At 41.0% G+C, this 72,089-nt stretch overlaps 3 protein-coding genes across 4 annotated transcripts; all 3 read right to left on the reverse strand.

Annotated features, from left to right (window-relative positions):
- Positions 1-24,150: 24,150 nt before the first annotated feature.
- On the reverse strand, positions 24,151-25,197 carry LOC148037771 (uncharacterized). Its single transcript, XM_087677352.1, has 2 exons — positions 24,956-25,197; positions 24,151-24,849 (listed from the first exon to the last, which is right to left on the reverse strand). The coding sequence occupies exon 2, from the start codon at positions 24,821-24,823 to the stop codon at positions 24,356-24,358; it is 468 nt and encodes a 155-aa protein (XP_087533478.1). The 5' UTR covers positions 24,824-24,849; positions 24,956-25,197; the 3' UTR covers positions 24,151-24,355.
- A 1,201-nt stretch (positions 25,198-26,398) lies between these two features.
- On the reverse strand, positions 26,399-30,740 carry LOC148037772 (uncharacterized). Of its 2 annotated transcripts, XR_015690799.1 has the most exons (3): positions 27,976-30,740; positions 27,140-27,882; positions 26,399-27,055 (listed from the first exon to the last, which is right to left on the reverse strand). XR_015690799.1 is itself a non-coding variant. In XM_087677353.1 (2 exons), the coding sequence occupies exons 1-2, from the start codon at positions 28,263-28,265 to the stop codon at positions 27,351-27,353; spliced, it is 822 nt and encodes a 273-aa protein (XP_087533479.1). In that variant the 5' UTR covers positions 28,266-30,740; the 3' UTR covers positions 27,020-27,350. The 2 variants fall into 2 exon arrangements, 1 of the variants encoding a protein (XP_087533479.1); XM_087677353.1 differs by having other exon boundaries at positions 27,020-27,882.
- Positions 30,741-34,599: 3,859 nt separating this feature from the next.
- LOC148037773 (PLAT domain-containing protein 3-like) lies at positions 34,600-35,603 on the reverse strand. Its single transcript, XM_087676733.1, has 2 exons — positions 35,431-35,603; positions 34,600-35,187 (listed from the first exon to the last, which is right to left on the reverse strand). Exons 1-2 carry the CDS (start codon positions 35,515-35,517, stop codon positions 34,702-34,704), a joined length of 573 nt encoding a protein of 190 aa, XP_087532859.1. The 5' UTR covers positions 35,518-35,603; the 3' UTR covers positions 34,600-34,701.
- Between the last annotated feature and the right edge of the window lie 36,486 nt (positions 35,604-72,089).

Genomic DNA, 72,089 nt, shown 5'->3' on the forward strand with positions numbered 1-72,089 from the left:
TGGTATGCAATGTGCTTTGCGTACGGCCACGTACTTCATCAAAATTAACCCAAAATTATTGTTATAGAAGTGGAGATCCCTTAAATTGAGTATAGGATAATTTCTCTCAGGTCTTATGACTATGAGTAGAATTGATTGAAATAAATTTTATTACTATAGTTGTAAAATTTCATAGATGGCGCGCATTAACTTTAAAATGGATTACTTATACTCAAAGCCGAGATATAACAAAAAATTATCTACCGGGACAAACAAATCGTTGAGCATGATACAAGGCCGAGATATAACATCGGAAAATCTCTCGACTACTATATACAATGCAAGGTTTATGGTCAACTTGCAAGTTGACGTACATCTCCAAAAAGCTATTCATTTAAGCCTCGTTTGCTGTAATGTAGATAAGATGGCAAACGAAGAAGGTCCTATTGTTCAAGACCGCGAGTCGTATCTTAATCAGCGTGTCCCATGTCCTTGCTCTCAATGCAAGTTGGCAATTAGACGAAAACGCCGATTGTCTATAGAACACGTACGACGATTTGGCGAGTTTCAACCTGAGATTATTGATCAGGCGATTGCAGATTTTCAGCAAACGGTATTTTCAAGTTAGCATTTTTCATGCATTGTACTCTCAAGCTAATTGAAAACCATACACAATAAGATTGGGTCTTGTTGGCAAATTTTGTGTCCAGGGGGGTGATGTCTCGACCCAAGGGGGAGTGCACCCTTTGCGGCCAATTAGAAGAGTTCGTGGATGTGCGATGGATGGATGGCAGGAGCCAATAGACCACTCGCAAGGCCCATCTATATCGTCAATGCCAGAGGGGACAGACAACCTTCCCGACTTACCTACAATCTTGGAGCCTGAGATGGAGGCAATGATCGATGCATTGATTCCCATGGATGTTGAGACATCTGACCCGCTTAGAGAGGAAGCATCCATACCATTATATGATGGTTGCCGAGTATCTCGGTTGAAGACATTGCTTGCACTCTTAAGTGTGCAAGCAAAATACGGTTGGAGCGATACGAGTGTGACTGAGTTATTCAGGTACCTTGCATACAGACTTCATTGTTTTTTTAAAAAACAGTATTATTGTAAATATGGATGGATTTTTCAAGGTGTTTTATGATTTTTTCAGGTTATTGAAATATCATATATTGCCACCTGCAAACACCATGCCTGAGTCTCGTGATGATGCACGACATGTTTTACGGAAGCTTGGCATGGACTACAATAACATCCATGCATGTATCAACGACTGCATATTGTTTCGAGATGAATACGAGACTATGGAGACATGTCCAAAGTGTGGTGCTCACAGGTATCGACAGGACTTGCAAGGGCAGACCATCCCTCAAAAAGTCCTCAGACACTTTCCGCTCATCCCCCGCATAAACCACATGTTTCGCACGTCTGCCATGGCAAGCTTGACAACGTGGCATGTGCAGAATAGGTCTACGGATGGAGTGCAACGAATATCAGCAGATTCGCGCGCATGGAGCCACATTGACTCTACCTTCCCAGGCTTTGCGCGAGAGCCAAGGAATCTTCGGCTCGGTCTCGCCATGGATGGTGTGAACCCATTCGGTCTGCGCTCGACTTCTTACAGTGTGTGGCCTATAGTGCTTGTCAACCACAACATTCCTCCATGGCTTTCTACGAAGAAAGGACATCTCATCCTTAGCTTGCTCGTCCCGGGCCGCTACAAAGTAAAAAATATGGACATGTATCTTCGTCCATTAGTCGATGAGCTTAAGATTTTGTGGGAGGAGGGGGTCACGGTGCAAGATATGAGCAGGCGCGATGGTCGGCGGTTAGCCAACATTCGAGCCATTCTCATGTGGACGATGCATGACTTTCCGGGATTGGGAGAGTGCTCAGGTGAGCAGACCTTTGTTCACGCCGGTAATATCTATATTTTATTTCATTCAATCAAGTATTCACTAGGTCGTGGATCGCCTTGCAGGTCTCGTTACCTCAGGTTATCATGCATGTCCATTGTGTGGGCCACAGTTAGACTCCCGAAGGTCACGAACCATGAAGAAGATGGTATATCAAGGACACGCCACTTTCTTGCCGGAGGATCATGAACTCAGGGAAGGTTTTCTTGGACGACCTCCAGCACGTATGAACGCTGCAAGCTGGTACGAGCTGAAAATGGTAAACCCAGAATCACATCCAAATGGAATGCGACGGTTCTCAGTTTTCTACGAGTTGCCATATTGGACCCACTTACAGGTCAACCACTTGTTGGATCCCATGCATATTTTCAAAAATGTGGGTAGCTTGCTATGGGACCACATCACAGGAAAGAGAGACACTATAGGGTCACGAATGGATTTAAAGAAGGTAGGTAAGATGGAGGCGCTTTGGCCGCAGTCGAGTGCTGAAGGGGGAGTGCAGCTTCCTCGCGCTCCCTGGGTTTTGTCTACCAAAGAAGAGCGCATTGTGAAGCAAGTAATCAAGTCTATCCACACTCCGACGGGTATGATGCGTTCTCTCAGGTCCGCATTTTCTAAAGATGACCAAATGTCTGGGCTAAAATCCCATGATTGGCATAAGATATGTCAGGTTTGTGAACAGAATGGATTTTAATTAGCGTGGACATTTTGAAATTTGAAAAGTGACCATTATTCTTAATGCTTTCTCATTTGTGGCAGTTTGTCCTACCGATCGCGATCGCGGGATGCCTAACTCCAGAAATTCGCAGGGCCATTTACAAGCTGTCGACTTTGGTGCAATGGATCTCATAGAAAGAGATTAAGACGTCCTCTATTGAATCCGCAAGGCGGGGAGCAGTTGAGACGGTCTGTCTCTTTGAGAAATACCTGCCCACTAGCATGTTCACGATACAAGTTCACCTTCTTGTGCATCTTGTGGACGAAGTGGAGATTGCCGGACCTGTCCATACGCGATGGATGTTCTTCCTGGAGCGCTTCATGAAAACCCTGAAAGGCTTTGTGCGACAACGAGCTCGTCCGGAAGGTAGCATGGCGGAGGGTTGGTTGGTGTCAGAGGCATTAGTGCATATCTCACAATGGCTACCAACGGTGGAACCAGACAATGAAATGCTATGGACGCTCAAGGACGATGACACGCTGACTGGAGATGTGGTGGTTGGAAATGGGGTAGAAAAAAGAATGGATGCCTCAATGGAAGAGAAGGTGAATCGCTTTTGTATGTTGCACCATGCCTCCATGGAGACGTGGCTCACCAAGTACCAAGTTGCAAGGCAAGATCGAGAGGAAGCGCGAGCTGAATTCCGACGCAGTACGCGTCACCGACCGATTCGATATCCCGAAGGCATGGAGGAGATGCCGCGGTTTATGTCAACACGATGGTTGCATGGAGCCTTGATCGCAGCATCCAGCGAAGGGGCAGAGGTCTCAATGGAGGAGTGGGAGTTCTCGAGGGGATGTAGTCCAAAGGTAATGAGGGGTTTAGAATGTGTCGTATCTGAATTTGTTTGCTACATCTAATTTGAGTGTTTCAATGTGCAGTACAAAATATATAGTGCAGCGTGGTCGCGCGGACGGCATTTTCGGGTGGAGCGTATTGACAAAATGCGCTCCACAATGGACTGTGGTGTCATGGCAAGGTTTGAGCAAGAGAGCCGGCGACGAGCAACGGATCCGAACACGGTTGTGGATGAGATGGAGTATTTTGGGAATTTGCAAAGTATTATTACGGTGGATTACTGTAGCTTCTCCATGATAATATTCGATGTGCAGTGGTTCAAAGTGGTACTTGGAGGAGCTGGCACAACGGTTCGACGAGGTCCATCTGGATTTCTCGAAATAGATTCCGAAAAAAAATGGATGGATTTGCGCGACACCTTTGTGTTGCCGGCACATTGTGAACAGGTAATCTTCTAGTCATTTGCTTGCTAATTGTAATACGACATGCTTTATGTCACAATGGTTTGAAGACGGTTTGTAAGTGTTTGTGAACAGGTAATCTTCTATCCAAATCCTCGACAACCTCGATGGTGGTATGTTATACCTTCAACTCCTCGAGGTGCGAGAGTATACGATCAAAGCGATGTTCCAGGCATAGATGAAGAATATATGCAAATAGAGGGATCGAAATTACAAGGGGTGGAGGCCACCGCAAGCTTGGAGCCCGCATCGGCTAACAATGATGGAAATACAGAAGCCGTAGAATTTTTTGAGAACGAGGCAGACTCGTTCTTTTGTGGTGACATGTCTATCGACCTTCCAGTGTATGCAGAGTTATGTCAGGAGATTAACATGGGACCATAGAATACTTCATTCTTGGAGAATTGTATTACTCAATTCGTTGTTTAGATCTTCCATAAAGGTAGATAAGATATGCATTTTAAGATGGATTTTTCAAAAATGATTTATATTAATGCGCTTTGTATAGTTTCAATTGATTATTCTAACATTATTTTTTATCTCTGCAGGTATCGATATTTTCAGGATGAGTCGAGGGATGAGCGATGAGGAGTTTCAGGAGATGATGGCACGTATGTCTCCAGATCAGCTCGCGAGATTCAGAGAGATAGCAGATCAGGAGCTGTCTCGTTCTTCGTCAGGGCGCTCTGCTAGATCAGCTTCAGTGCGATCAGATGCTTCAGCTTCGAGCAGACGATCTCGACGCTCGCGACTTGGGCCAGAGGGAGGGACTGCGACTGCAGGAGGATTAGGGGGGTGCTGCTGTGGAGACACAGACGAGGTGTCTCCGTCTCGTCGTTCAGCTAGAGCTCGGTCACCTCCAGGATTTGTCACACCTGTGGGGACGTCCACTCCAGTTACTCCGGCTTTTGCGCAACTGTCGGCAGATGTCACGCCTTTTGGTGGCACTCCTTTTGGTGGCACCCCCTCTGGTGGCACTCCTTTTGGTGGCACCCCCTCTGGTGGCACCCCTTTCAGTGGCACTCCGGGAGAGGGTACCCCCGTCGGTACACCGGATGTTCAGGGGTCTCTTGGATATGCCCATGAGCGTGGACGGAGATGGGAGAGGGCCCATACGAGGCACACTCCTAGGGATTATGGATACCTAGTGGATGGCAGGTCAGGAGCTATCATCATGAATGATGAGGGGAGGAGGGTGATGGCTCGCATGAGGAAGTTGTGCCAACAAGTTTTTCGGCACAACGTCCTGGATCATTGGAGGAACATACCGGAGGGGAGCAAGGAGTACATAGTAGCATCCTTGCACGAGGAGTTCCCGGTGCCAGCCGCAGTGGATAGATTCTCTACGGGCTGGATGATGGATTGCATGCGTGCATACATGTCACATAGACGATCCGACGCACGCAAGGCAATCAAGAGTGGGGCTCCAAAGCCCGAGTGGTTAGATGCAGAGGACTGGCGCCGACTGAGGGAGGAGGCTACAAATTCGCCAGGACGTTGGAGTCAGCAGCGGGAGGCGGCGAGGGCACGAATCGAGGCCGGATCAGTACATCATCTTGGGAGTGGCGGCCACAGGACATATTTGGAGGACTTTGTAAGTTTCTCTTTTGTTTTGCTTATTTGTTTTTTTGAGATGTTATTTGTACTGACAATCATGTTTCTAACAGTTAGCATTTTGTTTTCTTTGCAGCACTCCATTACAAATCGTGATCCGCAAGGCCTTGAGACTCAATATGCAGAGAGGCACGGTCTCAGATCATTGATCGACCGATTGTACAGACGCGGCGGCCCAGTAAGTCTCTCATCTTTCATGTCCGTAGTTACCATGAGATATTTGAATGCATTATTGTATGGTGGATTGATATGTTGTTTCTTTTTCTGCAGAATCCGTTTGATGCTCCTTTGCAGAGGGACGAGCTTTCGGGGGACGACGATTTGTAGCTCGCCCTCGGATCCTTAGCGCTCACATACCTTTAGTTTTTAGTCGCCCGATCTATGTAGACATTTTCTATGTATTAGTGATATTGTTTTATGATTGTACCAATCGCATTTTATGCGATATCATGTATTTATTTCATCTATCAGTTTTATGATTTCAGTATAGATTCTTTTTGTTTGCAAACGCTTTGTATGCAGCAGTGCAGAAACTATTTTGTATGGCTCTCATACAGCACACAGTGCTATATGTGGCAGGGCAGCTTGCTGCCCTGCCACAAATTTATTTTTTCTCTGTTACCGTCGCTATTTGCGTCGCAAATTTACTGCAGGCGTCACTATTATCGTCGCTATCAGCGTCACAAAATCTCTGCAATCGTCGCTATATGCGTCGCTATTTGCGTCGCTATATGCGTCGCATTTGCGACGCAAATAGCGACGCATATAGCGACGCAAATAGCGACGATTCTATGGCGTCGTCAATAACGACGCTTTTTGCGACGACGGGGGCAAATTTTGTTGTTTGTATTTTCGTCGCTTTAAACGTCGCTATAAGGTCTATATCTTGTAGTGTTTCTGGAATAGTACTGGAGCTCCCCACGGTGAGTTGCTAGGCCGGATGTAACCCTGATCTAACAGTTGCTTGAGTTGTTCCTTCAACTCAATTACTTCCGGTATGGACATTCTATACGGTCTCTTTGCAATTGGTGCAGCTCCAGGCACTAGCCTAATCTCATGATCTACTTCTCTTTGAGGCGGAAGTTCAATCAATTCCTCAGGAAATACGTTAGCATATTCCTTTAGCCAAGAAGGTCCTTCATGAGACTCTTGCTTTTGATCTAACTTGTTGAGTTTGATCAGGTAAACGGGTAATCCTTTTCTGACTCCTTTATGATCTGAGATACTTTGGCTAATTGGATTCTTGGCACTCTTGCCTCACCTTGAGTTGTGAAAAATTCCCTTTCAGAGTTTCGAAAGGAAACTTGACCCTTTCCACAGTGGATGTGGGCGTCGTTGGGCTTAAGCCAATCCATCCCGAGTAGACACTCATGGATACCTAAATTCATGACTCTGAATTTGACTGAAGTCTTCTTTCCTCCCAGAAAGAATTCCACCTTAGCAGTTTGCCTGGTACAAGTTACATCATGACCGTTTGCCAACTCCACAAGCAAGGTAGGTGCTTCTATTGTGGTTATTCCTAAACTTTTTGCACATGTTGGTGAGATAAAGGAATGTGTACTGCCACAATCAATCAAGGTTTTGAAACCTTTACCTTGATAATCCGACGGTGTTTGAATCACCGAGAACTGGCGATTCGGCCCTTTCTTGTGTAAAGCGGCATGAACTGTCGCTTTTTCAAATTCAGCTTCCATAGTCGGATCTTCCTCTTCTTCTTCTTCGCATCTTTTCCTATTGGCAATGCAAGCAGTTCTTCCCCTTCCACAAGTAACGGCTCCTTGACCGCGGCCCGCACCTTGGAAAGGCGTTTGATGATGTCCTCCGCTAAGCTTGGGACATTGCCTCTTGAAGTGACCGGGTTCGTTGTAGTGGAAACAATGGAGGTTTCGGCCATTACTTTGAGTAGGAACAAAGTTGTTGACGTTATTGGTCCTTGCTTTCTTCCTTTGTCCCTGATTATGGCCTTGAACTCTCTTCATTTGAGGTCTGAATGCTCCTCTGTTCGGGTCACTATAGGACCAAGTTTTGTTACCCCTTGTTCTAGCTTGCATCTCCTGAATTATAGGCGCTGCTCGAATGAGTACATCCTGAAGATCTGATGGACGCATAGATTCGAGACGGGTATTTACGGGTGGATTTAAGCCCGCACAAAATTTGGACACCTGCTACATCATGTCCAATTGTGGCGCATACTTTAAAAGTGAGACGAATTTAGAGTAGTATGCATCAAGAGTGAGTCCTAGCTGTTTTAGCTTGTAGAGCTCATTCATTTTCTACGTACGATATGCAAGTGGTAAATATCTTCCCTGCACGGCTTTCTTCAACTTCTCCCAGGTAACGGACCCCTCTGAAATCCCTTGATCCTTGCACCATTGCTTCCACCAAAGTCTGGCTTCGCCGGTGAGCTTTAACTTGGGGAGCATGGCCTGATTGGTGGATGCAGTACCAGCTGCTTCAAAGTAATCCTCCATGGATTCAATCCAAATTTCAGCATCAGCCTGGACGAATCTGCCTCTCCTGTCAAACTCGGGTGGCTTTATCTGCTTGAGGAGGAACTTCTTCTCCTGGGTCACAACAGTACTTGATGTAGGAGGAAAATTTGGAACCTGTACCTGGGGTTGTGCCTGGATAAAAGTTTTCCTAACGTTATTATATGATAATCGATGTTAGCTTATCTTTCATTTTTAGTTCAACTATCTCATAAACAATGTAGCTACTTAACTTTTTAACAACTCTTATGCACAGTCAGATATTGATAAAAAGAAGTCTTTATTTGTATTTACATGGGCATAGCCTTGTACAACGTTTCGTGTGATGATAAGCCAATCATTACATTCAGTTTGGGGAGAACAACGTTGTATTGCATTTGTCTACAGGAACTGTGTAATAGTAGGGTTTTGGGTCATGGATCTTTAGGAATTGATAATTCATTGGAAGTTCAGGATACCCTTTCAGTTGGAATTCATACTTCTCATGGCGGCCCAACACTTTAATCCTGTCGGCTGGGATTACACGGGTTACTTCCTCATATACATATGAGTTCATTTCAACCCTCCGACCTTGAATATGTAAAGTCGAATTTACGTGAGCTTCCACAAAGATGAACAGCTTCACAACTTTCAAGTCTTCCAACCACTTGATCCTCTTTAGGTTGGTCTGTATATAAGCAAACCGGTGGGCGGCTATATAATAGATTCCTGAAGACCCCGTCCATCTTCGTTCTATGTAAAGAGGTGATGGAATATAAATCTGTTCTAGGATGTTCATCATCCCAATTCTTTGTCTATAAAGCAGAGAATGCATTGCAGTCATAAACATGACCCGAAATACCAAAAAATTGTTCCACGCTTCATAACTCTGCAAGACAGCATTGAAGGTAAGGAAATGTTTAGACAGTAGCAATTTCTTTACTTCATTTAATTGAGATTTTATAAAAGCAATTCCGTTATTGGTCGGCTCTGATACCAACTGTAACGTGTCCACTAGTATCATCCAGGACACGTCTTAGCAGTCCATTGGAAAGGATGTCTAGAAAAATCCGCCCGGCACTCCCATGGAATGTTACGAGTTTTGCGATCTAGGTCTTCCCGCGTCTGCCACGTAGCGGAAGTATCCTAGCCATTCCCACTTAGGATCGATCGGATTTAGGGTTTTCTTGATTGGTCATTAGCTAACAGCAACTAGCGTCAGACCCGAGCGAACTACTTTATGCAGAAACACCAGGTCCGAAGCGGATTCACGCTGCACTTGGTTCAAGGAGAATGGGAAACGAGAGGGATGCAAGGCTCAACCTCTCTGTCATAAGGCATAGTCCCATTCCGTTCCCCTAAAACAACGTAAATTGGGTAAGACGTAACTCTAGGTCATCGCTCTCGTTATTCGTTTTGATGATGATGATCATCCCGCTGTTCTTCGAGATTTTTGAGAAAAGTTCCCGGCTAACCGGACCACCCAACCGTAGGAACGACCCATGGCCCATCCTCCGCACTTTCCTCGGTTTGTTTTAGTTATGTTATTATCTAACACATTAATTTGACATATAACAATCAGCTTCTTTAATTAATCCAGTTAAGCACTGGTTCCTTCACGTAATCTTATCACGTGACATAGAAAAACAATATCAAGCAAGTTCTTTTTTTTTACATTTCATCATTTTATCTTTGAAATACAAGCAGTTGCGCTCGTAGGCTTGTCCATAATCTTCCTGAAGGCTATCCAGTAATCACCAGGGATCACTATTCTAAGCTTCGGCCCGTAAACTAGTATGCGGGCCTCGAGATCCAATCCCGAGTCACGTTAGCCTCTTGTGCAGGACCCGAAAGGCGAGGGATTTACAGCCAGAGCCCCCCTGGCACCCAAGCGTCCTCCTACTCCAAGTAGAGCTCAACGGAGAGACCTCTCGCGGCGGGTTCGGTCCACGTCCCCGGCGTGGTGAACAACCCCCTTGGTTAGGGTTAGGTAGGTAGTTGGGGGTAACTGAAACTGCCTCTTCCTTCAGGCCTTTAACCTGAAGTATAGGTACTCATTTAATTTGTAATTCATAATTCAAACAGAGCCCAAAAATCTCTAGCAAGCACAAACATTTCCATTTATTAACCGTGTTGTTTGGCAAACTGCTAAGGAAGTGTTCTTTCCTCTTGAGTGTATCAACACTCGTTTCCAAGGTTTCTTGTAAATTGGCAAGATCCTTTACATTTTGGTGTAGGGCGTACCTTATTAATCCAACTTGGTCAACCCTAAAGTTCCTTAGATATGCTAGTTTTCGGTTTACAACTTTCCTTATTTAGAAGGATATCCAAAAATACGTCCTTTTTGCAAGATAACTTGCGTAGGGATCTGCCATCCTTATTGAGGGTTTTTTTCCCCTTTCTCCTTGTGAATTAATCATAAGACTAAATAATTTCGTACTTGCTGCGCAAGTCCTGCGATGGAATAATCCGTTTTAGATCCTTTAAGCTGATGTATGTCGGGCCTAGGGTTTCTTTTTAAGGATCTCAGGGATAGCCTAGTTCTTTATCTTTACGAATTTTTTTAACTCTACAATAAGGGAAGTAGTCAAGTGCCTAGGGTATGAATATTTCTATGTTTAGATTGGTTTGAATATCTTTTGGAAGGTAATATTAATCGTCTTGTCACAGTTTTACTATCCTTGTGACAATTTACTTTTTAGTCAATACAATTCAATTTAAACTTCCTTTCCCTTGCAGATGAACTCATGCCAAATAACAACATTTCCCTTGCTAAGATGTGCAATTAGCAATGATAACTTCCTAGTAATTTGAGCAACGAAAGAAACCTTTCATGAATTTAACCATTTACAATGATTCGTTGCGAAAGGAATAAGACTAATGGTGCAAGATATAATTTCTATACCTTTAGGATTTAACTAAAATATACTACTATAGTAAATGGACAATCTTGCTCGTAATTTATAATGCTTGATGCAATTGGAAGGGAACTAAGTTCTATACATTATCATTCATTCAAATAAGCTAAACTCCTTCATTACAAATAACTCGGACAAATATATCCTATCCCTAAACAATTTCTCTTTGCATGATCGACTTAAAACCGAATTAAAGCCAAGAAGAAAAACTTGGTTTTGGGGTGAGATATCCACATGGATACCGGGAGATGACCCTCCCGCAGCTACACCTTGGACTTTCTTAGGCGGCATCATAGTTTGAATGTGAGATAGCCTTTTTCTCTTTCTTCTGGAATTCCACCATCTCTTTGAAAAAAAAATTTTATGGGTGAGTGTGGTTTTGCAACCACAAGAACCCTTGGAGAACTTTGACTTGGGGTAAAAGGAATAGAAGGCACTTATTCTCCTTCCTTGCCCTTCCTCTATTCCTTCTCTTTTCTAACTCTTTTACTCCTTTCTTACTCTTCTTTATCTTTTCCTCACCCTCTACTTCTTTCACACTACTCCCTTTTTTCCTTCACTCCTCCCTACTTCCCTTCCTTATATTTTACTTCCCTTCCTTATCCTCTACTTTCCTTCCCTATCTTTTATCTTTTTCCCACTCTTCCTCCTTCACTCCTTCTTTTCACTCCCTCTACTTTCCCTCCCGATGTTTTATCTTTTTCCCACTCTTCCTCCTTCACTCCTTCTTTTCACTCCCTCTACTTTCCCTTCCTTTATTTTTCCTCACGGGCTACTTTTTCCTTACGCGATATCATCCGAGGCCATGATGGTGATTTGGATTTTGAATTTCAGGGGGGAAAAAATAATAATGGGGATTCGGGGGATTAATAAAAAGCTTAGGGGGTTGTGGGAAAAAAAAAAGTTATGAGGGGGGGTGAAAAGGGTTATAAGGGGGTGAAAAGGGGCTTAGGGGATTTTGTGGGAAACTTTTAAGCCCCGTGGGAAAAAAACAAGGTGAAAAGGGGCTTGTCACTAGGAAACTTCCAAGGTTTCCCCACGTGGCGGAAACTTACTGGCGACGCAGTGTGACGTACAGGTGGCGGTGTGCGACGGTAGGCAGTGGCTCCTCCAGCCAGTCGAGACGTAGCGGCAGCCTCCCCCTCTTTCCCTTTCGGCTTCAGCTCCTCTGTCAGCATCGAGGCGGCGTTCCTCACGGCAAAGGCCTTCACTCCCGCAAGTTTATTAGGGAGACTCACTCCCTCCTTTCAGCCAACTGGATGGCGCTCAGCATCTTCCTCCTCTTCCCTCATGGAGGCAGCCCCCTCTATTTAAATAGGGGAGGGGAGGGGGATCCTCCCTCCCTACCTATTGACTCCATGGCGATTAGAGGTGAGGAAGCTCCAGCAAGGAGCTTTGCTGGACATTCTATTTCCCTCTCCCCCCCTCCAGCACGACCGTCGGGCCTAGGGGGGAATAAGGAAATTTTTTTTCCATTTATTCATTAAAAAAATGTTATATCATTTTCCCTAAGAGGTAGTTTTCGTGAACGTTATAGTATTAGGGTTAATGAATGGCATTTAGAATGGGATTTTGGTGAAGTAGGCTTTCTTCGCCAATGCATATGTGTAGCTAGATGGTGTGAGGAAGATCAAACAAGCACACTTTATTTCATGGTAGCTTGGTTGAGTTGATGTGTCATCACTATACCTTTTTTGAGTAATTGATTACATGAGGACCTATGGACCTCTCGAATAAGTAATTAGGGACTCTAATAGACTCATCATTGCTAGTTGAGGATAGATATTACTCTAGAAGAGAGCTTAGTTAACTCTAGGCCATTGAAATAGTTAGCTCTCTAGAGGAAGGTCGAATCAACATGCCATTACACCCCAAGTATGGGCATATACATGAGTCAAGTAGTTCTAAGATAGCATCTATTAATGCAAATGGTGTAATACAGAATAACAGGAATATGCTACACCTGATGATACTCTTAGATCAAACTAATACTACCATAGCCATGACTATAGTTACTGCCAAGAAATCAGCTTTAGCTCCTTGATGTTCTTCATTATGGATTGAGGTGATGCACTAGTGTATATTTATGTGGCATTAGATCACTAGAAGACCATAATAATCACCACCGATATTAAAAAGAGAGTAGCCTTGCTTGCTCCTCCCATTTTGAGCACACCCCTCCAATATAAGATATAGGCCTTATACCGACGTTTAAAGCGACGAAAATACAAACAACAAAATTTGCCCCCGTCGTCGCAAAAAGTGTCATTATTAATGACGCCATAGAAATGTCAGTATTGGCATCGCTATCAGCGTCACATTTGCGATGCTGATAGCGATGTCGAAGGATTTTCGAAAGTAAAGTCGCGACCACAGAGGACTTTGAATAATTTCAGGATAGGAGGTCAATCTAGCGAGATCACATTCAATTTAAAAGCTCAATTTCAGATAATATGTGACATACAATCAACTTCATCTAAATGGAAACTTCTCCAATAAACATCTTGACAAAAATTCATGTAATATAAACAACCTGTCTTTTCCAAAGGAACAAGGAAATCTGAAGTAAGATCTAAGGGGTTGGAATAGGATCAAGAAGGCATCTTTGTATTCATGTACAGTTTTTGTAGATACATACAGCTCTCTTGTATAGATTAAAAAAAATTCTGTAACAGTCAACCAGATCTGGAGCAACTTTTCACAGATATACACAGCTCATTCATATGATAGCAGCTGCAAATCGAGTCCATCTGGAGGCAGATTAGCCTGCTCCAGCACCAGTCATCTCATAAAAGCCGGATCAAATTGCGAGTCTTTTCCCCTATCTTCTTCCTTCTTTATACGTTTCTTAGGATTTTGAGAAAGCAAAGACAATAAGCAAGGAAGTGCTTCATTGTCTAGGATAACCTGGGTCTGAATATCATCACCGGTCACAATATTTCCAATAGTCCTCAAAGCACTCAGGAGAACAGTGGTAACTCTTGCTGATTGTCTTTGCTTTTAACACATCCTAGGCATTGAAGGGTAGCTGGCTCTGAGGGGTGCTCATTGCAGATTGCAATCCTCCTATCACTTTGAATTCGAAACCACACATATTTGAGATAAAATCCATCCACAGGTGCTGTCTCAGGATTCAATAATCTTGCACAGATGTTTACAATGCGATGGATGTGTTTGAACCAGCAACGCCAAATTGTCCACAGCAGTAGCACAACAACAACAACAACCACTCCCAATACTGCTGCAAATATCCCCGTTTCCAACATTCTGCAACATCTCTTTCCAACTGATTGAGGGTTCTTTCTGCTCAGGAAATCTCAACATCCATCATTACTCAGCTTGAATTTTTGATAGTAAATCTGTAGCAAATTCTCAAGCGGTTTCGATGATCTTCCAATGTGTCTAATGCCTATAATGATGACTGATTCTTATGTGAAATGAGGACACTTGACCAAACTGATTCTGATCGAGAGTTATGCTAGATAGCACACATCATCCGCATTGCTAGGCGACTGGAGGGAAGAAGGAAACGAAGCTGTCGACTAATGGAGCAAGAAGCGATGGCCACGCATGATGGTAAAGTTGAGAAGCAATTACTTGGTTGGAAGGCCGAAGGACACGAATCGTAGCCGTTTGCGGTAGCACAAAGGTAGATGCTCGGCATCCATGGGGGGGCCATAAACTGAGCTCGGAGGCTTCAGCTTTCTTCCTGCAACTGTGGCTTGCAACCCTGTTTCTGACCTGAGCATCATGATTCTTTCCGTTGCTGGGTTCTCCCTGTGCTTGAGCTTCTGGTCACGAATCTCTGACAGACACCTCGAGAGGCCTTGACTCCTGACTATGGTTGTCTTCAATCTCCTATGTAACACGAAATTGTCTGTCGATCAATCTTCTCATTGACATCTTTCTGCTGTGGCTCGAGATACTTTGTCGTCACCTCAGCGAGTGTGTGTCTTCCCTCTCTGCAGCTTCACAAATTGTCATCGGCTTGTCCTTCATCACACATTGATAATTTGGTTTCCTCTCCCTTCGTCGTAGTTGCAACTCGATCCGCCATCTTGACTCCTCTTCTTCTGTTAGCCGTCTTCAACCCAAACTCTCCTGCGTCTCCCCTTTGCTACGGCCTCCTTCGTTCCCCCCCTGTTCTCCTCTCTGATTTTCTTCTGAAGGTGCCGATATTTTTTTTTCCCTTTCTCCTTCCATTGACGAAAAAAATCCCCTTGCTTTTTCTCTGCACTCTTCTCCATTAAGCCCTTTTCCCCCCCAAAAAGGCCCTTTCAAAAATAGTCCTTCCTCAAATAGGCCCTCTAAAAGTGACCTCATTATGTAATTCATGGCCTTTACCTATGGCCCCTAGAGAACCACAAGCTTTCAAGCAAGAAATGTACGTCGCAATATTTGGAGAAATTCCCTCAAGTCACACTTGGTTGAAGTAGTTAACTACTTCCAAACTGTATCCATATTCCATATACCTTAAGATAAGTGCAGTCCATGACATTACTTTTCTTGATTGAAGGTCATCAAAGACTTCCTGTGCTTTCTCGAGTAGGTCACACTTTGCATACATGTCAACTAGCTGAGGACCTATACAAACATCTCTTTTTAACAACCCATTTCGTAAAACTTCGGTATGTATCTCTTACCCCTTAATTGTATTTCCAATGTTTCTACATGCTCTCAAAATCCAGGCCAAAGTTATAGCATCTGATGAGATGCCCTCATCTTGCATTTGTTTGTATAATTATAATGCCTTCTCACCTTGACCATGCTCAACATAGGTTGAAAGCATCCCTTTATGCCCACCATTATTGAAGGAGGACCTATTAGGTGTAACCCTAGCTAAAAGAAACGGTAGTAAAAGACCCCACCACGCAGAATAAAGATGCAAACATAACAACTAAGTATGTACAAAATATCAACTCCCACACACAACTTTTGGGTGGATTTCAAACCTCGAATGCGTAGCAATACGACAGCGACGCCAAAAATGCGACGCTGATAGTGTCGGTATTGGCATCGCTATCAGCGTCGCATTTGCGATGGTGATAGCGACACAAAAAATGTGACGCTGATAACGACGCCAATATTGATGCTGATAGTGACGGTTTGCGACGTGCATAGCGACGCTAATAGCAACGAGAGCAGTAAAATTTGCGACGCTAATAGCGATAGTAATAGGGATTTTAAAAAAAATGTTAGCATTGTGTGCTTTATGAGAGCCATACAAAATAGTTTCTGCACTACTGTATACAATGCGCTTGCAAACAAAAAGAATGTATACTGAAATCATAAAACTGATACATGAAATAAATACATGATCACATAAAAAGCGATTGGTATAATCATGATAGGATATCACTAATACATAGAACATGTCTACATAGATCAGGTGACTCGAAAATAAAGGTGTATGAGCTTCAGGGATCTAAGAGCGAGCTATGCATCCTCGTCCCCCGAAAGCTCATCTCGGCGCAAAGGAGCATCGAACAAACTCTGCAGAAAAAGAAACAACACATCAGCCCACCATACAATAATGCATTCAAATATCTCATGGTAACTACGGACAAGAAAGATGAGTGACTTACAGGGCCGCCGCGTCTATACAATCGGTCGATCAATGCATTGAGACCGTGCTTCTTTGCATATCGAGTCTCAAGGCCAAATGGATTGCGATTTGTAATGGAGTGCTGCAAAGAAAACAAAATGCTAACTGTTAGAAACATGATTATTAGTACAAAGAATATTTCAAAAAAATAAACAAGCAAAATAAAAGAAAAACTTTCAAAGTCCTCCAAATATATCTTGTGGTCGCCACTCCCAAGATGATGGACCACTCCGGCCTCGAGTTGTGCCCTCGCCGCCTCGCGCTGCTGACTCCAACGTCCTGGAGAATCTGTAGCCTCCTCCCTCAGTCGGCACCAGTCGTCTGCATCTAACCACTCGGGCTTTGCAGCCCCACTCTTGATTGCCTTGCATGCGTCGGATCGTCTATGTGACATGTATGCATGCATGCATGCAATCCATCATCTAGCCTGTAGAGAATCTATCTACTGCGGCTGGCACCGGAAACTCTCGTGCAAGGATGCTGCTATGTAGTCCTTTCTCCCCTCCGGTATATTCTTCCAATGATCCAAGACGTTGTGCCGAAAAACTTGTTGGCACAACTCTCTCATGCGAGCCTTCACCCTCCTCCCCTCATTATTCATGATGATGACTCTTGATCTACTATCGACCAGATATCCATAACCCCTAGGAGTGCCTAAGATGGGTCCTCTCCCATCTGCGTCCAAGCTCTTGGGCGTATCCAGGAAACCCCTTTGCATTCGCTGTACCGACGGGGGTAATCTCTCTCAGAGTGGTACCCAAAGGGGTGCCTAATGCCAGGAGATATATTTCATGGTGGATTCTGTGCCACGGTGGATTCTGTGAGGTTTTATGGTGGATTCTGTAAACTTTGATGACCGGGGCTCATACACAAAGTGGATTCTTTGTGCGAGAAGTTGATGGGGATGCCTATCCTTTTCGGGCGTTTCATTAATTTAGTGTGTACATGGGTGATTCCATAGCGGGTGATTCCGCAAAATGCATATTAAATTAATAAACGTTTATGATTTTAGAGTGCGCACTCGTAATAAATTAAGGTTAGGATTGATTTCTAACCAGTTGATTTATTTATGTAGCTGAAGACTGCTAGGTATTCACTTTTGTCGGTTTAATTGTATTATTTTACTAACGATTGTGAATGCTTCAGTTGATGTGTAGAGATAGCAGTAGTAGCGGAGGAAAGCATTGGAGGATAGCGAGTATTCGATTTATCATTTATATATATTGATGGGCGCATACCTTAGGCATGGCGCCTATATTTTGTCACACCTATTTATTGAGGCGTTGGATATTTGTTTATTATTTTGTATGCGCATGGATGCACGATTATGTTATTTGTACTTGGACATTATATTGGGTATGCCTAACTCTTTGGGCACTTCCCATTAGCTTTATTTCTATTTTGTGCTAAAGCAAACTCAAATGCTAAAAGCTTGCTATTTTGTAATTTGGGCTATTATTTGAGCTTGAAGATGATTAATACATAAAATACATGCTTTGTGGAGTACTCACACAAGGCATGGGGGGAGATTGCACCCAATTGGTCTCTTGTTCATGTCATGCATACTTTTTACCTTGAGTTTTGTGCAAAAAGTAGAGTTCTTTTGTTCTTGGGGACCTTCGAGCATTCACTACGCGAGCGTACAGCATCCGATCTGCGCACCAGTGGTATCAGAGCGAAGCTGAGATCAAGAGCTTCCAATGGCTATCCATCTTGTGCGAAGGCGGAGCTCCTGGAACAATCGAGCTCTACAGTCAATCTCGTCACGAACGGACGATATGAGTGGATTCTTGGCGATCAAGAACCTCTGTTTCCATCATCAGATCGCGAAGGACTGGCCTGAGGAGGTGGAGGACCACGTGGATATCTCCTATATCAAGTCATCTTCAAACAGAGTTAAGACTCCATAGCTTAAAAGCTTAAAAGCTTTAATTCAAAGCTTAAAGAAGCTTTAAAATCTTCACGATTTTTATTCGATGTATCAGAGTGTGTCCGCGAGATTTTCGCTGGGCTGAAAAAACGCCCCCTCCCTAAAATTCGTCGTTTCCATCCATTCAAGCTATAAGCTAAGTCACTTAAGCCACAAGCCACACAAAAGCTTCCAAGTTCTGCAAGTCTTCCAAGTCTAAATTTATAAATCAACCAAGTTCTGCAAGTCCTGGTACTATACAAGTCACATAAGTCTGCAACTCTGCAAGTCAGACAAGTCATCTGAAGTCAAAACTGACTTCTGTTCAAAACTCATAGAAGGGCTGTTCCTGCGCAGAAACTCCGAACTGTAAAGTTGTTCATTGGAAGGTACTCTTTGTATACGCAAGTTTGCTGAACCCGTTTCAGCACACGCATAAGGATAAAACACAGATTTTTCAAAGATTACAAATCCTGCAATAGCCAAAGACGAAGATTGTGAAAGCCACACACAAAAACATATAAGCCTTGTACACCCGATCTTGAGCTACACTCATCCCGCTAATTGGATTTTGAGAGTGTGAGGTCTTTTGAGTTTTGCAGGATGACAGAATCACATATGGATGATTTAATGGCTGAAGGCGATCTTCCTGAACCTACGATGGAGCAAAAGCTGGACCTAATTATGATGCAATTGGATGAAGAATGACGAGCTAGGCAAGCATTGCAAGTTCAATTGGCCAATTTACAAAGATCGACTACCAACAAAGAGAAACCACAATCTGAAGACCTTATTCGACGTACCATCAACGCGACTCTCAAAGCTCAATCCATTTGCAAGGAAACAAAGATAAGTAAAAGAAATTTAAAATTCCGTACTTTCAATGGCACTCGAGAGGGAAAAACGGTTCTTGCATTCATCAATCAATTTGATGACTACTTTCATGAGGAAACATACGCAGAAAAAGATAAAATCAAGTGTGTCACTAATCATTTAGTGGATAGAGCATCTCTTTGGTGGACCGTGGTTTGTAAGAGTATAGATTGTCCCACTCCCTGGGAGAATTTCAAGAAGAAGTTTATGCAGAATTTCCTTCCTCCACAATTCCATGAAAAAGCCATAAAGCAATGGGACCTTCTTTAGCAACGAGATCGTGAGCCTATTCCTTAGTACAGCGAATGCTTTTGGAATGCATTACTCCAGTTACGCATGCTTGAAGATGTACCTGAAGCGACACACAAGCGCAAGTATATGTCTAGACTACTTGGGCATTACTACGCTGAAGTTAACATGTTCAAGCTTGCAACTCTTGAAGACACAATTTCATTAGCTCATGACACTCAAGACAAGCTTCGAGGAAGAGACAAGCGTCCACAGCAATTCCAAACCAATGGTAACTATGGATCTAAGCAATTCAACTCAAATTTTAGAAGATTTAATCAAGGTCATTTTCCTTCATCATCTTTCCGTAAAACTTGGGCAAAACCACCTGCTTTACCATCCAATACCAATCACAATCCTAAGCCAATTCCACAGCTAAATCCTAATATTCCTAGACTTCCTGCCATTGCAAACAATGTAACCAAAGCCAAACCTATAGTGTGTTATAAATGCCACCAACCTGGATATCTAGTAGCCAATTGTCATTCGAAGAAGCCACCTGTCCATATCAACTACCTTGGAGCAATTGCAGATGACGAACATGAAGAAATGCCTGATTTCACGGAAGATGAAGACGACATTACTACTCCTTCGGATACTTTACCAGGTATGCCAACTCCACATTCTTTATTGACAATGAAATGTTTAGTGCATGGAAAAGAAAAGATTATTTTGCATGATGATGGTAGTACTCATGATTTTATTTCTGCAAAGTTAGTGAAAGAATTGAAATTACAAACTGTTCCTACGCATTATCGCATTAAAGCAGCATTCTTAGGCACTAGGTATAATGGAATACAAGAAGTGCATGACTTAGAAATTCAAATTGGTGAATACACTGAAAGAAGAAATTTTCTAGTTGTACCATTACAGTCCAGTGACATTATCTTAGGTATGCCTTGGCGTCATCAGCATAACCCTGATATAGATTATTCCACACATTCAATTAATATTCAATTTCAAGGAAAACATATTACATTGTATGGTATGCATGCATCTAATGCTTTTCCACTGCTTTCGCATACTCAAGCTAAACGTGCATTATGCAAAAGTAGTAAATCTTATCTCATTTGGGTAAATGAACTACAAGTTAAAGAAAACCATATGCACCCTAGGCATAAAGAATTTATTGCACACTTTAAAGACTATCTTGCAGAAGATCTACCACCTGGTTTACCTCCTTCATGTCCAGAAGACCATAAAATAGATTTGATTCCTGGTACACAACCACCTTGTAAAGCACCATATAGGCATAACCAGATAGAGCAAAAAGAAATTCAAAATCAAGTTGAGGAATTACTAAATAGAGGATTGATTAGACCTAATAGTTCTCCATTTGGTGCACCTATTTTGTTAGTAAAGAAGAAAAATAATACCTATCGTATGTGCATTGACTATCGTGCTTTAAATAAGATCACAGTAAAGAATAGATATCCAATTCCTAGAGTCGATGACCTTATGGATAAACTGCAAGGTTTTGCCATATTTAGTAAAATAGATCTTAAATCTGGTTATCATCAGGTGAAATTAGATAAGTCTGACATATTCAAGACTGCATTTAGGACACAATTTGGTCATTGTGAATTTTTAGTGATGCCTTTCGGATTGACTAATGCACCTGCTACATTTAGTAGAATGATGAATCGTATATTTTTCAAATATCAACATTGTTGTTATTGTATTCTTTGATGATATTTTGGTGTTTAGTCAAAATGAGAAAGAACATTATGAACATTTGTCCTTGGTTTTCAAGTTATTAAAAGATAATCAATTGTATGCCAATCCGAAAAAGAGTGAGTTCTTTAAAACAAAAATTGAATATTTAGGTCATATTGTATCATCAGATGGTATTAAGGTTGACCCTAAGAAAATAGAAGCAATATTGAACTGGCCTATACTTAAAAATGTGCATGAGTTACGATCTTTCCTAGGTCTTGCTAGTTTCTACAGGAAATTTATGCGTAATTTTTAGTTACTTGCTTTGCCTTTGACCAAACTTTTGAAGAAATGTATTGTTTATTATTGGTCCGATAATCAACAGAAATCCTTTGACTTATTGAAACATGCATTAACCCATGCTCTTGTATTACAATTTCTTGATTTTAATAGACCATTCTTTTTAGTAGTGACTGATGCTAGCGGATCTGGAATAGGAGTCGTACTTATGCAAGACAATCATCCTATAGCCTATTCTAGTTGTAAACTAAAACCCTCCGAACTTAAATATTCCACATATGACAAAGAATTATTAGCTGTAGTACAAGCTTTAAGACAATGGAAACATTACTTAATGGGTTTTGAATTTATGATTAAGACCGATCAACAAAGTATTAGACATTTACTTAGCCAATCTCAAATATCTGACCGACATATCAAATGGGCAGCCTTTATTCAGAGTTTTCATCCTATCATTCAATATCAACCTGGTAAAGAAAATGTAGTGGTTGATGCATTAAGTAGAAGACCTGCCATTCATAATATTTCTGTTATATCATTTGATTCTTTAACTCCTATGAAAGATACTTATCATCAGGACATTACTTTTCATGCTGATTGGAATAAATTAGTTAGAAATAACTGGATTCCTATTGATTCACTGTCTTATAATGATGGATTCATGTTTTATGAAAAGAGATTATGTGTTACAGTTCCATTCAGATCTTTTCTTTTGAATGAGATTCATTGTCCTCCATATCAAGGCCATAGAGGTATCATATCTACTTTACGCACATTAACTGAAGATTTTTATCGGCCGCATATGGAAACTGACGTATCTAACTTTGTTTCTGAATGTTTGATTTGTCAAAGAGTTAAGAGACATCATGCTAAACAGTATGGATTATTTATGCCTTTATCTATTCCATCAAGACCATGGGAACAAATTTCTATGGATTTTATTAGTGGTTTACCTAATACTAAAGCTAACCATGATATGATTTGGACTGTAGTAGACAGGTTTAGTAAACAAGCATATTTCATTCCATGTAAGAAAACTTTAACAGTATCACAGGCAGCACAATTGTTTTTGAAAACTGTCTTCACTAACCATGGATTACCAAAAGTTATTATTTCTGATCGTGATTCTAGATTTTGTAACAACTTTTGGATTACTTTGTTTGCTAACCTAGGAACAAAAATTGATTTTTCATCTGCATTTCATCCTGAAACTAATGGACAAACAAAAGCCACTAACAGTACTATTCTAGATCTTTTACATGCTTACACTATTTCTAAACCACAGACATGGGACACACATTTGCATTTACTACAGCTTGCATATAACAATACACCACACACATCTACAAAGAAAGCACCGTTTGAAGTGATTTATGGTTATAGATTATCTACACTTGTTGCATCTTTATCAAATAGAATTTAGAGTGCTGATGATATTGCTACTATGCATGCTACTATTTTTTATGAGGTTAAAGACATGATTGCTAAAGCCCAGCAATCATATACCAAACAAGCCAATAAGAAAAGACAAGCAATGAATTTCAAAGTTGATGACTATGTTTGGTTGAGAATAGAAAAACGTAGAAGATAGACACCCACTTGTTAAATTAGCACCTAGATTCTATGGACCATTTAAGATCATTCACAAAATTAATGACAATGCATTCAAGTTAGAATTACCACCTCACTGGAAAATTCACAACACATTTCACATTAGTTTATTAAGACCCTTTAGAGGCCAACTACCTGTACACCCTGTTTATGAAAACCCACCTTTGTTAGAGGAAGAGTTTGAAATACTTGAACCTGAAGCTGTCATAGACACTGACTTTATGACCACTAGAACTAGCCGAAGATATTCTAGATATCTAGTTAAGTTAAAGAACCATCATGTAGAGGAAGACCAATGGATGCACGCTAGAGACTTAAATGCTTTCCCCACTCTGGTCGCTCCACATTGAGCTAATAGCAATTGAGGTCAATTGCTATCCCACCCCGGGGGTATGATGCTAGGAGGCATATTTCACAGTGGATTCCGTGAGGTTTTATGGTGGATTCCATAAACTTTGATGACCAGGGCTCATACACAAAGTGGATTCTTTGTGCGAGAATTTGATGGGGACGCCTATCCTTTTCGGGCATTTCATTAATTTAGTGTATACATGGGTGATTCCATAGCGGGTGATTCCGCAAAATGCATATTAAATTAATAAACGTTTATGATTTTAAAGTGCGCACTCGTAATAAATTAAGGTTAGGATTGATTTCCAACCAGATGATTTATTTATGTAGATGAAGACTGCTAGGTATTCACTTTTGTCGGTTTAATTGTATTATTTTACTAACGATTGTGAATGCTTCAATTGATGTGTAGAGATAGCAACAGTGGCGGAGGAAAGCATTGGAGGATAGCGAGTATTCGATTTATCATTTATATTTTGATGGGCGCATACCTTAGGCATGGCGCCTATATTTTGTCGCGCCTATTTATTGAGGCGTCGGATATTTGTTTATTATTTTGTTTTCGCATGGGCGCACAATTATGTTATTTGTACTTGGACATTGTATTGGGTATGCCCGACTCTTTGGACACTGCTCATTAGCTTTATTTCTATTTTGTGTTAAAGCAAACTCAAAAGCTAAAAGCTTGCTATTTTGTAATTTGGGCTATTATTTGAGCTTGAAGATGATTAATACATAAAATACGTGCTTTGTGGAGTGCTCACACAAGGCATGGGGGGAGATTGCACCCAATTGGTATCTTGTTCATGTTGTGCATGCTTTTTATCTTGAGTTTTGTGCAAAAAGTAGAGTTCTTTTGTTCTTGGGGACCTTCTAGCATTCACTACGTGAGTGTACAGCATCCGATCTGCGCACCAGTGCTAGCTACTGACGGCTGCGCAAAAGCAAGAGTAACTGGACTAGACGTCCCCACAGGTGTGACAAATCTTGGAGGTGATGCAGCTCCAGCTGAACAACGAGACGGAGACGCCGCGTCCGCATCTCCACAGCATCCACCTGAGCCACGAGAGTGAGCAGTCGCACCTGTATCCCGTGTCGACTGTGGGCTCACTGCCTTTGTATCTCTACAGTATCCCCCTGACCCTGATCTCGATGCACTCCCTCCCTCTGGCCCAAGTCGTGAGCGTCGAGATCGTCTGCTCGAAGCCGAAGCATCCGATCGCGCTGAAGTAGATCTCATAGAGCGCCCTGACGAAGAACGAGACAGCTCCTGGTCTGCCATCTCTCTGAATGTGGCGATCTGGTTTGGAGACATGCATGCGAAGATGTCCTGTAAATCCTCATCGCTCATCCCTCAACTCATCCTGAAAATGTCACCTGCACAGACAAAAAGTGATGTTAGAATAATCAATTTAAATCATACAAAGCACAGTAATATAAATCATTTTAAAAAAATCTCACTTAAAATGCATATCTTATGTACCCTTATAAGCGATTGGTCAACGAATTGAGTAAGTGGATGCTCCAAGTATGAAGTATCCTATGGTCCCATGTTAATCTCCTAACACAACTCCGCATACACTGGAAGGTCGATAGACATGTCACCACAAAAGAATGAGTGCGCCTCGTTCTTAAAGAATTCTTGGACTCCTGTATTTCCATCATTGTTAGCCAATGCTGGCTCCAAGCTTTCGATGGCCTCCACCCCTTGCAATATCGATCCCTCTATTTACATATTATCTTCATCTATGCTCGGAACATCGCTTTGATCATATACTCTTGCACTTCGGGGAGTTGAAGGTATAACATACCACCATCGAGGTTGTCGGGGGTTTGGATAGAAGATTACCTGTTCACAAACACGTACAAGAGAGTTCAAATCATTGTGATATAAACCATGTCGTAATACAATTAGCAAGCAAATGACTCCATGCACATGTTCACAATGGGCTGACAACACAAAGGTGTCGTGCAAATCCGTCCATTTTTTTTCGGAATCTATTTCGAGAAATCCAGATGGACCTCGTCGAACTATTGCTCCAGCTCCTCCAAGTACCACTTTGAACCACTGCACATCGAATAGTATCATGGAGAAGCTACGGTAATCCACCGTAATAATACTTTGCAAGTTTCCAAAATACTCCATCTCATCCACAACTGTGTTTGGATCCATTGCTCGTCACTGGCTCTCTTGCTTGAACCTTGCTATGATACCACAGTCCATTGTGGAGCGCATTTTGTCAATACGCTCCACGCGAAAATGTCGTCCGCGCGACCACGCTGCACTATATATTTTGTACTGTACATTGAAACACTCAAATTGGATGTCGCATATAAAATTTAGATATGACGGATTCTAAACCCCTCATCACCTTTGGACTACATCCCCTCGAGAATTCCCACTTCTCCATTGAGACCTCTGTCCCTTCGCGAGATGCTGTGGTCAAAGCTCCATGCAACCATCACGTTGACATAAACCGCGGCATCTCCTCCATGCCTTCGGGATATTGAATCGGTCGATGATGCGTACTACGTTGGAATTCAGCTCGCACTTCCTCTCGATCTTGCCTAGCGATCTGGTACTTGGCAAGCCACGTCTCCATAGAGGCATGGTGCAATATACAAAAGCAATTCACCTTCTCTTCCATTAAGGCATCCATTCTTTTTTCTATCCCATTTTCAACCACGATATATCCAGTCAGTCTATCATCGTCCTTCATCGACCATAGCATTTCATTGTCTGGTTCAACCATTGATAGCCATTGTGAAATATGCACTAGCGTCTTAATCTCTTTCTGTGAGATCCATTGCACCAAAGTCGACAACTTGTAAATGGCCCCACGAATTTCTGGAGTAAGATATCCTGCGATCGCGATCGGTAGTACAAATTGCCACAAATAAGAAAGCATTATGAATAATGGCCACATTCCAAATAGCAAAATACCCACGCCAATTACAATCCATTCGTAGTACAAACCTGACATATCTTATGCCAATCATGGGATTTTAGCCCTGATAATTGGTCGTCTTTAGAAAATGCGGACCTGAGAGAATGCATCATACCCGTCGGAGTGCGGATAGACTTGATTACTTGCTTCACAATGTGCTCTTCTTTAGTGGACAAAACCCAAGGAGCACGAGGAAGCTGCACGGGACCATCAGCACTCGACTGCAGCCAAAGCGCCTCCATCTAACCTAGCTCCTTCAAATCCATTCGTGCCCCTATAGTGTCTCTCTTTCCTGTGATGTGTTCCCATAACAAGCTGCCCATGTTCTTGAAAATATGCATGGGATCCAACAAGTGGTTGACCTGTAAGTGGGTCCAATATGGCAACTTGTAGAAAATTGAGAACCGTCGCATTCCATTTGGATGTGATTCCGCGTGGACCATTTTCAGCTCGTACCAGCTTGCGGCGTTTATACGTGTTGGAGATCGTCCAAGGAAACCTTCCCTGAGTTCATGATCCTCCGGCAAGAAAGCAGCGTGTCCTTTGATATACTATCTTCTTCATGGTTTGTGACCTTCGGGAGTCTAACTGTGGCCCACACAATGGACATGCATGATAACCTGAGGTAACTAGACCTGTTCCAACACCACGACCTAGTGAATACTTGATTGAATGAGATAAAATATAGATATTACCAACGAGAATGGAGACCTTCTCACCTGAGCACTCTCCCAATCCCGAAAAGTCATGCATCGTCCACATGAGAATGGCTCGAATATTGGCTGACCGCCGACCATCGCGCCTGCTCATATCTTGCATGCTGACCCCCTCCTCCCACAAAATCTTAAGCTCATTGACTAATTGACAAAGATACACGTCCATATTTTTTACTTTGTAGCGGCCTAGAAAGAGCAAGCTAAGGATGAGATGTCATTTCTTCATAGAAAGCCATGGAGAAATGTTGTAGTTGACAAGGACTATAGGCCACACACTATAAGAAGTTGAGCGCAGACCGAATGGGTTCATGCCATCCATTGCGAGATCGAGCCGAAGATTCCTTGGCTCTCGTGCAAAGTCTGGGAAGGTAGAGTCAATGTGGCTCCATGCCCATGAATCCGCTGATATTCGTTGGACTCCATCCGTGGACCTATTCTGCGCATGCCACGTTGTCAAGCTCGCCATGTCGGATGTATGAAACATGTGGTTTATGCGGGGGATGAGCGGAAAGTGTTTGAGAACTTTTTGAGGGATGGTTTGCCCTTGCAAGTCCTGTCGATACCTATGAGCACCACACTTTGGACATGTCTCCATAGTCTCGTATTCTCCTAGAAACAGACAGCAATCGTTGATACATGCATGGATGTTATTGTAGTCCATACCAAGCTTCCGTAAAACATGTCGTGCATCATCACGAGACTCAGGCATGGTATTTACAGGTGGTGATATATGATATTTCAATAACCTGAAAAAAAATCATAAAACACCTTGAAAAAGCACAAATGTTTGTAATAATAGTGTCGAAAAAAAAAATCAATGAAGTGTATGTACAAGGTACCTGAACAACTCGGTCACACTCGTATCGCTCCACCTGTATTTTGCTTGCACACTTAAGAGTGCAAGCAGTGTCTTCATCCAAGATACTCGGCACCGATCATATAATGGTATGGATGGTTCCTCTCTAAGCGGATCAGAAGTCTCGACATCCATGGGAATCAATGCATAGATCATTGCCTCCATCTCAGGCTTCAAGATTGTAGGTAGGTCTGGAAGGTTGCCTGTCTCCTCTGGCATTGACAGTATAGATTGGCCTTGCGAGTGGTGGATTGGCTCCTGCACTCCATCCATCGCATGTCCACGAACTCTTCTGATTGGCCGCAAAGGGTGCACTCCCCCTTGGGATGAGACATCACCTCCGTGGATAGAAAATTTGCTAGCAAGACCCAATCTTATTGTATATGGTATTCAATTAGCTTGCGAGTACAATGCATGATTGATATTAACTTCAAATTACCGTTTGCTGAAAATCCGCAATCGCCTGATCAATGATCTCAGATTGAAACTTGCCAAATCATCGTACGTGTTCTATAGAGAATCGGCGTTTTCGTCTAATTGCCAACTTGCATTGAGAGCAAGGACATGGGACATGCTGATTAAGATACGCTTCACGAACTTGAACAACAGGACCTTCTTCGTTTTCATCTTGTCTATGTTACAACAAACAATTTAATGACTTGTAATACAATTTGGGAAAATGAGGCTCAAATGGAAAGCTTTATGGAGATGTATGTCAAGTTGCAAGTTGACCATAAGCTCTTGCTTGAGAGGTAGCCTTTGTAAGAGGTTGAGAAGCAAATTTTGAAAAACATTGAGGTTGATATTGATACATCCATGGTGTTGAAATCTAAACTTCAAGATATAAGAAATGCTTTACTGATTGATGTAAAAAATGCATGGGACATTGTAGTTGAGAGATTTATTGTTGTCCCGGTAGATAATTATTCATTATTGTAGAAAAAAAAATGCATTGGTTCATAAGGTTCATGAGTTGGAGACTAAATGTTTGGACTTGACTAAAAGATTGGATAATGCCTTAGATGCTAAAAGGAAAAGTGATGAATATGTTACTTCATCATTGCAACAAAAAGATTGGTGACAAGGATGCTATGATTAATGAAGTTCTTCACGAGGTGAATATAGAGTTGAAGGGGATGGAACATGATTCTTCTTTGGGATTTAGTGGTGATCAGTCAATTATTGAGGTGTCTTCTTGTATGGTCATTATACCTTATATACCTAGCTATAGTCTCTAGGTTATGTACTTTGGGTATCTTATCCACACTCTACTAGGATTACTTATACAATTGCACTAGAGGGCTTTGAGTATAAGTAATCCTAGTCAACAAAATACAACTTTGTCAACAAATCCTAGTTGTATACGTAATCCTAGGTGCCATTGATGAATATCACTTTCCACTTTGTTTCATCATAGTTCTTTCTTAGTGTCATTTTGTTGACACCTAGGATTACTTATTCATCATAGTCTCTTTCTTAGTCTATTGAGGCCATAAAATAAACTAAAGAGAATAATCATAAATTAAAGAGAAATACAATAGGGAACATTCATACTCATCCCTCAAATGTTACATATATATCATAATATGCATTAATCATGCATGTGTGTGTGTGTGTGTGCGTGTGCGTGTGCGTGTGCGTGTGTGCGCGTGCGCGTGCGCATGCGTATGCATGTGTGTGTGCATGTACGTGTGTGTGTGTGTGTGTGTGTGTGTGTGTGTGTGTGTGTGTGAAGTAATATCATGACGTAGCGATATGTGTCAGCGTACACCCTAGTTATGGGATATCAAGATGTCAAGTAAATTCTATATGCTTATGTACACTTACCCATATATTCATATATTCTTTCTAGCACAACATTAACATTGATGGTATAGAAAATTTATGAGTATCATTGAGGATCTCTTAGTCTAATAATAAACCAATCTCAACAAAAAGCATCTTAGCAATGTGGTTTTTTTGTCCTAGGTCCATGTATAAAAATTAATGCCATCTATGAAATTTATCAACTTTTATTGTAATGATTGGAAGACATAAAATGCAACAATGTAATACAAGGTTACCATGTCAAAGACAATATCAAATAGTAAAAATGTTTGTGCCTGTGTGGGGGTGTATGTGTGTGTACCATAGTTATAAAATTTCTTCCAATCAATTATACTCATAGTCATAACCTTTGAAGAAAATATCCTATGCTCAATTTAAGGGATTCTTATTCTATGGCAACACTTTTAGGCTCATTTTGATGAAGTACCATAATGACCATTAGCTAGGGGATCATTTTCTTTTGGTCCTTCCGTTGACTAGTTGGCATGATTACTAATTTGTTATGCCTATAAAGTTAATACAAAAACAAGGAGTTATGCATATCACAATTAGATCCCCTACTTTGACATTATGAAGGATATGACCAATTTTAAGCCATCTTAAAGAGTCACCAATGTACGTGGCCCATGGTAAAGCACATTGCATACCATTATCGATAAGTCCATTATCGTGTATCTTAAATCTCCTAATTAGACTTTATAAAGTGTATGACCAATTTTTAGCCCTCTTAAGGAGTCGTTGATGTAATGGTACCCGTAAAAAAAGCAAAGTGCATATCATTACCATAATCATGGATATGTTATCGTTCCAATATATACACACACAGGTGGACTACATCTTGAGTAGACAAAAGCTATCCATTTGAGTAGACATACATCTCCATAAAGCTATCCATTTGAGTATACATCTCTTTCTCTTTCTCTCCCTCTCTCATTTCCTCCCCCTCAGAGAATGCACTCTCCCTCCCTCTCCCTCTCCCTCTCCCTCTCCCTCTCTTTCTCTTTCTCTTTCTCTCCCTCTCTCATTTCCTCCCCCTCCCTCTCCCTCTCTTTCTCTCTCATTTCCTCTCCCTCTCACAATATATTCTAACACTCTCCAAAAGCAAAAAGGAGAGGGAGAGAGAGAATTCACTTTCCCTTCCTCTATCTCTCCCTCTCCCTCTCATAATATATTCTAATACTTTCCAAAAGCAAAAGGGAGAGGGAGGGAGAGAATGCACTCTCCCTCCCTCTCCCCCTCCCCCCCCCCTCCCCCTCTTTCTCTTTCTCTCTCTTTCTCTTTCTCTCCCTCCCTCTCCCTCTCCCTCTCTTTGTCTCTCATTTCCTCTCCTAAACAAGCAAAAGAGAAAGTGATTTAAGCCCTAAACAAGCAAAAGGAGAGAGGGAGACTCATCGATGAGATATGGCGACTGTGGGGCGGCTCCTCTTTACGATGAAGGCTCCTCCTCTCCTTCGCAAACAACGGCGACAGCGGCGGTGGCAAGCATTCTTCCTCTCCCTCTCTCACGAAGGTCTCTCTCTCTCTCTCTCTCTCTCTCTCTCTCTCTCTCTCTCTCTCTCTCTCTCTCTCTCTCTCTCGCTCTCGCTCTCAAAACACAAAACGCAAAAACGCGACATAAACCCGCGCTCGGTTTTGGCCTGCTGTTCTTCCCTGTGGAGCGTCACTATTTGCGTCGCAAATAGCGACACCAGTACCCGCGTCGCTACCCGCCGTCGCTATAGGCTTAAATCCTTGTAGTGCTTGTGCCTCTCCTGATTCAGCTCAAATGATGGACTTGTTAGTTTGTTGGAACTATTACTAAGAATTCTCCAATTAGTGAGAACATTAACAACAACCGCATTAATGGTCTAAATAGTTTAGTAATGCAAGGTGGGCTACAGTATCATCCTCCTCAACCTAATGTTATTGGTACTACGAGCAAGTCTAGCTTTAGCTTTCCTCATCACCATCGATATAATCACCACCATTCGAGTTTCATGATGATGACAACCAAACTTGACAAGCAATTCCAAACCAAGTTCATCACAGAGTAGAGAGAGAAGATGTACAAGTTTGTAGAGAAGGTTGGGTTGGAGAATCGAGAAGCATGATGAGACCATTGTCTAGTAGTTTTGTGTCAAGGCTAGAGTCAAGCAACATGTCTTCACGGACACATAGATGCATAACAAGAAGAACACCTTTGGGAAGAAGCTATAAGAACATAGACAAACTATACATAATTCTTTGATATTTGGATATTTCACATGGTCTTAGAAATTCACTATATGTGAGTCCTTTATATCATGTCACTTCAAGGACTATTTAAATATACCCTTCTTTTTAAGTGACCCCCATGAGCACATAGTTTGTATGTCATTATTCTTGTTTTCCACAAGATGAATTAGTAATGCCATAGTGTTTTGATGTAGGGTCACAATAATTGCACATAGTCAATTGTGTTCATCTTGAGTACGTGTATATCACTCACTATGATATAATCTTAGAGCCTTAGGGTTAAGGTACAAAAATTTGACTCTAGCTACACTTTGCATAGGTTCATCTCTAGGTGGGTGCGGCAAGTTATAGTTTAGCTAGTGTGAACTAGAGGGATAAGGCTAGGCTTCCATTGCTCTATGAAATTTTAGGGTGATGGTATACATGACCTCTAGCAAGGCATTTCATGACCTCAAAATATCTCGCATGTTTAAGAGAAGTAGTAATAAAAAAGGTAAGTGAAATACAACAACATGTTAGCAATCACAATCTAATGGTAGAATCTTCTGAGCATCTAGTTAACTAGTAAATTTTTTAGGGCACGCACAACCTTCTCATCGTATCATTATAATAAAGCAAGCTTAGAAAAGAGACAAAAATATTTGTATATTCAAAGTCATATTGTTCCTGTGCTACATCTAGTATACTAAGATGGTAAGTAGGTCCATATGCCACATTCTTTAGTTGGTAACTAGTTCGTAATTCTTTCCACCATTCTAATGTAATTGTAACATACTTTTGAATCAAACATCTTTGGCAATAAAACAATCAACTCCTTCCCCAATATCTTTATCACCTCGTACAATGCACTCTTCACTTACATTATTTATCTACAAAAAAATTGGCATTTATTCAAGTGATGAATAACTTTATATAGAGTAATCAAACAATATCCATTCAAGAAGAACACACATTCCCTCAAGTTAGTTCACAAGAAGACACAAATTCTATCAAGTTAGTCCAATCAATGGTATTTTCGAGCAAGCAAGAAGCTAGGTTCATTGTCAAAAGACCTAGAAGTACTGGCCTCCTCTCCATGCCTTTCTCGTGCCAATGATTGTAAAGGCTTTGAAGAACCTTGTTGTAATTGCATGTTCTCATTTGATAACTTTTCCTCAATTTCTGCAAGAATGAACCATTTCATCATCGAATGTCACTAGTAAGCAAAAAGTTCCGCGTGTGCCACCTTCTTCAGAAATAGAGGTGCCAAACTAGGTAGGAAGAGCTGTCGCAAAATGCAAACACCTCCGCATATAGGCAAAATTTTTCTCTTAATCCATCAAATGATCAATACTAGCTCCAACAGCAGCGCCGAGACTGTCAGTAGTTTCAAAACAGCTCATGGCCATGCGTTTAACGTGTTGCTATATGCTCCCTTCCATGATCTACAGGACTCCCACTACCAATAGCAGAAGGCCGCCGACGTGCGAAAGGCCTGTGCCTTATCCTCTACCGTTACCTCATCCTAAATCTTTCATCCAGGTGCTCTCTTTGCAACCTCTGAGCAACCAACCTCAGCCCACTTTGTCTGCTTGCAGAGTCCTCAGCTTCACTTCTGTCCACCTGTTGCTCAGACCTTTCCGGACCTCCCGCTACATCATCAAAATTGTATTGCAGAGTGATCTCTTGCAACTGCCTTTTAACATTCGTGTGCCGAGCATGTTATTTTGTGGTTTATCAGTGTCCTTGACGTTCATGTACATCTTTCCCTCCTTGATCTTCATTTCACAAATGCTTCTGTTTCTCTTCATCTACTAAATAGCTGCATAGAGATGTGCGCCTCCTTCGAACTGCTCCATTGTGGAAGCCCTAGCTACTTGACTTACTTCCACCCTTACAAGCCTAGTTCGATATAGTCTCATATGCAACACCCTAGTAGCGAGTCCTAGCCACTATCTCCTCCTGCTATCTTCTCACTCCTGGTCCAAGTCAGGCATGTGCTTGGAGCTGTCCCTAGAAACACACATCTTCGTCTTTCCGCATTTCATTGCGCTGTCTCTCTCTCTCTCTCTCTCTCAATCAACTTTAATGCCAATAGCACGAGAAGGAAATAGCATGGCGAATGAGAGACATGAAGGAAGAGCAATGAGCATGCCTTTGTTTCCTATTTGAGGTTTTTCTTAACCAAAAAAGAAGAGTTCAAAAACATGGCAAATTTCGATTCCCCCCCCCAAAATCGCAGCGGGGCGGGCCTAGGGCCTAGGCGCGGAGCGCCTAGTGTCTATTAAAAATGGGAAAAGTTAACTAAATTAATTTATTTGTAAACAAATCTAAAATATGCGACATGCAATATATTGCCAATGCACTATTGTAATTCGATATGCCCTAAACGGCCATGCTAACAAACTACCCACACTAGCACCCACAAATCCAAGGGTGTCCATTCTTTATATGTTACTTTGAGGACCCTAAACACCTACCATATAATGAAGGCTATCCATCATACAACAGCATAAAAGTTTCGAGGATCTCCTCTTATGTTTTTAGGAAACCAGGTCAATTGTAGAACACGTTACGTTTAGAAGGCTTGCAAAAGAAAATTGCACCTTATTATTACCTCATATGCCGATATCAACCTCATAGCATATTGAAAAGGAAGGGTAAGATCCAGCGTTATCTGACATGGACATTAGAGACGGGCTGGCACGTCATCAGGCGATCGATAGGTCTGGAAGGAAGCGGCGTCGGAGTTGGGGTTAGGCCGGAGGAGAGTAGAGTTACAATCATCCCGGGTAGCGTAGAGGCGATAAGGGGAGCGGTCGTTGGCGATCCACTGGTCGATGACGAATTCGTGGTTGTTGCAGCCAAGTTGCGCGCCGGTGACGGTGGTCTCGACGTAGTTGACGTACCAGGCAGGGTGCGAGCCAGAGCCGTCGGATGTGAGGTTGAGCGCGCAGATCACGGGCGTGCCCAGGCAGGCGGCGCGCCCGGCAAAGATGTCCACGTTGCCCCTTTCGAAGTAGTCGTGGCCGGCGCCCATGAGACCCCCCCACGCCACTATGTCATCTATCTGCAGTGCGTCCCCCTCCGGATCGTACAGCGTCACGCTTATCACCGCATTCGTGCCCCCACTTATCTCCCTGCCCGTCCTTATGTATAGCGTGTATACACAATCCTAATTTTGCAAGGTTACACAACCCACAAACATATTCGATCATTACTAGGTATTGGGCTGCAGTAAGCCAGATCGCCTAACATAAATTCACTAATGACGAGTGGATATATATACATCCATTACTGAACCACACTTGTGTTGCTACCGTTTCGTTGCTGCTGCACATCGCAGGAGGAGCCGTCTGCCCAAAACTCACTCGAATGGCTCTTACAGGAGAAAGAGATGGGGCAGCGGCCGGCTTACCTGTGCCACCACGCAGTACTGCTGCAGGCCGAGTAATAAGAGCAGAACTGGAAAAACCCTATGAGCCTTCATCAGAGCTGACGCCATCTCCCAAATCTATGCTGAGGAAGGAACCAAGGCGATAACTGATACGTAGCTATAGTAATGGTCGCATTTTCCTTGAGAAATTAAGAGCGCATTGTTTGTATATGTAAGCTGTGCATTTACTTCTACTTTCTAAGGGGCTTGTAGCGTGTTCAGCCTTTTTCGTTTGGCACAATTAAATTGGATTTCGCAATGCTTGTGTCTCGAGCAAGATGATAACCTTCTATCCTTTATGTATTTTAAAATATAAGAACCAAGCCAGCAAGGTCGTCGCCGAGGGGTTTGAGTGTGGGTTGAGCGTTTTTGTGTGCCAGTTCCAACTCACATCCTCAATGGCAAAAATCATTTCCCATCTAAAACAAAAGAACCAAACCTCCTAAATGAGGGCAATCCCACATGGCAGATTCTAATAAAACGGAACAAAACGCATACGTTTAAAAATAACGTTTTGAAACTACATTAGATCTTGCAACGAGGTAACATAGAGCCCCCAAAAATATAGCTTAGAAGTAATCTCTTCCAAAGTAAGAGTGTTGATAACATTTTGTATCCCAAAAAAGGCTATTGATAAATGCAAATTTAAGCCTACAAATATATGGAGAACCTATAATAGGAGTCTATTATTTCTTTTCATCTCAAAAAGAGGGTGGACAAGTAGAAATGGGGACTAGAACTTATTACTCAATATCCCACAAAGGGGGTGCCAACACAAAATGGATATTGCAAGGACTAAAAAATGGGACCTATGTAATTGTCATAGATGATTGACTTCCTTCCATGTGCTTCTCTAGACCAACAACATTTAAATCACCAACCAAGTTGATGATCTTCTTAACGTAAAGCCCTTCTTTATAGAAGATGCAACTTCTTCAACACAATCCTTTAGGGACCAATTGCAAGAAAAGGTTGGTCCTCTCTCTCTCTCTCTCTCTCTCTCTCTCTCTCTCTCTCTCTCTCTCTCCTTCACTTGCTTGACCATGCACATAATAGTCCAACTCACACCACTCTATGACCTTAGATAGCTAAGAGAACTTGGTGAGGTAAAGTAGTAGTTCTAGGCTCTATTTGAGTTCTTGGATGATGGCCTCTCATCATGTACTTGGGGTTTTACTCATCGTCAATGGCCATTGCTACACCTAGCAATAGAGTTGTATTGTCTAGGCTGAAAACCTAGGATCCAATTTTAGTCTATTAGCTACTTTTTACAAGTTTTCAGGGCCACATACGTAGATTTTTTTCTTTAAAATTTAAAATATCCCAGATATAAAAAATTTACATATTTTAACCTAAAATTTATCCAAAAAAACTAAAAAATATAATGTTTTCACAATGTTGACATGATTTCCTAAACTCTTCATCTTTGATTGGCAAAACATTCACCCATCTATTTATAAACTAAAAATCCTAGGAGTTTTTTGTTTTTTACTCTAGTCGTAAGACATAATAATGGCTACCTCATGGATATATATATATATATATATATATATATCTCTCTCTCTCTCACCCCATCCCCCACTCCATTACCCAAAATGCCATGCTAAGATTTGGTAATCTATAGAGAAAGAGAGATAAATAATATAGATTCACTACAAGATACCAGCCATATACCGATGTTTAAAGTGATAGAATTATTAATTTTAAAAAATACTCTCAATATTGTTAAAACGGTCAATATACACAATGTCAATCGTTTTCTCATAAACTAAAAACCCTTAGAAAAACTTTAGATAGGTAAGATTTTTGTTAGCTTAATTCTTGTGTGGTTGTTTGATTTGTTGTTTTGTAGTTGAATTTTTTGTGTTGTCTAGATCATGAATTGCTTTTATTATTTCATTTGGCTTTTTTGAGTGTGAAAACTTGATTGTTTGAGTCGAGATTGGAGTTTTCTGGGCAGGTTGGAGCTAGAGTTTGTTGGTAGTTTTTGATCATCTTGAAACAGGTATATTTTCTTGTGGATACTCTTACACATCACAAGGGTTATGGGATCATGAGCATTTCACTTTGTACTTGTCAATTGCATTGCACTCGAGGATTTCCTCCTAATTTTATCAATTACTTCCATGCCAATGGGTTGGTTTGATGCACATTTTGCACCATTCTTGAGCATTAGCACGGTTGGTGCAACTATATATAGTAGATCTTAGTTGCATGTGCACTTAAGAGAGCACCTTTCATTGTGCATGCATTGTTCTTTGCACGTATAAGAGTTGGGATATTCATCACTCAATTAGGAACCCTTGGATAAGTGGAAAAGGTTGTTGTGTGAGTTTAAGGGTCATGAAGGACACCGTCAGTTGTGAGACAGGTTGTTTTCTTAGTCAATATCATGAGCACTATTATGTTTTTGAGTGAATGTGAGATTTGGGTGGGTGGAGCAGAGTACAATATTTCCTTTTATTACTGAGTGATGAGAGGTGAGGTTAGGGATCCAAATTAATTAAGGAATCATGTTTGTATTTTGCATGATGCACGGGCACAATGTGTAGAAAGGCTAGGTACTATTTTTCTAGTGCATCCATCTTTTTGTGTGGAGCATTGCTTGTTTGATTGCATAGCATGGATTCGATTTTGCATTTCTTCTCGATGACATGAATGATTGAGCATAGAGTTCCATTTCAAAGCATGTCATTAGATAATAGGATAGAATTGCAATGAATCAAAAGTAGGTAACTATGGAAAACAACATTCTTGGAAGAATCAAGGGGATGTTTGAAGACAAATTTAGAAGACTCGAGCCTTTGGTATCTTGATTTTGGATAATAGCATAAAGGAGAATAGTCAGTTGCTATCAAGGGGTTATGGGAAAGCTCCATTGGTTCATATCAACATCAGCCTCAATATCTCAAGAGTTTGATGGAAATACATTAAATGAAAAATATATATTTTGCATGCCAGAGGATATTAAGGTGATTACTACAAAGCTTCAGGTTGAAACTTCACAGGGTCATCTGGTCTTCTTATGATGTCAGGTCACTTTCTATAAAATAAGGAACCATACTATTTGGAAAATATAAAAGCTCATCTAAGGATGAGGGAACTTTGTAGACATCGAGAGATCTTGATGGTTGAAAGCTATTTGGATTAACTACAGTATGAGATTCTCTATTGTGAATGTGACTAAAACGTGGTCATGATTTTTGACTATGAGACCCCATCCAGTTTTCTTAGCCAAGTTCTAGGATTCGAGCAAACAATTCAAGGATATGTTCTTGATCATGTACTTTCACTTAGTTATCAAAGGTTGCCAATGCCTATACTTGATGAGGCTACCAATGTTGAAGGCTTGTCACTTGACAAGTTATTAGAGTAGCAAGTTGCTTATAATGGTTGGTCAATTAAAAAAGAATGTACTCGTGGACAAGCATATACTATACATACAGCTTGGATGCAAATTTATACTAGTTTGGGTCTTCTCAAATGAATATTTTAATCTTGCAAAGCTAGTAGAGAGAGACTGAACCCTCTCCATGCTCCATTAACTACTCAAGTGGCTCCTCTACTAGAGAGAGAGAGAGAGAGAGAGAGAGAGAGAGAGAGAGAGAGAGAGAGAGAGAGAGAGAGAGAGAGAGAGAGAGAGAGAGAGAGAGAGAGAGAGAGAGAGAGAGAGAGAGAGAGAGAGAGAGAGAGAGAGAGAGAGAGAGAGAGAGAGGAAGGGCAAGAAGGGGGCTTGCCATGCATTTATCCATGAAAGTGAAGAAGGCCAATTCAAGGCTTCCATGCAATTTCGAGCTTTTTGACTTGTTATGCTCTCGGGGCCCAACTAAGAGGACCTTGCTTCCATTGGATATATATCACAATCAAAGTGTAAGGTTCATGATTATCTCTCCCAAACTCCAACAAGTTACCAATCTTAGGCCTTCAGTAGAGTTGTGGAAATCTATCTGGTTGTTGAAGACTGTGAGGAGAGGATGTCTTTTGAGAATGTCAATCAATTTCTTGAGTTAGTAGATAGTTGTTTACCTCCTTCTCCAAAGAAACTAAAGCAAGTAGAAGATGTAGAAAATGTTGACAATGAGGATGGTGATAATGAGGAGGATGAAGAAAATAAAGGTGAAGAGGATGAGGTGCCTATTAGTCAACACCATGGTCTGATGGAAGGGTGTTGGATGAGTTTTTTTCGAGCTTGATTAAATGACATTGTCATTATGAAAATCTTACAAAAATATTTTTGAAAAGCTTATGAGTTCTATAGCCTTTAGACTTTTCATTTTCACATTGTCAAACGAATTTATTTTTTCTTAAGCTTTATGGATAGCAAGCCTTAGCTTTTGAGGCGCACAACGTGTTATAGGATATTATAAAAAGGGAGATAGTAATGAAGGAAGGGCCCTTCCATTGCTATCCAACTTATTCTCTTGTGTGAGAGACAAGAGGGTCCCAAACAAGTGTATGGAAACTTGTTTATCTTGAGCGAATTTTTAAAAACTCAAAGATGGAAGATTCGAAATAGCATAATAACTTCAAAGAGGTATGAGAATGTTATGCCATTGTGTTTTTTCCAAAAGTTCATGCTTTGAATATTGTGCAAGGTATTAGATGCTCTACCTGAAACGTATTTTTGAAAATTTTAAGCTACAAGAGGCATAATTATTGGTTTGTGTTCGTGTGTTGATTGTGTTGTGTTTGTGAAACATTGAAATTTTTCTTTGTGAGTCATCATTTGACAAAGTTAATTCTCTAATGGACACTCTTAAAGTCTCATTTTTGGATTGTGTGTGATAATTCTTGTCAAACACCACTCGCTAAATGTCTCTATAAAATCGTCAAAATATGTAATGCAATTTGCATAGCAATGAACATAGCAATGCATATTGTGATGCACACAATTTATTTTCGATGCTAATAACGGAACATGCATATTTGTATGTGATGCTAATAGTGATGGTTTTATAGAGGAAAAATGAAATTTTGGGTGGCAGTGCTTTATAGCCATATGTATTGAAAAAAGTTTCATAAATTATTTATAGGTTAAGTATACAACTATTATCCAAACACATGATCGTGAGATGGTAGAAAAAATGGTTCTTAGATTTAATTTCCAAATGAGTACAACATCGACGAATGACATCTTATAAAACTACATAGGTTGATAGGGAACAAAATCCAAAAATAAACACATGTATAAATAAATATCACAAAATGCGAGTCCATACAAAAGATAAGAATTATATCAAAGGAAGCCTACATAGAATATATGGCCAAAAAGGAAGAGTTACACACTCCACAAATCCAACCAACTATTATAAGTTCTCCCCATCTAAGAGCTCATTCTAATGCAATGGGGCGTCAAATGAACTCTACAATATAAAATAACCAAAGATTAATCTATATAACACAATCCATCACAAAAAAACTAGAAACTAAAAATAGAAAAAAGGCATAGCTTACTGAACTATCACACGCATACAAACTATCGATAAGAGAGGTGAGACCATGCTTCTCTGCATACCGAGTCTTTAATGCTATGGGATTGCGGTTTGTGATGGAGTGTTACAAGGAAAATAAAGTAGCATTGTAAGACACAATATTATTAGTATAAGTACTACACCAAATAAAAAAGTGAATATAACCAGAAGAAAACTTACAAAATCCTCCAAATAAGTTATATGTATGCCACTGCCAAGATGATACATGACCCCTCCCTCTAGCTATACCCTCACTGCCTCATACTACTCCCACCGTCCTCCTGGAGAATTTGTGGCCTTCTTCTTGACTCTTTGCCAATCCTTGATGTCCAATCACTTAGGCTTTGGAGAGCCATTCTTGACTGCCTTGCATATGTCTAATCATCTATGCCATATATGCACATACAGTCCATAATGGAGAACTCATCAGCCACCACCATAGTAGGTACCAAGAACTCATTGTGTAAGTATGCAATCACATACTTATTGGGTTTCTCCAATATAATTTTCCAATGGTCTAAACTATTGTGCTAAATATTTGATGGCACAACTCCCTTATGCATGCCATTACTCTCCTCCCCTCAATATTCATGATCAGAGCAGCATTGTTCTTATCGACTAAGTATCCATACCTTGATGGGGTGTAGCAATTCTTAGAGGTGATAAGCATCCACTCGAGTGATGGGATGGAGTCAATGCATTGCTATCTCCACAACATCCACCTGAGCCATCCTCTCTAGAACTAGTGCAAGAGCGAGGAGTATCAACTAGCCATGGGGTCACAACATCTATATCTCCACAACACCCTTCTAAAACCACCTTAGAACAAGGAGAAGAGGAAGTTTGTGCCTCTGCAAGGTACTCACCACCATAACCACTACCTCCACCAGTTAAGTGAGTTGTCCTTAAGTCTCGCTCTACGGCCTAGAGCATCACAACTCTACCTACTAGAGATTGAGGTGTTCGAGCATGCCAAAGTAGAATGTACTAAAGCATAGATGACTCCTAGTATGCCATATCTCTAAAGTGTGCCATCATTTGATCAGAAGACATACAGGTAAAGATCTCTTATAGCTCCTCATCTATCATCTTTCAACACATCCTACTCTCTGAATCATCTATACTGACCTACACAATCTATACTGATCAGAAGACATACATGTAAAGATCTCTTATAGCTCCTCATATATCATCTTTCAACACATCCTACTCTCTGGATCATATATACTGACCTACACAATCAAATTAAATATGTTAGCACAACCCGTAGTTCACTATATATATACCCTCTATATCACGTGCATTCAAGGCCTATTTATAAATATCCTTGTCTATGAATTTTTTCTTAATAAGACATAATCATTTTCTATTCAATAATTTGTAAGTAACCCCTTTATATGGGACCCTTCTGTATATAAAAAATGTGTAAATATGGTATTTTAAAAATCCCTTATGTTGAACCCATGTGATACATACATATTTTTATGACTAACATCCCTAAGAATCCATATAAGGGTGAATGTGAACTAGGATAATATACATTTGCCAAGAAGGATGTTAGTTTAAAAATGTGTGATAAAGTACAGATTAAAGTGAACAGACAATGAATTTGACAAGGGCTCCATGACAACCTCTTGGTATAGCTTGATGTATATTGGAAGGCCTATGCATAGGTCTGCACAAAAAGAGGAGTCTACTTCATTCTCAAAGTACTTTGGTACTCTAGAATATTTGCCTAGATTTCTTATGGTTGTCTCATCTACATGCTGCAAGCTGTCCTCCTCCACCACTACCATAACAACTACTCTACCTACATACTCTGGCCAGCAATGCTAGGAACATTGTGTTCATCATGCACTCGAGCACTCCAAGGCATCGATGGCTCAATATACTACCAATGGGGTTGTCATGTGTTTGGGTAGAAAATTACATGTTCAATATTTATTTCATCATACACTAGAGCACTCCAAGGCATCTATGACATAATATACTACCAATGAGGTTGTCATGGGTTTGGATAGAAGATTACATGTTCAATAATATATCATGAGAGCTTGCTACGAAGAATGAGATTACTTTGGACTGCATCCCCTTGAGAACTCCCACTCTTTCCTAGAGATTTTCACCCCTTGTGTAAAGCATTGATCAAGGAATCATACAACCCTCTTGTAGATATGAGCTATAATATCTCTTCCATGCTGCCTTGGGATACAAACTGGTCTGTTGGCACATATTATATCAATATTTTGATCATGCTACCTCACGTTCTCTTCTATCTTACTTGTACCTACCCAGCCACTTCGCCATTCATGTTGGTGTAACATATAAAATGATTCACTTTCTCCTCCATTATGCAATCCATTATCCTCTCTATTCCTTTTTCCACCACCATAATGCATGTTAGTTGATAGTCATCCTTCAGTATCCACATCATCCTATTATTTGTAACCACCATCGGTAGCTACTTTGATATATATACCACTACCTCTAAAATAGCCAATACTCAGTCATATTTCCCTTGAGACGAGCCCATTGATGCACAAACCCCTTTAGGGTTTTCATTAAGCACTCCAAGAAGAACATTCATCTGATCCTACAATCTCCACTTCATCCATGAGATATAATAATAAGAGGTGAGTCTATCATGAGCATATTCATGAGTGCTTCTCAAAGAGATAGACTATCTCCACTACTCCTTGCCTTGTAGACTCAATGGATAATGCCTTGATCTCCTTGTGTGAGAGATCCACTATGCTAAATTTGATAACTTATAAATTGTTGAATATATCTATGGTGTGAGACACCCCGCAAATCGAATTGATAGTATGAATTTCCAAAAAATTAACGAATTGAAAACTATTGATTGGCATAATATTATGAAATATGAGATGGTCTTACTACCAAGGTCAAGAAAAACCTAGCATATCTTGTGCCAATCATGGGATTTTAGTCCTATTAGTTGGTCATCTTTAGAAAATACAAGCCTAAGAGAACACATCATATCCGTTAGCATGTGGATAGATTTGATCATTTGTTTCACTATGCACATGTCTTTACTAGATACTAAGATCCGTAGAGCACAAGGCAATTGCACACACTACCATCAAAGCTCCTTTGTAGCCAAAGTGCCTCCAGCTTCCCTACCTCTTCAAATCTATTTATTTCCCTACGGTGTCTCTCTTTCCTATGATATAGTTCCACAGCAAGTTGCCAACATTCTTAAAAATGTGCATGGGATCCAATAAATGATTGATCTATAAATGTGATCCCATACTCGTGAGTCTACTGATATTTGCTAGATTCCATTTGTGGACCTATTTTGCATATACCACATTGTCAAACTTGCCAAGCTTACACTAGAACAGAAACGAGGCATAGACGCGCATGTTAGATGTGCAAAGTCGGGCGCGTCTATCATTGCGTCTATAAGTGCATGTAAAAGTGCGTGTAAATAGACACGAATTTCTCGTCTATATATCCGCGCAAATAGACGCCAATATAGACGCGCCAGTAGACACACAATTATTTAACCACCTAAAATTGCAATTCACATAATTAAAAAACCAAAGTTAATAATTATTTAACCACCTGAAATTGATTCTTGAGTATGCACGTGTGCGCATGATAAAAACTATAGAATTAAGAATACACATTGAATCATTGAATTAAAAAAATAGAGTTAATAATATCTTTTTCAATGCTCTCTAATGAATGGCAATTCCTCTAGTTGACAAGCCTGATATAAGTAATTAGTGACAAGCGACAGAAACCTTACAATTAGTAGCAAGCATTGCAATATGTATCTCGTAATTTCTCTACTTGAAGATGATAAAAAATACTTCTTTTTTATTATGGAAATTTCAATTTAGCTTTAAACTTGACTATTCATTCTTGAGTATGCACGTGTGCGCATGATAAAAACCATAGAATTAGAAATACACATTGAATCATTAAGCAAATTAAGTATGTTACAGTAAATGATCCATCTCATCTTTAATGAGATCAGCCCTTGCTAAACTATCTACTTCTAGGTCTATGTTACCAAGAGGTAACAAAACAAATAAGTCTATCCCACTATCAGATGTGTTGCTATATTGCTCAATAACTTCATCAATATCATGGACAATCACATTATTGTCTTCTTCTGCGTTTCCTTGAACATCCTCGCGAGGTTCATCTTGTACTATATCACGCATATCATCCATTATGGTGTCATCATGCACATCATTACTAATTGTTGGATTGTCATCTACTATCTCCATGTCGATAATATTACCATATATTGGTTTTGAACGATTAGATATAGGGATGACATACCACTATCGGATGACATACCACCATCGGTTATTGTTTACCATTGGATGATACACAACCTGTATTTGAAAAACAAAAGCAAGAAACTTAAATACTTATTATATTGTGTATATGTATCACATGTATACATATTAAAAAATTAGCCTTTGCATATATACCTGCTCGCATTGTTGAGGTAGTACTAATGTGTCATTCTTGTTTTGGTGAAATTTTGTAGAGTCAATGTTTACAAAACCACTTGGATGACCTCTAATTGTGCAATGCTCACCATTTGTTACCACTTCTTTAAACCACTTCACATCTAGTACATATATAAAGAATCGTCTGAAGTCAAGCTTCAGAAATCTTGGATTAAGCCACAATAACCTTCCATGGTACCATTGGCATCCTCGAAGTGAGCAAGGACACCACAATCTTGGGTATTTCTCTTTTTATCTATACATTGAGTTCAAAGATGTTTACCCTCACACCAAAGTGCATTCAATAATGTGCACTAGTAGTAAAAGATAAAAGATCAAACATGTCAATTATTTATATAAAATAAAACTTATAGAAACAAATTAATTGATAGTATGTCTCACTTTTGATAAGAAACCTCATGCGTATTCCCACTCTTCTTGAGATATATTAATTTCCTCCTCTTTTTCCATTCTCTCCATTTCCTCATGTAACCAATCTATATCAATATGATATGGGAGCACATTTAGATGATCTGGAAATGAGACATTACATCCATATCTAGTGCGAAATTCTTGTCTTTCGCTTTTTCTTCTTACCCTTGCTTCATTATATAGTGTCACCCATTTGCTCATTACATCACTATTGAGCACACAAAAACTATTTAACTTACGAAGTTCTTCTTTTGTTAGCACTTTACTCATTCCTTTTCCTTGAGGTACTATAGAGGTCATCCTCAAGTCTTCATCATCTTTCCATAGTCGTGGTTGAGAGGGATCCCCTTCAGCAAGATATTCAGAGATATAAACAAGGGATGATTGCACTAACCAACCCTCAGCCATGCTTCCCTCAGGCCGTGCTTTTTGCCTCACAAAATCTTTCAAGGTTTTCATGAAGTGCTCAAGAAAAAACATCCACCTTACATGAACTGCCCCACAAAGTGCGATCTCATCAATCAAATGTACGAGTAAATGTAATTGAGTAGTCAAAATGGATCGAGGAAAAATTTCCTCCACCAAACAAACCACCTCAATAGATAATACTGGAGCATCTTGCAATGTGTTTGGATCAATTTCCTTTGAGCTCACGTATCTATCAAGATGTATTTGAGAATTGTTTATTTTTGTGTAGAAATTCAAAGATATATAATGAAAAAATACAATGTATACACACCTCACAAGCTCTCCCATCTTGTAAATGATATCATGTACATCTTTGGATACACAATGGGATATGCTAGTAGGAAGTACGAACTAAATGTAAACAATATTCATAGATCAAATAATTAGTTGAGGAAAAAGTCATCATACCCCAAAGTTTACACATAGTTACTCCACTAATTACTATATTCATAGTTAGAGATACCCTTACTTGAATCATTTTGTGCCAATCATGGGACTTCAAACCAGATAGTTGCTCCACACCTCTTTTCTTTTTCTTTATGAAGGCTCCCTTGAGACATCTCATACATCCTGTGGGTGTTCGAAAGCTATATATTTGTTCCTTCACTATTTTTTCCTCGTTCTTTGACAACATCCAAGGTGCATTGGGTAGCTCAATCTTTCCTCTGGGTCCAATGCATGGCCAGACTCGTCTCATGCGACCAATGTTACGTAAATCCTCCCTTACATTAACTGAATCACGAGCCCCTATCAAGTGATCCCATAATGTAGATACAATATTTTTGAATATGTGCATGGGGTCCAACAAGTGATTGATCTTGAGTTCAGTCCAGTACGGAAGACGAAAAAATATAGAGAACCTAACAAACAAACAATATATTATGTAAACAATTCATCATGCTAAATACTTTAAAGTCAATCGAGAGAAATGCACTTCTTACCGACTCATGCTGAGTGGAGGGTGACTGTCCACATTAATCCATCTCTCCTTCCAATCTCGAATGGTTAGAGATTGTGGAGTCATTCCATTAGTAGGGAGAACATATTTGGGATGGTCAATAGAAAGGAATCGATGATGATTGTCATAGATAACCTTCTTTAAATGTGCCGGCCTAGAGGAAACTAGAGAGGGACCACAAATAGGACATGCATGATATCCTGACGTGGTTAAACCTGAAAAAATAAGTGAATTAATAAAATGAAATTGATTCAAGTCTTGAATTTCAAATATAGAGTTATATACATGTACCTGAACACTCTCCGTATCCTGGAAAGTCATGCATGGTCCACAACAACATGGCCTTCAATGTGAAATCTCTAGAGGATGCAAATGCACTTGTATCTTGTACCTCAATACCTCCCCATAACATTCCTAACTCTTCAATCAAAGGCTCTAAGTAAATATCTACGTTTTTTACCTTATGCTTTCCAGGAATCAGAAGGGACAACATTACATGTCCATTTTTAATTGCCACGGATGGAGGAATATTATAGTTCACCAATACCACTGGCCATACACTGTATGATGTGCTTTTGATGCCAAATGGATTGATTCCATCCATACCTAAACCAAATCTCAAATTTCTTGGCTCTTCTTTAAAAACGGGCCACAAATTATCTATATGTTGCCATGCCGGTGTGTCTGCAGGGATCCTCCATTTTCCATCACTTGAACGATGACTAGCATGCCATGACATGAGCTTTCCAATAGACTTATACTTGAACATAAGTTTTATACCTGGAAAAATCGGAAAATGTCGCAAAACCTTACGAGGCACATCCATTGACTTCATCTCCACTTCGTATCTTGATTCGCCACAAACAAGACACTCTCATACAAACTCATGAATCCCACGAAATAAGACACAATCATTGACACATGCATGGATCTTGACATAATTGAGGACTCCCAGAGATGTCAAGTAATGTCTTGCTTGATCTCTCTTAGTTGACAATTTGTTTCCTTTTGGAAGCATTTGTGATAATAACCTACATATATTTTTAAAAGTGAGTTAACAAACCACCAACATATATTTCTGTCTGATTTCAAAATAGAACAATTAATATTATGATTCATAAGCCAAACTAAATTGATACCTACTTCAATAACGCATCCAAACTGACATTACTCCATCCATAAATTGTTTGCAAGTTAAGTATCTCGAGGGACGCACGAAGAACGGAGTACGTACAACCTTCATACAACAGAGTAGATGATGCTACATGTAGTGGATCATCTGGCTTCGTAGAGTGACCTTCTCCCTGAACCGGTTGCGAAAATAGATGGTGTACCATGTTGTCCAAAATCTCATCCTCTACGACTTGATGGGGCATTTCATGAGGGCTACTATCATGGACGTCAGTCTCTACTCTTCTTGAAGACTCTGCCTCCTCATGTCGACGTTTTGCAGCCTCTCGATGCCCGGGAGGGAGCATCTGAGGATGTGGCACCGCATTCTGCTCAACCACAAAAGGGAGTTTCATGTATGTTGATATATAATTCTCGTAACATAGACTAGTAATCTTAGTGGTTAAAAAAAACAATGAATACCGGTGATTTTTCTTGGTCCCATTCTCCATACAAGCTGAGGTGTGAGATTGCAATTCGACGTGCTCAAAAAATACACCCTTGACAACGATCACACATGCATTTAATTTTTCGTCGTAGCCATGCATCTTGATTATGAAGACGCAATGTTTCATCCTCACTTGAGGATGTGCTCATTGACTCATCAATATGCACCGCACTAGGTGATGACGATGACATGATTAAACCTAATTCATGACAACATCAAAATATTTTTCATTCATATGTTTACATAAGATCTCAATTTTAAATACACAAAAATCATCATAAATACTTTAAAACTTATGATAAGAATTTACTATCAAAACTTATCTTAAAAACAAAAAATTATGATAAAGCCTAAATGCGCGTCTATATCTGCGTTTATGTACGCGTCTATATTAGCATCTATTTCCGTGTCTATATTCGCGTCTATACTCACATCTATCTAAACAATAGATACGCATATACACGAAAAAATAGACGCACACGTCAAAATTCAAACCATACTTAAATCATTTCTTTTCAAACTGCGCCTTTCCTTTTCTGCATTTTTTGCGATTCTGAAGCTTGAGTTTAGCCGACATGCAGTCTCTTCATGCCTCACCTAGTCTCTTCATGCCTCACCTCCTCATGACTCACCTCTTCTTTCATTTCAAACACACAAGAAGGGAAAAAGGAAAGCCAAGGAGAGGAAGAAAGAGAGAACAAGAGAGAGGAGAACAAGAAAAAGCAGCAAGCAAGCATCAAGGGAGGGTAACTTACCAAGGAGAGGAAGAAGGAGAAGGAAGAAGCGCCACCACCCCCGCCACACCAAACACCCAAGGTGAGTCTCTCTCTCTCTCTCTCTCTCTCTCTCTCTCTCTCTCTCTCTCTCTCTCTCTCTCTCTCTCTCTCTCTTTGTTTCTCTCTTTCTCTCTCTGCTCTGTCTATGTATTTAGGATTTCTAATTCCATTATGTATTGCATTTTGTAAATCATCAATGGCGGTCGTCGTGCTAAAATCAGCCAACTGAGCACGTTTGATAGCGCGTCTATATTTCAGTGTAGACGCAGGTATAGACGCGAAAAAATATTACTCTCATTGTGTCTGAGGGCACGTCTTAGAGCGTGTGTGCTGGCGTGTGTGCAGGTCAATCTACACGTGAGGATATACGTATACGCAGATTGACCTAGAATTTGTGACTGACAACGCGTCTGTGCTGTAGCTTAGATGCGAATATAGACGCGCTGGACAGAAGGTTGACTTTGGGAGCGCGTCTGAGGGCGCGTCTAACCTACAATTTAGACGCGGTTATACATGCGCTAGCTCTCCCAGCTCTGATAAAAAACAATATATTTTTGCAATGATGAATGTGACTAATCCCATGTTTGTGTTTATCAGTTTTCTTGTTTATGAGAAGCATTAGCACTTAAGTTTTATGCTCAATGTCTAAAGAAAGCTCTTTGAAAATGTAGGTAATATATGATTTTTTGTATGCAAACAAATTTGTCTTTTTCCTGTGTTTTTTTTGCAGATGTTGTATCCTGGTTCATCTAGCAATGACCTGGATTGGGATTGCATGAATGATACATTGGCCTCGTTTGGCAGGGGGTCAATGAATTTTTTGGAGGTTTTCCTAAAAGGGAAGACTTCATGGGAGAGATGACTAGATACCTTGGCCGCTCTCCCATAGCGGACGAGGTGTTCAGTGTCATGTCTGGAACGTCTCTGACGTCTTTGCTTAGCACTACTTCCCAAACTCCACGTGCAAGTACTCCATATGCAGGTACTCCATGTGCAGCACCTGTACGTGCATCGGCTCAAGCACAAGGTGAATCTGTAGAAGCACAAGGTGCTTCTGCAGAAGCACGTGCATCCAGCAAGGCAGAGGGTAGTCGACAGAGAGGGAGGAGGGAGAGTCGAGGGGGAGGACGAGGCTTGTGTGGGGGTTGCCTAGGAGGTGGCGAGCGATCACCCTCAACAGTAGATCACGTAGAGGAGGTTGTACACCAGTACTATAGAGTTACAGATGCTGGTGGCATCTTCCATGATGATGAAGGAAGGGATGTAATGGCATACATGAGGAGCGTCGTGCATGCGACGTATAAAGATTGTTTCATTGCCTTCAAAAATCAGAAAAGCGGCTTGTGGTAGGAGGTGTTGAGGGCAGTCCATAGGAGGAACCCAAATCCTGAGGGTCAGTAATTCTCGGATGATTGGGGACGCACAAAAGTGAGGGATATGCTTCACAACAAAATATCCCACCTCATGACACGTGCCAGAGACTCACTGCGGAGGCAGGAGGAGGGGCGTGGAGCCTATAGCCAACCACCTATGTGCCACCGCATAGAGTGGAAGAAAGCCAAGAAGAAAGCAGTAGAGAAAGTGAAGAGTCGCCAGCACGTAGAGGCGCGACGGATCCAAATGGAAACCATGGGATCGTCGCATTACGGATCGGGCGGCAGAGAGTCATGGGAGGCAGAGTTTGTAAGTATATTTTGATTTCTAGTTTTTTAAAATTTATATTTCTTTCAATTCTTTATATAATTTGTTCTAATATGTTGTGACTCATAATTGTTTGTATATATCATAATTGTTTTCCAGACTACTATCGTTGGCAGGATACCTACTCCTAGAGAGGTAGGTTACCATCGAGGCCATAACCGCGCAGCCACATGGCTTCACTTCTATGAGGAGGGTCTCATCACTGAGGACTTATACAACTGGGCCATGAGGATTCAACAGCCAGAGGAGGTATGTTTTTCTTACTTTCCTATTAAAAGTATAGCTAATTATAACTTTTTCTTCACCATGTCTATGTAAGCAACCTTGATCTTTTGTGTGTGTAGGCGAACCCGGATGTGGAGCACAACGAGGAGGGGGATAGCGACGCTAGTAGCCATGGTGGTACTAGCGAATATATTTCTTGTTCAGATTCGTAGAGGAGCACCATACCTCCTCATGAGGCCTTGTTTTCTTGTATATATATGATCCATCTTTGAGTCTACTGCTTGCGGCCATGCTTTAGGTCGCAAGCACTTAAGCTTCCCATGTAAATGCTTTTGATCTATAATGAATACATGGACTTTTATTTTCAATTCTCGTGCCTGTAAGATACATTGTCTTTTTCCCAAATGCACAATCTGATGTATGGGAGGGGCAGAGAGCATGTGGTTGCACATGCTCTCTGGTTTTTTTTTTCCAGTTCTGTTTTGCGCGTCTATCCACACGTCTAAATTACAGAAAATCCGCGTTTATATGCGCGTCTACAATGCAGAGTACACGCGCTTATACACGCACTCCATAATTCAAATTTAAAAAAGAAATTAAATATCTTTTTTTTAAAAAGGAGATTTTTTGTTTTCCGTTCGCGTCTACCAGTGCTTGTAAAAGCGCGTCTATAAGCGTGTCTATATGCCCGTCTAACTCCCAAATAGATGCGTAAAATGAATTAAATAAATAGCAATTTTGATTTATTATGCGCATGTATTCGCGCGTGTATATGTGCGTCTATTATGCATCTATTTTTGCATGTAAATTCGTTCATACATGCGATTATAGACGCGAAATGGTAGACGTGCAAATAGACGGGCAGATAGATGCGCCCGTAAGATTTTCTCTATATTCAAAAATCACATCTAAAAGTGCGTCTATGAGGCCTTTTTGTTGTAGTGTTATTGTGTGAAATATGTGATACATGTGTAATAGAAGTGAAAAGTGTTTGAGAATCTTCTAGGTGATAGTTTGTCCCTATGAATGATACACACTTTGCTCATTGTTAACTCAAAATCTAAGACCAATTGATCAATGATTTTCAATTGAAATTCACTGAAGCATTGCACATGGTCTATAGACAAGCAATGTTTTAGTCAAATTGTAAGATTACATTAAATGCACGAACATGGGACTATCAAGATTGTGCGAGAGAAGGAAGGAGTCTCACTTGTAGCTTTCTTGCTTGCACAATGGGAGAATACACACAAAGGTGGAGGCTGAAAACAGTTTTTCTCTTCTTAATTGTGTAAGCCAAAAGAACTCTCATACAAAGAAATAGAAGAACCCTATATATGGGTCTCAAACCAAACTCAACTAACTAAGGTGGCATACTAACTAAGCCATGAACTAGAGTATATAAGGATAGCTGTAATATAGCTATTATTCATGGGCGGTATACCAACCGCATCTGCAACTAACAAGTCGGTGACATAAATGCACAACGGTCACCCTGGCATATCATGAGTGGAGCTCGATATCTCAACACTCCTCCTCGAGCTCAATCCCAATTCCTGCACACCAAGCAGGTCTCTGAACTTGCGCAGCTTCTCTGCACCCAATGCCTTCATAAATATATCAGCTACCTGATCCTCTGTGCTGACATAAACTAGATCAATAAGACCTAGTAAAACCTTCTCCCGCACATAGTGATAATGCACCTGAATGTGCTTTGTTCTAGCATGATAGACTAGGTTATTTGCCAAGTGTATACTACTCATGTTGTCACAATAAATGACAACTGGCCCATCTGTAGGCTGATGCATATCATAAAGTAGCTTATGCAACCAAGCTACCTCACATGCAGCCATTGCTGCACCCCTGTACCCAGCCTCTGTGCTTGACAAGGCAACTCTAGGCTGTTACTTGCTACTCCAAGTGACTGCAGCACTTCCAAAAGAGAACACATATCCTCTGGTAGATCGTCTATCAGAAATACTACCAGCCCAATCAACATCAGTGTATCCATGCAACTATATCTGAACCCCAGTCTCATAAAATAGTCCATACTGCAATGTGGACTTCACATACCTGAGTATGCGTCTAGCCACATCCAAATGTGGTTTCCTTGGAGCCTGCATAAACTGACTTACCAATCCAACAGTATAGCTCAAATCTGGCCTGGTAATAGTCATATAAATCAAACTTCCTACTAGGCGTCTGTACATAGTAGGGTCTTCGAGAAGCTCACGTGCATCTGTGCTCAACTTCACATTCTGCTCCAAAGAAACTGAAATAAGCTTACAGTCTGTCATCCCATATTTGGACAGCATGTCCAATCCATACTACCTCTGTAAGAGCCATATACCACTTGGTGATCTAATCACCTCAATGCCCAAGAAATAACACAGCTCTCCCAAATCCTTCATCTCAAACTTCTGCTTCAATAGCATTTTCACATGAAGGATATCTTCATCACTATCACCTGTGATAATCAGATCATCAACATAAATGACAAGCAGCATAATACATTTCTTTGTTTTTCTCACATAAAGTGAGAAATCTGCCTTGGAAATCTGAAAGCCAATAGTGACAAGATATTGTCCTATCTTGTCAGACCATGCTCTAGGTGCTTGCTTCAAGCTATACAAGGCTTTCTTCAACCTGCAAATAAACTCAGGATGAACATCATGCACATAACCTGGTGGCTGCTCCATATAGACCTCTTCTTGTAAATCACCATGCAAGAAGGCATTCTTTACATCCATTTGATGTAAAGACCATCCCTTTGATGCAGCCATAGCAATGACTGCTTTTATGGTTTCCATCCTTATAACCGGACTAAATGTTTCTTTATAATCAATGCCATATGTTTGTGCATACCAATTGACTACTAATCTTGCCTTGTATCTGTTCACAGAACCATCTGCATTGTGCTTCACCTTATAAACCCACATACAACCAATTGCATTTTTATCTTTAGGCAAACGTACCAATTACCATGTAGCATTTGCTTCCAACGCATCCATTTCTTCATCCATGGCTTTCTCCCATTTTTCTTTTCCCATGGCTTGCTCAAAAGAAGTGGGCTCTGGTTCCTGTATCACTTTGACTATATAAGCATAGTGAATGGCTGTAAATCCATCATATTTCAACCTATCCACAGGATACCTAGCTCTGGTAGACCTGCACAAAGTAGGCTCACTTCCAGATGCTCTCAAAACATCCCTAGTCTTCCTTACTCCAGGTGTAAAAACAGAAGGAATACCCAACTCATCATTAATGCTCTGTTCTGAGCCACTGGATTCACCATCCACATAAGAGTGACCTGCATTTACATCAAACATGGGCTGATCTACTTTCTCTTTTCCTTTTCGTGATACCTACATACCACTATCTGCATTGATTTGAGAAGATTCTCCTGATCTCAATCTGCCTGTCCATGGTGAAGAATGTGAACCACTGCTAGAGGACACTCTAGGTCCACTAATATCTTGTGACTGCTATTGTGAATTCTGTGTAGCATTACCATTTTGTTTATCTATATTATCAATCACATTTACTGGTTTATACCAACTGCTCATCTTATAAAAAACATCTTTGCTCACTGTAAACTTACGAGTAGAAGGGTTATAGCATCTATACCCTTTCTGCGCTGCAGAGAGTAACCAATAAAGATGCACTTCTTAGCTTTTGGATCCAACTTGGATCTCAACTCATCTTGCACATGAACATAGGCAATGCAACAAAAAATTTTCAAATGAGAAATATCTGGATTCCTACCAGTATACCTCTCCTCTAGAGTCATGCCATGTATTGCTGTAGTGGGAGTCCTGCTCATTATGTAGACTGCTGTAGTAACTGCCTCAGCCCAGTAAAAATCAGGCATGTGTTTTTCATTGAGCATGGCAGGAGATACCTCTCCAATATGCCTGTTTTTTCTTTCTGCAATTCCATTTTGCTGTGGGGTATGACTACATGAATATTGCTGCTTTATGCCATGCTCTTGCAAGAACCTTGCAAACTCATTTGAGGGGTACTCTCCCTCTCCATCTGACCTTAGGCATTTTATTTGCAGGCCTGTTTCTTTTTCAACCATAGCTTTAAGAGTTTTGAAATGCCCAAATACTTCACTTTTCTTTTTCATAAAATACACCCAAACTTTTTTGCTATAGTCATCAATAAAAGTGACAAAATAATGACAGCCTCCAATAGATGTAGTTTACTAGTCCACACATCAGAGTGGATTAATTCCAATGGCTTCTTACTCTCTTGAGCATATCCAGGAAATGGTTTCCTTGCCTGTTTTCCAAATTGACAGGCTTCACATACCTTATGCATTTCTGCAACCTTGAATTTAGGCAATCCTGCAACAATATTTTGGGCCTGCATTGATTTAAGTCGCTGTACGTTAACATGACCAATGTGTTTATGCCAGATATCAATATCTGAAACTACACCGGTCCCATGTGCAAACATTGCTGCACTCAATTCAGACATGTCTGCATCCAACGTAAACATTCTGCCCTTCTTCTTTCCTTTTTCTATCAAGCGACCTTTATTTTTCATATCCTCAACAAAGCATCCATGAGGATTAAATCTGACCTGCAAGCCCTGCTCAACCATTTGGCCAACAAAAACTAGGTTCTTGGTGATATTCGGGTCATGAAATACATACGATAGGTATTTATTTTTCCCATCCTGCATAGACAAAGGAATTTTTCCAATCTGCACAATAGGATGTTCAGTATCATCACTAGTCTCCACAAATCCTGGTTTTTTCATTTTCCTTGCATCCTGCATCCATTTTACATGACCTATCATGTGGTTTGATGCACCTGAGTCAACATACCACACATTGTTGCTTTCTTCTGCACTTGTCACAGAATTGATCATGTGCTGCACCATAAACAAATTCTCATTTATGTCATCACCCTGTCTACTAGAAGATGCATAATTCCCTTATTGCAATTTTCCATTCATGATGTCATTTTGCTTTTTATAGCAGTCTTTAGCCATATGACCCATTTTACCATAGTAGTAGCATTCAACATTGCTGTTTGCATTTTGGCCTCTTTGCCATCCACCATGTCCTCTTTGGCTCCCCCTGCCTCTAGAGTTACCACGTCCTCCTCCATAAGACTGGTTTTCTTGAGTTTGCTACATATTCTGATTTCTACCACGGCCTCCAGATCGGCCTCCTCTACCTCTGCCTCTACCTCTTCCAGCATTTGAGTAGAAGATAGTTTCTTTTGAAGTTCCTCTTGAAGAAGATGCACCACCCATTCTCTGCTCCTCAGAAATTAGAAGAGCAATCAACTCCTCAAAATTAGGAAATCTTTCACGGACGGAAATGGATGTTCGGAACTGTGCATAATCCTTTCCTAGACCATTCAAGGTCACGGAAACTAAATCATCATCTTCCACTGGCGACTCAATGGAAGCAAGTGCATCTGCAATCTTCTTCATCTTCATGTGGTAGTCATTGATGCTCATACTTTCGCTTTGCACATTGTGCAACTCTTGCTTGAGCTGCATTTTCCTGGCTTGTGTATTTGTGCTATACATTTTTGACAAAGTATCCCATGCCTCCTTTGGCGTACTTGCATCTTGAATATGCATAATCATAGAGTCTGAAATACTGATAGACAGTCAGTACATAACTTTTCTGGCTCTCTCATGCCATCCTTTAAATGCATGCATTTGCTGTTGATTCGGAACATCAGGAAGAACTGGTTCTTCTTCATTTCATGCAACAAATTCCCAATATCCTTTTCCCATAAGGAGATTCGTCATTCTAAACTTCCATGCTTGGAAGTTGTTCTTGTCAAGCTTTTCAGTGACAATCTGTGAAAGAGAATCAGATGCCATTACAGAACACTGCAAAAAATTCTGTCACTGTAAAAAACACAGATTCAGCCTTAAAAGGGAAAATCTTCAAAACTAACGAAAGTGGTATTTGACCACACAGTCACTTCCTAGTGATGATTTTGCATCAACAGGCAACAAGGATGATTCTGTAACTCCCAATGTCTCTGCGCACAGGCATACGATGTAATTTCTACGGTAACTTTTTACCGACCTGTAGAACAGTGGTTGCATAGCATAAAACAGGGCCTTTTCCTGTGTGTGCAGAAAACTTCCGTCTCGAAAACAGGCCCCGAAATGGCCTCAAATTAAAAAAACAGAGCAACCAAGGGCTAAAGCCCCCTCTCGCAGCATATATTGCCCTCTTGCTACATCGCGAAGGGCGTCTCAATCTGAGACAATGCACTCTTGCACTTTCCGGCTGTGCTACCTGCAGAGACTTGCTCCCAAAACAGAAAAATGAAAGCAACACTGGTCCTCTTACCAGAACACCGCAAACTTGGTTTGCTTTCTTGAGCTCCTTACCACGAACAAGGCTCTGATACCATGTCAAGATTGTGGGAGAGAAGGAAGGAGTCTCACTTGTAGCTTTCTTGCTTGCACAATGGGGGAATACACACAAAGGTGGAGGCTGAAAATAGTTTTCCTCTTCTTAGTTGTGTAAGCCAAAAGAACTCTCATACAAAGAAATAGAAGAACCCTATATATGGGTCTCAAACCAAACTCAACTAACTAAGGTGGCATACTAACACAGCCACGAACTAGAGTAGATAAGGGCAGCTATCATCTAGCTATTATTCATGGGCGGTGTACCAACCGCATCTGCAAACTGACATAAATGCACAACGGTCACCCTGGCATATCACGAGTGGAGCTCGATATCTCAACAAGGACATGTTGATTGAGATATGTCTCTCAATCTCGAATGTCATGGCCCTCATCATTGTCCATCTTTTCTATATCATAGCGAACAATATACTTCTCTATCCCTTCACATATATATTTCTCCCCCTACCCTCTGTCTTTGTTTCTCTCCCCTCCTTCCACTCTTTATCTCTCTCTTCTCCCCTCTTTCTTTGTTTTTGTTCCTTTATTTTTATTTTTCTTTATTTTTTTCATTTAATTTTTCTTTTTTTTTTCTTTTCCTATCTCCCTCAATTTTTTTTTTTGTCTCTCTTTTTTTGTTCCTCCCTCTTTGTTTCTCAACCCCTCTCTCTATTTTTCTCTCTCTCCCTCCCTCTCTTTATTTCTCTCTTCCTCTTTCTTTTCTTACGTCTTTATTTCTCTCTCTTTTCCTCCCTGTATTTAAATTTTTTTCTTTTTATTTTATTTTTATCTCCATTCCTCTATTTTCTCTCTCTCCCCTTTATATTTCTATTTCTCTCTTTTCCATCTCGTTGTTTCTATTTCTTTCTCTCCATCTCTCTATTTTTCTCTCTTTCCCTTGTCTCTACCTCTTTGTTTCTTTACCTTCCCATCCCTTTCTCTTGGCTTCTCTCATTATCTCTCTCCTCTTTTCTTTTTTTGTTTCTCTCTCTCTCCCTCTCCCTCCCTTCTCCCTATGTTTCTCTCTCCCTTCCTCTCTCCTCCCTCCTCCCTCTCTCTCTTTATCTCTCTCCCTCTCTTCATCTCCTAGATGTTCAAGACATATATATATCCTCTATTTCACATGCTTTCAAGACCTATTTATAAATATACTTAGCTATGATTTTTTAAAACAAAACATGACTCTTTTTTTATTCTTTTGTAAGTAACTCCTTTCTATATGATACCTTTTTGTATTATATAAAAAAATATAAAATACTATTTTTAAAACCCCAAGGAGTCACTTATGAGTATATGTGTATATCACATGGATTTAAAATTTTAAAATTTTAAAAATACTATTTTTATACACTGGTAGAGCTGTGAATGCTCATGGATTCACTATATATATCCTTTATATCATGTGCATTCAAGGCTTATTTATAAATTCTTTATATTGTATGAATTTTTCTTGAATAAAGTATAACCTTATTTTATTTTATCTATAAATAACCCCTTTATATGATACTTTTAAACTCACATGATATATGCAAATATATATTCATGAGTGACTCCTCCAAAGATAAATGGTAGTAATCTAATGATTCAATTGCTATCTGGTAGCAGATGAAGCTCAACTCTCAAAGTAGAGAGCAAATGAAAGTATTTATGAATTAGTTATAGACCTGATTGAATCACATCATGTCACTAAAAGAGCGTGCCATTATGACATCAAGTGCCAAAAAAACGCATGCCTAGTGGCTAGAGAAAAGGCTTCGAGAAGGTAGCAAATGGATTCGAAAAGACTTAAGATAGTAAGATGTGTCATGAATCGCATGGTGGGGAGACTTACTTGAGCTAGTGCACCAAACACACACCATACACACAAGAGGAAGCTCAAAAATACAAGAACAGAGATGGAGACCAAAATGTTTTTTTCCTGGGTTTCTTCTTCTTCTTTCACACATAATTTAATATATATACACAAAGTATAAATAAGATACAACATAAAGAAAAGTGGTCTACTAAGTGGAACAATATATAATTGACTATACTAATCAACTGGCACTATAACTATGCCAACTATAGGTAGGTGTAACATTCAGATATAATAAGTGGCTATGTGAGGATCGTAATGACCATCAATATCCTAATTGTAGATGTGCGGATCCATCTAATCAGGTGGTCCATCATCAATGTCCGTATATATTGAGCTTTCCATCTCAACACTCCCAACTGTATCTCTAGAGCTTCAAGTAATCATTGAAATTTTTGAATCTTCTCTGCACCCAATGCCTTTGTGAAAATGCTAGCTATCTAATGCCTTTGTGAAAATGCTAGCTATCTAATCATGTGTGCTCACATATACTAAGTCAATATCTCCTACAAGTACCTTCTCTCTTACAAAGTAGTAATGCATCTCAATCTGTTTTATCCTAGAATGGAATAGTAGGTTTCTAGCTAACTGTATGCTACTCATGTGGTCATAGTGAATGGCAATTGGACTATCTCTGTGTATAGCCAAATCACCCAATAACTTTAGAAACCATACCACCTCACATACTACGATAGTAGCACCTCTGTACTTAGCCTCTGTACTCGGTAAAGCAACTTTAGTTTGCTTTTTGCTACTCCACATAATGGTTACACTACCAAGGGAGAACATGAATCCACTAGTAGACCTTTTCTCAAATGTGCTACTAGCCCAATCTACATATGTATATCCAAATACATGTATATCATTACCTATCTCACAAAAAATTCCACAATGTAAAGTGGACTTCACATACCTCAATATGTGTCTAACTGTATTCAAATAAGGCTTTCTAGTTATTTGCACAAATTGACTTACAAGGCCTTGTGATAATCATGTAAATCATACTCCCTACTATCCATTTGAACATAGTAGGGTCTTCTTTCTCATCCTCAATATTATCGCTCATCTTTTTATTTTTCTCCAATGATATTGAAAGAGATTTGCATGATGTCATACCATACTTGGATAGAATCCCCAAGCCATACTGCCTTTGGGACAACGTGCCATCATCATATCTAATCACCTCAATACAAAGGAAATACCTCACCTTACCTAAATCCTTCATCTCAAACTTCTTCAAGTAGTCCTTAACTTTCACAATCCCACTATCACTATCACCTCTAATAATCAAGTCATCCACATAGATGACTATGATGTTTAAGCTTGCATCTTCCTTTCTCACACAAAGTGAGTGATCAGTATATCGAAAACATAGAAGCCAATGTTGACAAGATACTCTTCAATCTTGTCAAACCATGGTCTAGGTGCTTGCTTCAGCCTATAGGGTGCCTTCTTTAACCTGCACATGTATGTGGGATGTGTTAAATCCTCATAACCTACTAGTTGCTCCATACACATCTCTTCTTGCAATTCACTATGCAAGAAGGCATTCTTGGAATCCATTTGTTGCAAAATCCAAGCTTTGGCTACTACCAAAGTAATCACACATATAACAAGTGCCATCCAAGCAACTGGACTAAATATCTCTTTATAATCTATGCCATTTATTTAAGCATCGACTTTTGCAACCAGCCTAGCCTTATACCTACTAACAAAACCATCTATGTTATGCTTGATTTTGATAAACCCACTTATAGTTAATTTCTTTCTTGCCCTTAGGTAATGGTACTAGATCCCAAGTATTATTGGCTTCTAATGCAACCATCTCCTCATCCATTTTGTTGCATCCCAATGAGCATGACTAACAATATTCCCAAAACAAGTGGGATCCACTACAAGGTATAGGCATTATACCAACATTAAAAGCGATGAAAATATAAATAACAAAATTTTCCCCTGTCGTCGCAAAAAACATCATTATTGGCAACGCCATAGAACAGTCGGTATCAACATCGTTATCAGCGTCGCTATTTGCATAGGTATCAGCTGATACCAACGCAAATAGCGATGTGGATAACGACGCTCTGCGACGCTAATAACGACACATGCAAGTAAATTTGCGATGCTAATAGCGACGGTAACATGGAAAAAAAAAATTTGTGGCAGGGCAGCTTGCATTGTGTGCTTTATTTGGGCCATATAAAATAGTTTATGCACTGTGTACAATGCTCGTGTAAACAAAAACAAAGTGTACTGAAATCATAACACTGATATATGAAATAAATACATGATCGCATAATGAAAGTGATTGGTACAATTATGACAAGATATCACTACTACATAGAAAATGTCTACACAGATCAGGCGACCAAAAAAGAAGAGTGTGTGAGCTCCAAGGATCCAAGGGCGAGCTACATATCCTCGCCATCCGAAAGCTCATCCCGCCACAAAGGAGCATTAAACGGACTCTGCAAATAAAGAAACAACAACACATCAGTCCACCATACAATAATGCATTCTAATTAAACATGGTAACTACGGACAAGAAAGATGAGTGACTTATAGGGCCGCCCCGTCTATACAATCGGTCAATCAATACAGTGAGACCGTGCCGCTCTGCATATCAAGTCTCAAGGCTAGTCGTGTAATATTCCGCATTTAATTTAAAAAAAACGAATTGGATTTATGGAATTTTTTTAAATTCCCCCCCTTATCCCTCCAACCGACTGACGAGCTGGAGGGGGAGGGAAATAGTAGGAGTCATTAAGCTCCTTGTTGGAGCCTTATGGAGGGAGGGGGGACATGCGTGTCGACACGCAGGGAGGGAAGATCCCCCTCCCCTCCACTATTTAAACGGGGGGGGGGGGGGGGGGGGGGGGGCGCTGGAGATGGAGGAGGTTGGGGCCGTGAGAAATAGAGGCCGAAGGATGAAGAGGACAACACTTCCCTGATTGCAAAGAGGAGAGTGCCGCCATAACACCGAGCTGAGGGAGGAGGACGGAAGGCTGCTGCCGCCTACATCCTGAGGCCGCCACTGCCATCGCCATCCAGTCCACGAAGAGCCGTCAGGGATTCGTCGTCCTCCACATGCCACGTACATTCAGAAGCTTCCAAGAAGCTTCTTGGAAGCTTCTAAGGGGGGATCTTTAAGCCCCCTTTCTCATTGATATTCCCTTGAAAGTCCTTTAACCCCGGTTTCCATTATAAACCCCCTTTGTTTCCCCCCTCGGGTTTAATCCTCCCTAAATCCCCTTTGTTCCCCCCTCGGTTTTAAACCCCCCTAGGATTTTTAAATTCCCTTTTCCCCTTAAGCCCCTCCCTTAGACTTTGGGAACCTAATCCCCGGTTTTAATTCCCCTAAGACCTTTTTCACCCCCTTATAACCCTCGTAACCCTTCTTCAACCCCCCTCATAACTCTCATTTTTCCACAACTCCCTAAGCCTTCTTCCTAATCCCCCATATCCCCATTATTATTTTCCCCCCCGAACCTAAAAATCGAAACCATCATCATGGCCTCGTATGATATCCCGTAAGAGAAAAGTAGCCGTGAGAGAAAAAAAATAGGGAGGGAAGGTAGAGGGAGTAAAAAGGAGTGAAGGAGGAAGAGTGGGAAAAAGACAAAAGAAAGGGAAGGAAGGAGAAGACGGTGGAATTCCAGAAGAAAGAGGAAAAAGCTATCTCACATTCGAACTACGATGCCGCCGAAGAAAGTCCAAGGTGTAGCTGTGGGAGGGTCATCCCCCGGTATCCATGTGGATATCTCACCTCAAAGCCAGGTTTTTTCTTCTTGGCGTTAATTCGGTTTTAAGTCGATCATGCAAAGAAAATTTGTTAAGGATAGGATATTCGAGTTATTTGTAACGAAGGAGTTTAGCTTATGAATGACAATGTATAGAACTTAGCTTTCTTCAAACTGCATCAAGCATTATAAATTACGAGCAAGATCAACCATTTACTAGAGTAATATATTCCTAAGGTGTAGAAATTATATCTTGCACCATTAGTCTTATTCCTTTCGCAGCGAATCGTTGTAAATGGTTAAATTCATGAAAGGTTTCTTTTGATGCTCAAATTACTAGGAAGTTATCTTGAATATTTGCACATCTTAGCAAGGCAAGTGTTGTTAGTTGGCATGAGCTCATCTTTAAGGAAAAGGGAAGTTAAATTAAACTGTATTGACTGGGAAGTAAATTGTCACAAGGATAGAAAAACCGTGACGAGACGCACTACAAGATATAGACCTTATAGCGACGTTTAAAGCGACGAATATACAAACAACAAAATTTGCCCCCGTCGTCGCAAAAAGCGTCGTTATTGACGATGCCATAGAATCGTCGCTATATGCGTCGCTATATGAGTCGCTATATGCGTTGCTATATGCGACGAATATAGCGACGCATATAGCGACGAATATAGAGAATTTGCGATGCTTATAGCGACGACAATAGCGACGCGTGCAGTAAATTTGCGACGCAAATAGCGACGGTAATAGAGAAAAAAAAAATTGTGGCAGGGCAGCAAGCTACCCTGCCACATATAGCACTGTGTGCTGTATGAGAGCCATACAAAATAGTTTATGCACTGCTGCATACAAAGCGTTTGCAAACAAAAAGAATGTATACTGAAATCATAAAACTGATAGATGAAATAAATACATGATATCGCGAAAAATGCGATTGGTACAATCATAAAAAAATATCACTAATACATAGAAAATGTGTACATAGATCGAGCGACTAAAAACTAAAGGTATGTGAGCTCTAAGGATCCAAGGGCGAGCTACAAATCCTCGTCCCCCGAAAGCTCGTCCTGCCGCAAAGGAGCATTGAACGGATTCTACAGAAAAAGAAACAACATATCAATCCACATACAATAATGCATTCAAATATCTCATGGTAACTACGGACAAGAAAGATGAGTGACTTACTGGGCCGCCGCGTCTATACAATCGGTCGATCAATGATCTGAGACCGTGCCTCTCTGCATATCGAGTCTCAAGGCCTTGTGGATCACGATTTGTAATGGAGTGCTGCAAAGAAAACAAAACGCTAACTATTAGAAACATGATTGTCAGTACAAAGAATATCTCAAAAAAACAAATAAGCAAAACAAAAGAGAAACTTACAAAGTCCTCCAAATATGTCATGTGGCTGCCACTCCCAAGATGATGTACCGATTCGGCCTCGATTCGTGCCCTCGCCGCCTCCCGCTGCTAACTCCAACATCCTGGCGAATTTGTAGCCTCCTCCCTCAGTCGGTGCCAGTCGTCTGCATCTAACCACTCGGGCTTTGGAGCCCCACTATTGATTGCCTTGCGTGCGTCGGATCGTCTATGTGACATGTATGCACGCATGCAATCCATCATCCAGCCCGTAGAGAATCTATCCACTGCGGCTGGCACCGGGAACTCCTCATGCAAGGATGCTACTATGTACTCCTTGCTCCCCTCCGGTATGTTCCTCCAATGATCCAGGACGTTGTGCCGAAAAACTTGTTGGCACAACTCCCTCATGCGAGCCATCACCCTCCTCCCCTCATCATTCATGATGATGGCTCCTGACCTGCCATCCACTAGGTATCCATAACCCCTAGGAGTATGCCTAAGATGGGCCCTCTCCCATCTCCGTCCATGCTCCTGGGCATATCCAGGAGACCCCTGTACATCCGCTGTACCGACGGGGATACCCTCTCCCGGAGTGCCACTCAAAGGGGTGCCACCAAAAGGCGTGCCATCTGGCGACGGCTGCGCAAAAGCTGGAGTAACTGGAGTGGACGTCCCCACAGGTGTGACAAATCCTGGAGGTGACACAGGTCCAGCTGAACGACGAGACAGAGACACCGCGTCCATGTCTCCACAGCAGCACCCCCCTGATCCTCCTGCAGTCGCAGTCCCTCCCTCTGGCCCAAGTCGCGAGCGTCGAGATCGTCTGCTCGAAGCTGAAGCATTTGATTGCGCTGAAGCTGATCTAGTAGAGCGCCCTGACGAAGAACAAGACAGCTCCTGATCTGCCATCTCTCTGAATCTCGCGAGCTGATCTGGAGACATGTGTGCCATCATGTCCTGAAACTCCTCATCGCTCATCCCTCGACTCATCTTGAAAATGTCGATACCTGCACAGATAAAAAATGATGTTAGAATAATCAATTTAAACTATACAAAGCACATTAATATAAATCATTTTTGAAAAATCCCTCTTAAAATGCATATCTTATCTACCTTTATGGAAGATCTAAACAACGAATTGAAGTATTCTATGGTCCCATGTTAATCTCCTGACACAACTCTGCATACACTGGAAGGTCGATAAACATGTCACCACAAAAGATACTCCCCCAATCCCGGAAAGTCATGCATCGTACACATGAGAATGGCTCGAATGTTGGCTCACCGCCGACCATCGCGCCTGCTCATATCTTGTAGTGTGACCCCCTCCTCCCATAAAATCTTAAGCTCATCGACTAATGGACGAAGATACACGTCCATATTTTTTACTTTGTAGCGGCCCGGGACGAGCAAGATAAGGATGAGATGTCCTTTCTTCGTAGAAAGCCATGGAGGAATGTTGTAGTCGACAAGTACTATAGGCCACACACTGTAAGAAGTCGAGCGCAGACCGAATGGGTTTACACCATCCATGGCAAGACCGAGCCGAAGATTCCTTGGCTCTCGCGCAAAGCTTGGGAAGGTAGAGTCAATGTGGCTCCATGCGTGCGAATCTGCTGATATTCGTTGCACTCCATCCGTGGACCTATTTTGCACATGCCACGTTGTCAAGCTTGCCATGGCAGATGTGCGAAACATGTGGTTTATGCGGGGGATGAGCGGAAAGTGTTTGAGAACTTTTTGAGGGATGGTATGCCCTTGCAAGTCCTGTCGATACCTGTGAGCACCACACTTTGGACATGTCTCCATAGTCTCGTATTCATCTCGAAACAATATGCAGTCGTTGATACATGCATGGATGTTATTGTAGTCCATGCCAAGCTTCTGTAAAACATGTCGTGCATCATCACGAGACTCAGGCATGGTGTTTGCAGGTGGCAATATATGATATTTCAATAACCTGAAAAAATCATAAAACACCTTGAAAAATCCATCCATGTTTGCAATAATACTGTTTAAAAAAAAAAACAATGAAGTCTGTGTGCAAGGTACCTGAATAACTCAGTGACACTCGTATCGCTCCAACCGTATTTTGCTTGCACACTTAAGAGTGCAAGAAATGTCTTCAACCGAGATACTCAGCACCCATCATATAATGGTATGGATGCTTTCTCTCTAAGCGGGTCAGATGTCTCAACATCCATGGGAATCAATGCATCGATCATTGCCTCCATCTCAGGCTCCAAGATTGTAGGCAAGTCGGGAAGGTTGTCTGTCTCCTCTGGCATTGACGGTATAGATGGGCCTTGCGAGTGGTCGATTGGCTCCTACAATCCATCCATCGTACGTCCACGAACTCTTCTAATTGGCCGCAAAGGGTGCACTCCCCCTTGAGTTGAGACATCACCCCCTGGATACAAAATTTTCCAACAAGACCCAATCTTATTGTATATGGATTTCAATTAGCTTGAGAGTACAATGCATGAAAAATGCTAACTTCAAATTACCGTTTGCTGAAAATCTGCAATCGCCTGATCAATGATCTCAGATTGAAACTCGCCAAATCGTCGTACGTGTTCTATAGACAATCGGCATTTTCGTCTAATTGCCAACTTGCATTGAGAGCAAGGACATGGGACACGCTGATTAAGATACCTCTCGCGGTCTTGAACAATAAGACCTTCTTCGTTTGCCATCTTATCTACATTACATCAAATGAGGCTTAAATGGATAGCTTTATGGAGATGTACGCCAAGTTGCAAGTTGACCATAAACCTTGCATTGTATATAGTAGTCGAGAGATTTTCCGATGTTATATCTCGGCCTTGTATCATGCTCAACGATTTCTTTGTCCCGGTAGATAATTATTTGTTATATCTCGGCTTTGAGTATAAGTAATCCATTTTAAAATTAATGCACGCCATCTATGAAATTTTATAACTATAGTAATAAAATTTATTTCAATCAATTCTACTCATAGTCATAAGACCTGAGAGAAATTATCCTATACTCAATTTAAGGGTTTCTTCTTCTATAACAATAATTTTGGGCTCATTTTGATGAAGTATGTGGCCCATGGCAAAGCACATTGCATACCATTATTAATAAGTATATTATCTTAAATTTCCTTCCCCTCCCTCTCCCTCTCTTTCTCTCCCTCTCTCTCTCTTCCTCTCTTTCTCTCACCCTCTCCCTCTCCCTCTCGTTCTCTTTCTCTCCCTCTCTCATTTCCTTCCCCTCCCCCTCCCTCTCCCTCTCTTTCTCTTTTTCTCCCTCTCCCTCTCTATCTCTCTTTCTCTCTCATTTCCTAAACAAGCAAAAAATAAAGTGATTTAAACATCCTCCAAGCAAAAGGGAGAGGGAGAGATACAATGCACTCTCCCTCTCTTTCTCTTTCTATCCCTCTCTCATTTCCTTCCCCTTCCTCTCCCTCTCACTCTCTTTCTCTCTCATTTCCTCTCCTAAACAAGCAAAAAATAAAGTGATTCAAACATTAAACAAGCAAAAGGGAGAGAGAGAGAGAGAATGCACTCTCCCTCATTCTCCCTCTCTTTCTCTTTCTCTCCCTCTCCTATTTCCTCCCCCTCCCTCTCCCTCTCCCTCTATTTCTCTTTCTCTTTCTCTTTCTCTTTCTCTTTCTCTTTCTCTTTCTCTTTCTCTTTCTTTCCCTCTCCCTCTCCCTCTCTCTCTCCCTCTCTTTCTCTCTTACTCTCTCGTTTCCTCTCCTAAAAAAGCAAAAAAGAAAGTAATTTAAACATTAAACAAGCAAAAGGGAGAGGGAGAGAGAGAATGCACTCTCCCTCCTTCTCCCTCTCTTTCTCTTTCTCTCCCTCTCCTATTTCTTCCCCCTCCCTCTCCCTCTCCCTCTATTTCTCTTTCTCTTTCTCTTTCTCTTTCTCTTTCTTTCCCTCTCCCTCTCCCTCTCCCTCTCTCTCTCCCTCTCTCTCTCTCTTACTCTCTCGTTTCCTCTCCTAAACAAGCAAAAAAGAAAGTAATTTAAACATTAAACAAGCAAAAGGGAGAGAGAGAGAGAGAGAATGCACTCTCCCTCTCTTTCTCTCCCTCTCCCTCTCCCTCTCCCTCTCTTTCTCTCCCTCTCTCTTCCTCTCCCTCTCATTCTCTTTCATTTCCTCTCCTAAACAACAAAAGAGAACGATTTAAACCTTCAACAAGTAAAAAAAAGAGAGAGGGAGACTCACCAATGAGATATGGCGAGCGTGGGTGGCTTCTCTTTGCAACGAGGGCTCCTCCTCTCCTTCGCGAACAACGGCGGTGGCGGTGGCGGCTAGTCAACGGAAGGACCAAAAGAAAATGATCCCCTTTCTGGAAATGTTTGTGGAGTCCCTGGACATGTTTCATGAAATTGCAGATTTTATGTCACAGATTGAATTAGAGGCTGAGGTAACTCAGCAAAGAGTGTTGAGTGCTAAATAAATTCAGCAAACAGAGTTTCCAGCTGGTTATGATCAGCTTTCAGAGAGACAGAGGGCTGAAAATTTTCAGCCAACAGAGTTTACTGCTGAAATATTTCAGCATTCAGAGTTTGGGGCTGTTCCTATGCAGTCCATAGAGCAGAGGGCTGAGAATATTCAGCCATTGGAGTGCAGAATTGCTGATTTACAGCAAGGTTTATGTAATGCAGAAGAGCATAATGAAGCCAGGGTTGACACGAAGTACAAAACTGTGGATAAGAAGGTGAAGCCGGTTGCTGTACCGCTTCCACCTGACAGTGATCAGCAAATAGAGAGGGCTGCTAAACAGCAAATTTTGAGGAATCCAGAGCATATTGGTCATAAATTTTCAGCAGAGACACTTGCTGAATTGAAAATTGGAAATGGTGATTTCTTGTTACCCATGGAGAAGCAATGCTTTCAGGAGATGCTTGAGCGTCATGGAAGGGGATTTGCTTTTGTCCCACATGAGATTGGATGTGTGAATCCTGATATTGTTGCTCCTATGGTTATTTTTACTATTCCTCATATCCCATGGAATCTCCGACCTATTCCAGTGCCTAAAGCACACTTGCCAAAGCTGATTGATTTATTGAATGAGAAAATCAGGATGGGAATCCTTGAGCCTTCATCTGCACCATACTCAAACAGGTGGTTTACAGTTCCAAAGAAGAATGGTACTCTTCGATTTATTCAGGATATGCAGCCAGTGAACAGAGTTACCATCAGGAATGTTGGTATTGGTCCAGTTGTGGATGAGTTTGCAGAGGCATTTGCTGGACGTGCCATCTATTCTTTGGGTGATTTGTATTCAGGTTATGATCAGTTTCAGCTGGCTTTGGAAAGCAAGGACATAACCACCATGAGAACTCCTATTGGGCTTGTAAGGATGTGTACCTTGCCTCAAGGTGCTACTAATTCTGTTGCGCATATGATGAATGCCATGCATAAGGTCCTTCGTGATTACATACCTCAGCTTACTATGCCTTTCTTGGATGATGTGCCCATTAAGGGGTGTGCAGAAGAAGAGAAGAATGAGAGCCTAAATGAGCAGGGATGCAGATACTTTGTGGCTGATCATATTTCAGCATGTGAGAAGATTTTGGCCAGGTTAGAAGAAGTGAACTCGACACTTTCAAGGCAAAAATCTGTTTTTGGAGTGAATGAGGTTGTCATTGTTGGGCATATGTGTGGATATTATGGCAGGAAACCCTCACCTGATAAGGTGAATGCTATAGGCAAGATTGCAGAGTATTGTTCTACTACTTCAGAGGTACGGAGATTCATTGGTGCTTGTGTGTTTTATATGATTTGGATACCTCATTTTGCACACATTGCAGATTGTTTGTATCAGCTGCTTCGAAAGGGGCAGAAATTCTTTTGGGATGAGAGCCACACTAAAGCCATGCGGAAATTGAAGAAGTTATTGCAGAATGCTCCTACTCTCAGGAAAGCGGATTATAATTGTGATAGGCCTATTGTATTGACAGTTGACACTAGTCCAGTTGGCATAGGTTGGGCTGTGGGTCAAGATGATGCAGATGGAAATAGGTATGCTATTCGGTTTGGGGCGAAAGTCCTAAACGAGAGACATAGGAGATATCCGCAAATCAAGAGGGAGTTATTGGGAATTGTGACGGCTCTCAAATGTGACAAGGAGTACTTTATTGGAGCTTCAGTTGTGGTAGAGATAGATTGCTTGCCATTGATTGGTATGATCACGAGTTGCTCTACTCCGGATATAGCCATGTTGAGATGGATTGCATACATCAAGTCATTAAATCCGGAATTTAAACACATAGCAGGGAAGGATAATCCAGTGGCAGATATGTTGTCTAGAGCCAGATATGATGATGAGGAGACTCTACTTGCAGAAGAGGATGATGTAGAAATTTCAGCCACTATGGTTGATCATGTTTGTCATGTTTATGATATTGTGGCTTTCACAGAAGAGCTCTATGTTGGAGATTGGTTGCAGATTGGCATGTACCTTAGTACACTAAGCAAAAGAGATGAATGGACAGATGAAGAGTTCAAGAAGATCAGAAGGAAAGCCTATGGTTATTTTCTCAAGGACGGATTTCTTTGGAAGCATCCGAAGAAAAGAGGCGGATTACCTTTGCGGGTTGTCTGTGATAGAGAGACACAGTTACAGGTGATGAGGGAGTTTCATGAGAGTCCTTGGGCTGGTCATAGAGGAGTATGGGCTACTTATGAGAAAATCAGGGAGAAATATTGGTGGAAAGGCATGTACAGAGATGTTTCTCACTTTGTTGAGACTTGCAGAGACTGCCAGATGTATTCAGTAGTGCGTCATAGAGATGAGCTTCATCCGACCTATCCGCTATGCATTCATTATAAGTGGGTAGTTGATTTGGTTACCATGCCTATGGGTCTATGGCAGATGAGATACATTGTTTTGGCTAGAGAGGATCTTTCTAATCATGTTGAGGGCAGATCTTTGAGAACGAAGACCACTAGTACAGTGTGTAAGTTCTTATTGGAGGAAATTTTCTGCAGGTATGGTTATGTGGGTAAGATCACTGCGGATCGTGGTGAATTGGATGCAGATGAAGCTAGGGAGTTTTTCTCTCAGCTAGGAATCAAATTGGCTCTAACCACAGCATATAATCCAGAGGGAAATGGGAAGAGTGAAAGAGGGCATCCGCCAATAGTGAAAGCATTAGCCAAA

Source organism: Lygodium microphyllum, chromosome 4 (assembly GCF_053477565.2).
Source record: "Lygodium microphyllum isolate KBCC chromosome 4, Lygodium_microphyllum_v1.1.10, whole genome shotgun sequence".
Classification (NCBI taxonomy): Eukaryota; Viridiplantae; Streptophyta; class Polypodiopsida; order Schizaeales; family Lygodiaceae; genus Lygodium; species Lygodium microphyllum.

Bases quoted from the DNA above. Each gene is read 5' to 3' on its own strand.
- LOC148037771 (XM_087677352.1), bottom strand. From the start codon at position 24,823: ATGAGCGATGAGGATTTACAGGACATCTTCGCATGCATGTCTCCAAAC.
- LOC148037772 (XM_087677353.1), bottom strand. From the start codon at position 28,265: ATGGATGGAGTGCAGGAGCCAATCCACCACTCGCAAGGCCAATCTATA. The intron at 27,883-27,975 runs GTACCTTGTACA...ATTTTTTTTCAG, and splicing joins AGTGTGACCGAGTTGTTCAG to GTTATTGAAATATCATATAT.
- LOC148037773 (XM_087676733.1), bottom strand. From the start codon at position 35,517: ATGGCGTCAGCTCTGATGAAGGCTCATAGGGTTTTTCCAGTTCTGCTC. The intron at 35,188-35,430 runs GTAAGCCGGCCG...TTGCAAAATTAG, and splicing joins AGTACTGCGTGGTGGCACAG to GATTGTGTATACACGCTATA.